Source organism: Varroa destructor, unplaced genomic scaffold (assembly GCF_002443255.2).
Source record: "Varroa destructor unplaced genomic scaffold, Vdes_3.0 BEIS01000007.1, whole genome shotgun sequence".
Taxonomy (NCBI): Eukaryota; Metazoa; Arthropoda; class Arachnida; order Mesostigmata; family Varroidae; genus Varroa; species Varroa destructor.
In genome coordinates this window covers 1,458,507-1,520,562 of record NW_019211460.1, presented here as the reverse complement: position 1 = coordinate 1,520,562, position 62,056 = coordinate 1,458,507, and the positions used below count along the sequence as shown (strand labels likewise).

Below are 62,056 nucleotides of genomic sequence, written 5' to 3'. Positions count from 1 at the left end.
ATCATAATAGATCTAGGCTTCTCTACGATAAAGCCATTAAGTATTAAACTCTTTAACTGTCTTCAAATACGAACCCAAACGTTCGCTCAACCATACAAACAGACGGAAACACAAATAGACCAATGTACACTGACATACAGGGGAAAAATTGCTTGCTACTATATTGTTTGATTGTCTGCTAGTTCGTATGGCCGCAAACTTTGCCGAAGAACCCGATTAGAATCATCCAAATTCGAGGTACAGAAAGCGCGAAGGGTGCAAAAGATGTCCGAATACAAAGAGTCTGAAGTGACTGAAAGGACAGCGAAAAGGAGTTCTAGGAGAGTTGACGCCCGTGAAACCTGATCTGCACTATGCCAACTGATGACGACGGCCATCGTGGTGACGGTGCTTGCGAATATACACAGACACACATATACGCATTCGTACGCACGAATCAATAGCGACACATTGGAACGTTGTACATGGACACTTACAAACACTGTAGACGCGCGAGTGCTTCTTCTGTGGATCAATAAAGCTACCTACATCTCATTTTACCGATGGGACCGGGCCATCATCACGACCGATTGATGAAACAGCACTCAGGACAGAATCAAACAGAAGGTTAGCGACACGCCACCACCAACAACAACAACAGCAGCAGCAGCGGCAGCAATAATACTCCCGATAAGCATTTGCCTTCTACTACAAGGACGGCTCTTCCAGTAGTTGCTCATATGACCGTAGCTTGGGGGAAGGGGGGGGAGAAGAAAGGACATAAACACATCGGCATAGCAGAAATATCGGCCATTATCAAGTAATGGTGATGGGGACAAGCACAATGACAACGAAGTATGAGACGACGGACAGCGTAGATGGAAACAGCACCAAAAAGGTTATTTGAGGCCAACATCTTACACGCACAGACAGGCTGTATATGGAGCCTGCAAAGATATATAGTAGCGTATATTGTAGACTCCTTTCTGGGACATACATGTTTCACAGATCTGAAAACCAGCGAACATGCTCTCGTTTGCCCGCATGTCACTCGCGGTTAACGCCTCGTTCCATTGGTCGTCGTCGTCTAGATAAAAATAAAAACATTCAACTTAATTTGTAAACCTTTTTTGTAGACCTTCCTGAGAAGCGATTCGCCTTTTAGACGTGTTCATGTTTCATTGTAAACTATGTCTAGCACACATAACTGTACAATACATTGGCAAGTTACTGTAGATAAGGTTCAAACGATTCCTGCGTTATAACAAATATGTAAAGCAAGGGTGTAACAGGTGGCAAAACAAAAACAGTAGAAGACAATAGGACGTACATCAATGCAAAGTTTGATTTTGTAAGGTCACCCACCTTGTGGCCATCACATCATATGCCCCATTTCAGGATATGCACTGCTATTCTGCTGCACTGAGTCGTACCTTCTAAGCAAATAGTGAACAGTAAAACATAACAACACTAGTTAAAAGCAGTAACAAGGTCGGGCCCGTTTTAACTTATTTTTTCCACATAATAAAAACATTGCTCTTCTTATTACATAATCTTGGCATCTACACTTTTCAGAGAAGCGTGGTTCAGCCAGGTGTGGTTGTTGTTCCTGAAATCCAGCATTCAACTTTCACCCTACTTTGGACTGAAATCAACGTCCTGCCTTTGACAAGAGACTTGTCTCCCGGAGGGAGGTAAATCTTACCTCGTCTCGCCATAACAAAGCTTACTTTTATTATTCAGTGCACATTGCTGCCATAATATCCTGCTAATATCAGAAGGATAGGCCCTTTTTTAGCTTTGTTCTCCTATAAGGAAGGATAATCTGCCCTAAAATGACGTTGTCACCTGCGATCCTTTCACTAGCTATTAGGGGCGCTGCAGTCACGTCTACCTTTATGTTCCTCGTTGGCTCTAACACATATGTGGATATCTCGGTCATACGTTTCAATATAGATCAGCTTTTCCGTCCTGGCCCTGTACGACCTACCTGCGCTTTGATACATATGAAAGCCTTATTACCGTCCGTCGATGAAAGCCGACTGGCGTTGTGCCGCCTTTGGTACAAATACTATCGATATGTGTTTGCATCTCTACAAGTGCATACATTGCTTGCTGCCCGCGCGTTGTCGTAATATCACTCGCGTATCATTTCTGTATGTCTAGGAGGCCTTTTTTCCGTCCGTGTTGTTGTAACATACCATATCTCGTCAGATCTACTATATGCGTCTAAATATTGTCCAACGCATCATAAGATTAGATTTCCATTTCTCTTTCACCGTCAGCTCTGATTAGCTGCGTGAGGCTTGCAAACAGGCGCTTTTCTACTCGCGTCTACCATACAAATAGTTACATACATGGGACTGAATATAATAATGCGATCTGCTGCTTACCACTGTCAACTAATAACTCGTCACGCTGATTTAACAAAGCCGACTACTTACCTTCATTAGCTCAACGATCTGATTTGTTGTTTATGTAGATATCTACCTCCATAGGTAAGTATATTCCTTGGAGCTGGTTAACTCTTATGTACATGAGTGAGCTTTGGTGTAATGTTCACTTGTAGCCGCCATTGCTCAGCTCTTCAGAACAAGTTAACCTTTAAGTATATAACACTGTCTATCAACCCGCTAAGTATTCACTGGGCATGTGGCTAGCTGGATTTATCCGACTTCCCTTTCTGTATCCGACACATTTGTTAATCTCTTTATGGTTAAGGGAAATCAGTGAGCAAATTTATTGAATTAACCAGTGGCTTTTGAAATTAGACGTTATTATATTGGCGCAGGTCATAGTAGGCAAAGTATGTCATAGGAAAAGTCAATATGAGGATAACAAGCAAAACATCATCGGCCAATGCTATACCAGTATTTTGGATTTGTTGTCAATGCGCATCCTAACCAAAGGGACAAAGGAAATTCAAACTGGGATAAAAATGGACCATACAATAGCAGTATAATTCTATTAAGACGATTTTTACTCTTTTCTTTGATGCGAATCCAGTTCTTTTTTAAGTACAAATAGACAAGGCATTACCTCCGTCATAATTGTGAAGGAAAATCAGATAAGACTATAGGAATCCATTTAACACCACTTTGTTTCTCTTTAGCGGCTAACTACATTCATCTATGTGGAACGCGTATATGCCATCCCTACGGAGTACCATGAGTCCTGGAGCGAACGCTTTACACAATCGACATGCAGGATTTTGCTGCTTAAAGGGGCACTGGCCACGGCGCGCAACTCGCTATATTAGGTTTCAGTTTTTTGACTCGGCCCTTAAGGACAGAGTCATGCTAGCGTTCAGCTAACTGGAACGTGCTTATCTTGTTTGCGGCTATTCCACAGGAAAGTAGAATAACTATCAAAAAGATGTGGCCAAACTCCCGCGTTTCATACAGACAGAATTAAGGGAACCATATAAGCTCACAATTATTCTCCAACTTGTTTCAGCGTCTCCCTGATAAAATGAGAGGTCTGAAGAAGATTAATCAAGTCGTCCTACCTGCGGAGGAATCAGTGGTATACGGGCTGAAAAAGTTTCAGATGCAACAAGTTCTAGTTCGGCCCCAGCCACAGTCACAGAGCTGGAATTGATGATCAACTTGATAGAACGGCAGCCACTGACATTCTGTATTTCGTCGGTTTACTTCGTACTTATATGAACTCGTTCTTGTAGCTGAGCTGGTTCATCTCCGCCAACGGCAAAAGTTTTACCACGGGACGAATGCAAAAGGGATGTTTAGGTTGCATGGTCAATAAAATCGCTTTACTATAGGTCTATTGCAATTAAATCGCATTAGAACTTTTTCAATGAAGTACTCAGGCACATACTATCGCTCAAACAGCGCTAGGGTACAAACAACGACACATAAGCACAAATGCTCGTGCCACGTTTCCTAGCCGACTCGCCAGTGCCGTCTGAGGATGTGTATTGCCGCTTACAGTTCGCAATAATAAAGCTAGTCTTTGAGACTAATTTTAAGAACTGAGAGCAAAAATTAATAGGGATGGATGAGGTCTTTATGATTAAAGCCATTAGAGACAAGAAGTAGCAAGTGACATATCGGCTAAATGGACAGCTGTGATTCGCTTTGCTATGCATTGGATCCATCATAGGCTCTGCAGAGAGTAGCGTTTCCACATGCCTGGCGATGCTGAAGGCGCCAGATGTTGAAAAAATTGTGATAGTTATCGTATAGCTCGCCATTTTCTGGCACCATATTTAGGATATATGAAAAAATTATTCAAGTTAAAACTTAATAGATTCAATTTAATTTGTACAATCCATATAACGCGAAATGTTTGAAAGTCCTACATTTTTGCTCTGACCTTGTGCTATTTTGTTATCAACCTGAGTATATGAAGCATTTGATTACTACCAGCAAAAGTGAATAAATTAAATTTGACTGATTAGTGATAAAGAAATATCTATGTAAAGTGCTTCGTAGGAACAATTAATACGAATATAGCAAGAGAAACTGCTTCTCACACTGTTATATAAATATTATTATATATAAGTTGGGAAGCTCCAGCTAAAGTCAGTTGGAACAGTAGACATGATAAAGAAAATAGAAATCGAAATAAAAGCGACCCATCCAATAATATCGTCTCTTCTTTGTTCCTGTAGAGCTAGGTATGTTGTTTTGCAACATATTGTCTATGTTCTAATTATAAAAAATAATTCATTAAATACCACCTCGTACCTCCTAGGTAAATGACTATTTCTCCGATGTAACAGATATGTCACTACCAATCTTCCTTTTATCATAAAAGTAGACCATTGTGCGATGATAAATAATCTGAGCATATTATTCATGTTTATAAGCTAATGCAAAAATTAATTCTAACTTATAAAATTTAGTGTATTTTATTAAACATCCATATGGATAACAAAAGAAATACTAGGAAATATCATCAAATCAATAACACATCTGCTTATCAAACGGTCAGCAAATGCAGCCGCCGCACTGCATAGACTAAACGAATTCATTGTAAACCTACGCTTCTTTGCAACAATTATATCAGCCTTTACTCTGCCTATTTACTGATGTGATGATTTACTGAATGATCTGATAAGGTTCTTTTCGACTTGCTGATAAAAACTTTTATTGCATTAGCATATCGTCGCCTGGATCATCCGCCGCGTCGATTGTGTACATCTGGTTAGGATAATTATCGACTAGTTGTACGCTGTTATCGTCCGAATTTACGAAGTACATCTGCTGTGAACCTTTTACCTGTACGATTGGGTTGTAGCGTAACACTGTCGGAGTCCCTGAACGAGTCGCTTGTTGATCCGATACGTAGGAAGAAACTGAAGCAGAGCTTGCCGAATCCAACACGGCAACGAGCTGGCCTGCATTTCCATCCCGTACAGGATGCTGAGTTTGTTCATGAGACTGCAGCTGCTGAGGAAGCCGGCCGTCTGAAGCTGATTCGTAGTGGACGCGCTGAACGCACACCTCTTCACCGTCCTGCCACGCTTCTAGTATATCGCGAAGAACACCCATTCTGAAATTAAGTGTGTGTTAGCATAAATCAAATTGATTTGTAAAAAAGGCAACCTATTTTAGAAACGTATGTTAACCCAATATAAAATATATTTAGAAAAACGACTTGTGCATCTAGTCTTTATTATTGTCATGGATGAAAAATTACGAGAGAAACCGTAATTATACTCAGACTTGAAAAAAAATACCTATCACATTGCCGTAATTTAGCCCGATTGTTATGCAACCATTGTGCAACTTGATTTTGATAAGGTATTCTACTATATAGTGTTACGTTTTAAGATTTTAGGCTAATGGTACTAATTGCATCATGTGTCATGAAAACCTCGAAATTACTCATTTTTTACAATAATGACCCACCTAAGTGAAAAAAGAGATCCCCAAACTCCAGATCCAACTGCACAAAGTTCGGCACAGAGTTCTTCAATCTTTTTTCTTCTTTCGCGGTATTGCCGGGGTGCTCTGGTAAGGGCACTTCCTGAGGCATCTTTATGTCGAGGCCTTCTTCCGTCCATTTGATGTTTGAGCTCAGTTGACGATGCTTTCTTATTGTGACCTGAAGGACCGGCTGATGACGGCAAAATTTGGTCTCTTGAGTCGGTCGCTGCTGTTGAAGAAGGAGTTTCCTGTGCTGGGGAGCCGTCTTCTGCTGGTGTCTGGTCCCCATGGACCACTTCCTGAACTTCATTGACTTGAATATCACCCGGCAATGCCTGCTCATCTGTAGCACCGCACGATAACTCTTCGCTACCAGACGGTGCCTCAATCGACATTTGCTCTCCTTGAGTTGCTTCAGGCTGATCCACCTGTTTGTATATGAAGGTTCAATATTGTTCGTCATATGCACACGAAGTGATCTTTTGTTACAGTTATGTTACAGCTTTGACACACGTAGTGGACACTTGATCGCCTCAGTATCAGCCCGATGTTCAAGCTGACACTCAACTTCTAGATTCCAATGCTTGGTCAGAATGGCGCTGAACAAAGTGATACGTTCACAAGAGGACCCAGTACCCACTCACCTCCTGTATGATCTGCACTTCTAGATCTTGCACGTCTTTTATTTCGCAACTATTTTGCTGTTCAGTCGTATCAGAATCAATGGCAGCTAACGGCAAACGAACCAATGTGTCTGCATCGCCTTCCACACGTATATTGTTCCGTTTCCACCGCTCGTCCACAAGGTCCTCAGAATACAAATCCAACTGCGAAGTTACATTACAGATAGACTAGTGATGGTTTAGAGAAAAATTATTTTCAACTCTCGTTGTAATTTTGTGATTGTCACATGATTTTCACTAAAGTTCAAAAACAAAATTTGAAAAAACTTCTTTGAAAAAAAATTTGAGCCAGAAGTACCTGTGACCCGATCCTAAATGAGAGCAGATGAGCACAGGGCAAACGAAGGACCTTATACGCCATACAGGTGCACGAATCTTTCGAGGTGGACACCTTAATTTCCCGGTCGCCAACTCGAGTAAACGTTACCATTCGTGTACATTCCATAAGTTTAAGACCTCGTTCAAATATGCTGAATTGGCCTATATAAAAACATTAACGTTAGAAGTTACCTAATAGACAATACCATCCATGAAACTACAATAGAGTATATATTTATGTCGAAAGGAAAACCTTATATCAAACCTTATGTGACAAGTATTGTCGCGTGTCATGTATCTTTCTCAGTCCGTCTTTGCCGTATATGAACGCACAGTAGGACAGAAGCAATGAGGTACGGACATTATTGATGAGTCGATAGCTTTGTCTTGCTAAATAGGTTGTCTTTGTCTAATAGCTTTGTCTAAATAGGTTAGAACCTTGACCAACTTACACAAAATCGCCTAGCAACAGAACAATCTTACCTTTAAGATACATGTAGGCAAATTCGGTTACCAGAGCTTTATACTTGAACTCTGCCTCGTCGACTGATGTTTTTGGCTGGTAGCGGCTTTGGTTTACCTGAGAAGGAAACGTCGCATTTAGCAAACTAATCCCGTTCATTAGCCCAAAAAACCAAATACGAGAAATTGAATTCTACCAAGTCAACGCAAAATCTACTACTTCTATCCCATAATTTGTGCTAACTTGTTTCACTAGTGCATTAATAATTATAAAAAAAAGCCAAACCTGAATTAGTTCTCATGGAACGTTGCGATTCAGAATTACAAGAAACTCTGCTTTCACAATCACGCAGTACACCCATTGAAGAATAAACAATTTCTTCCCGAGCACAATAAAGTCTGCACCCGAAATAAAGCAAAGGACAAACCTTTAAAAATGCATACTTTAACAATATGATAGAGAAGATCGCCTTTGTACAGATCATCGAGCAACGAATAGAGATCAGCTATTTTCGTAAATACAGCATACATATTTGCTGCAGCATTTTGTACAATAGCCCGAGAATAGCGCCTCAACTTCTGCATTCGTTTCAGCACATACTCGTGCTGAGCGTCGTCGTATGGGTGCCGGCTCACTGAAACCACATTGGATAACAACAAATAGCGAAAATCACTGTATATCATATATTTATTAGAGGATACCTTATGTATTGAATGACACTTGTATAAATCACACTAACGATACGTCTTTTTAGTATCCCTTCTAGAGATCGGAAGATTATAAAAAACGGTTCGATTTTTTCAAAAAAAAGTAAAAACTTCTTTTCAAAGCTTAAATATCGGGACCAAAGTTTGCATCCAAATTACCCGACAAAAGCATGATGATTAAAGAAACAACAAGTAGAACGTGCAGAGCCGATATTTTTGTATGGAAGGCATCACGCTGGAACCGCTGAAATAAATTTTTGATAAATGCCTAGGTATGTTATAATATAAGAAGCGGCCGGTTACAAAAATAATTCGTAAGCAAATGTCAAGAATTCTTATTAGGATATTACATACTATTCCACAAAGCGTAGTTAGGCTCCCACTCGTGATCGTAACAGGCCTGAACTGCTTCGGGAACCGCCAGAGCAGCAGCGAAATCCTCGCGAAGAACACGCTTCATTTCTGCTGATCGGCAGAACACGAGTTTCTGAAAGTGTTCTGTTGCCGCACGTCGACCTATAAAAAATAAGATACATTTAGTCTTCAATAATTTAATCTCAAATTTATATTTTTCTTAATGCTCCACAAAGCAACGCCAGCTTACGCCACAAGAAAGATCAACATGTAATAGAATTAAATTCGACTGCATCCGAATGGTTTGGGGTTAATGTATCAAACAGTGAGACTCATACCCGCTTCGCTAAGATGCACTGCCTTTGCAGCTACCCTGATACGGAAAGTGTTGATACTCTGTGACGGATCCCAGAGAACCTGTGTTGCCGGAAAAATTTCTTCGACGAAATGGAACTCAGTGTACGGCCGGCCCACAAGGCAAATCTGCGTGCATGTCGGTGCTGTCGGATGTTGGCCTGTTGGCAAAAGATTGAATTTGGAACGTACAAATGATTATTGGGTGGCCATTAACTACCCGCAGCTAGGCTTCTCCTTTAGATGTTTTTTTTTTATTGTAGAGAAGCCTGCAACATGCATAAACCTTTACAAACTTTATAAGAAACACTACTCACGAACAAACTCTTGGAGCAGCCACTCGTACAGAGTACTTTCCGACTTTATCAGTATTGCAAACATTACGGGTCGAAGTTCTCCCATAGCATCCGCAACAAGAAAGTGTACAACATTAGCCAAGTCAAGCGATTCAACATACGATGAGGATTCGATTGTTAACAATTCCGGGAAGTCCCGCCAAAGGGCTCGCATCTGAGCTGTACAGAGCGATAATCCCACGCACTGATTGGTGTCGTCGACAGCAACTGTAAGGTCATCGGCTACACAAAGGAAAAGTAACCAATATCAACTTGAATTGTTCTGCATGGCCGGAGATAAAGTCGGGGAGAATTAGACTGTATGCAGGATAAAATATGTTTGCCTATTTGGATACTACATACATTTACACACAAGGAAACGCACCATAAAGCTGAGAAATTTTGTCGACGGATTCTTCGAGGCTTAATTCATTTCCTTCACCCGTTACAGTGCTGAGCAGTTCTCGTAGTTGTGCCTGAGCATTGTCTTTTAGTCGTGACTGCATAGACAGCAAAGCAATAAAGACGCGACCGAAATTTAGACTGATTTGACTTGACTATAAAATTATTTATGACTTCAAATCACCAACATAAAATTGCACAAACATGTAAACGAATAAATGTTCATCAAAAGAAAAAAACGTTGTTGGTTTTTTAACCCAAAAAAAAACAAATATTAAAGAAGATAAATTTGGTTGATAAGAGCTTTCTATGCTTTACTGCATGTGTTTTGCTACTCACTTTTTTCTTGATGTACTTTGACTTCTTCTGGGGGTCGTCATGCTTCACCCCGGCCTGTTTTGTCTGAAGCTGGTGAAACACCTCCTAAATAAACACAAGATATAAATAACAAACTGTATCCTCTCTTAAGATGGACGTAATTTATATAACAATACATCTTGATGCACTGAGACATATGCAGGCATTGATATTAAAAAAACATTAAACAGGAAGGTTCTTGCTTGACTTACTGGCGATGCGCCATGGTTATGCCCGTAGATGACCTGTACGACGCGAAATGCACGACCACAGTTTGATATTCGCGTGCGGATCAAAGCTGGACAGCCTATCCGAATTGTCCTGAAATAGAGAATGATTGTTAAATTTTATAAGCTTTTTATAATTTTATAAGTTATTTATTTTTCACCACTTTAATTTGCTGAGATACCCTCGAAAACTACATTGATGTCCTGCTCGATTTCTTATAAAAGACATTTCTTCCAAACTGATCGTTTTCCCTTTTGAAAATGTCCCAGGCAATCCGATTAATAGTGATGCTTAAAAACAAAAATTTCAACATATTTTTTTTTAATTGGGCACCTCCTTAAAAATTACCGGTTTTATTTAGAAAGAACCCAATGAATAAACTAGTTGAACTGTTCACGATACGACACTTGATGTTAAGCTCGAAGAATGACATCGGTCTCCGATAATGTTATATTTCTTCGAAATACGAATCCAACTTGTATTAATACCAAAAAACTTAAAATACGACATGAAGGGGGACCTGCCCGTTGTCCTACCTGGATTTCCTTTCGCCACGGCTCCTGCAGAATGACTTTCCTCCTCTAACACAAAGCCAGAGGCAAGAGTAATACTTGAAAGATCCGTTGTCTCCGGCTCTTTTAATACCCTTCTTGGCTGCGGATACCAAAGTTCTGGCTTCGCTTTTGAAATACTTTTGTAGCGTCGCCCGTTCAAATTCGCGCACAGCTTCTTCTAAAGCTTCGAAGGAGGCAAATGTTTGTCCTTCATGGATGATGTCCTCTGGAGGACGCTCGACAACGTTTAAAGACTCACCGTCTCTAAACAAACAAGACCAATATTTTCTACATTGACTTTGTTAGTACTCAACATAGCTTTACGCAAACTTATTATTGTCTTAAACGTACGGCCCCACATAAAAACGGAAAAAATTAATTTTTTTGGGAATAAAAGAACTTATGAGTTGCGCTATGTCGTACTATGAAGAAGCGAAGAGAAGCTACCTTGGTCAGCTATGATATAACACGTAATTGAAAACGGAAAATAGGTGCAAGGTTTTCAATAAAAAGCAGCATCTAAAAAATGCTGGGTCGCGGAATATGGGTTGCTAAAGGTTGACCCCGGTACAGCTTTCCCCAAGAATCAGAATGTTCGGTTGATCCATTTAAAGGAAACTAAGGGGAGCTGATAAGATCTAATCCACTGAAGATGTAGAAGTGAGCGATAACCAAATTTTCTATGTGTAATAAGACATGTTATCATTATTATTGAATTTACGAGCGTTTCTTTTCACATTTATGGTCACTTTCAACATTGATCGACACGTGTGAAAAAGAAACGGATAGAAACTACACGTACAAAAACGCGGAAGAAGAGCAAAATCCTCAGGAAACATCAATGCTATTTTTCCTCCCTTCTAGACATTCTTGTCTATGCTATATATAACCTATATAATACGACGTGTAGCGATATATATTGCATAGATACTTAAATACAAATCTAATTATAAACTAGCTGTAAGAACCGGTAAAATGATGCATATAATTGATCAGATCCGGTTAAAAAGGTAAGATCCGGTTTCCGCGACTTTGCAAAACTTGGTCAATCCAAACCACAGACAGAAGAATCAAGTCGCTAGCTTCCACCACGATAAAGGAAACAAGTTATTTACACAGAAAGAGTACATGCATTTATTTAATTATTAATTAAGCCAAATCTGAGTTCCTAAAAAAAGAAATTAAGATTGCGGTATGCAAAAGCAAATAACAGTAACAGATGATGACACACAGGACTCTCCTATTGTACTGTAACACATACTACATAAGAACAATTAATTTTCTTTCCCTATCATCTAATATCTTTAGCATAAATACAAAAAATCTGCATGTGTATACCATTTTATTAAAAAGGTCTACCATGTTTGACAGAAAGCAATTCAAGGTTTGTTCATTAGTAAGGTAGCTTAATAATTGACCTGATGATATCAAGCCATACGTAAAGAGGACCCAGAGCTCGAAATTGCCAATCAGTTAAGTCTGCTAAATATTACCCAGGTAGCAAACCATAAAGTAAAAATCAAACAATAATAGTCTTATGCTAGTTTAGTGAATCTTGCATATTTGTCACAGCGTTGATGTTTGTTGAACGCCTCTAATCCGTGTAAATTATTTTTGGCGCCATTATTCCCGCCAAATATGAATGCTAACTTCGCTCAAATAACTTTTAAAATAGAACAGGACCATGCACTGGTAAGGGAAACCATGGACAGCCCTATTCTCCACGTCAGATAAGTTCTCTTAGCTGTCCATTGTCTAAAGTCCTGTCTATATCCTCAAATGCAGAGTCCATAGGCGCCATGCCACTAACGATTCCAACGCTGCACGCTACTCACCTGGAGTCCGATACAGTTTGCGCTGCTGTCATGTCTCAGGTCAATAAATTAAATGATTTAAGAAAACTTTGAATCACGCATTAAGCACTCAACCCTGGCAAAATTTGAATTAAACACTCTTGATTATATGACCATTCGCCGAATATAAATGGCGATTCATTTGCAATGTTGTCTCTATCGTCATACACACGCTGACTGCAGTTCTTGCAGTCGATCTTTTTCATAGACAGAGTGACCATGGGAGCGTCTGCTATTGTTGCCAAACAACAATCAAACGCGGTTTGTACAGACCTGTATTCTGATTCGGAATATGAGCGCGATTGATAATTTATAGCTTTCTAAGCATAGGGAATACATTATGCGTCTAGGCACCTAACCTGTAATCGTCACTATTTATTTCCGCTTGCTTTTGACTCTATTAACTCTCGGAATGTCCTAAATAACTAAGGCATAAGCTTCGTACAGGGTTCTAAATGGTTTCGACACCGCTTACGTAGCGTGGCAGAACGTAAATCAAATGTGCATATACACGCGCATTATATGGCGGTAGAATTCTGTGACGCATTTTCTGTGTCTAAAATCATTATTGATCCATCTAACTGAGTCCCATATATCACTCGAGTGCAGAAAGTACTTCACGATGTACTGCATCGAAATAACCGCATCGCCAGTTGGTCTTTAGCCTACAGCGCGCTCTCGCAACAACACAGCAGACGACACGAGCACGACGAAAACACTCGAATGTTTCTTCCACAAATTGCTGCAATGAGAGAACGAGACGTCAGCATAGACAGGAAAAGGCAGCAGCAGCAGTAGTGCAAGGAATAGCATCAATAACATCAATATCACGGCGGTGCTGATGATGGTAGCTGGCGCAGCAGTAGAAGCCAGGTTGAGTAGCGCTAAGAGAACAGACGGTGTTGTGACGGGTGCGGACGATTTAACACTAGCTTACATTTCTTCTAGTTGTTCTTGTTCTCGGTACTGTTATGATTATATCTTTATTATAGCGTTGATTCGTGTTGTTGCCAGTGTAAGCATTCCCGCTTCGTAGGACCTCTCTCTCAAAAGAAAGAAGAGTGCTTTCGATATCTAGACAGGTGCTGGGAGTAGCTTCAGGTTGATTGCCCTTAACGTTGCAACAACATCGGAAAGGACTTGCACTTCGTGAGTGTATCCCTAACCTGTTAACCTGTTGTGGATGTCGCAAAGTGAGTGTACTTTTGCTCATTGCAAGTGGGCACAGTTTGAGTTGTCTTCGGGACTAAGGACACCTGCCCAATTCTCCTTCTTATACAAAACAGGAACAGCTATTCGAGGAGTCGTTGAGTACGTGCTGCTGGGTCTGCCTTCTTGTTGACATTTGTGTGTGACCGAGAGGTTTTCAGTTACCGTGGACAGTAGAGGTGGCCAGAATTCACGTAGCTTGTTCGGGGGGGGGAGGGGGGAGGGGGGTAGTTGTTCGTTATTTGACTTAACGGATAGGAACGTTCCTTAGCTGCCGAGAATAAAAAGCTGTCAACAAGATTCGGCGCATCCTAAAGTCAAATTTAACCGTTTCAGGCGCCTTCCATTTCGCTTTGCTATCCCGTTTTTTCCCAAACAGGCAAAGTCACAAATGAACGAGGTTCATATTATCACGGTGATAGAAAGTAGTGAATATACATCCGCTCTGGAATAAATGAGGAGGCCTACTATGCCGTCGAGTGTTGCATATGTGTTCTATAGAGTGATCTAGAAGTGTAATATACGAAGGTGTTGAGGGATGTACATACAGCAAGGCAATAAAGGACGTGTCGGACTTGCTTGAACGGTCTCAAGGAAATCGAAGTCGCCGTAGATTAAAATCACCGTAGATCTGCGGCAACAACAGCACTGAATGTGAAATCGCACTTTTCTATCAACGTGCAGACAACCCATCTATGATTACGTGTGTGCTATTTGAATGTCCTACTCCTGATACTGTTTCTGTGTAGAACGCTGCCTCTCTATTCGTTGAAAAGGAATTTGTAACAGATAGACTCTGATAATATTCGCCATGAGACATCTGCGATGACAACATCGAGCTGCTACAATGACAATGGCGTCTATGGATGCCTTGGAGGTAAGGCTGCAATAGAAACTTTACTGGCAGACTTTTTAGTATATAACAAAATGACCGTTTCAATGGGCTCAATCTATGCTATGACTCACGTCAATATACGACATACAGAAAAAGAAACCTGTTAACGTAGGTAAATTTTTACTGCCGCATATCGTCATTTGAAGATAAAACTTATTAATTTCTTTTACCTAGTTTTACGAAACATTATTTTAGCACACAACTAGCTTACTCATAGATAGGGTGAAATTAAATCTGTGGCTTTACTTGCTGGTACTTCTAGGCGGGTTTTTAGACATAACAAGATGTTTAACACCATTCAGGAAAAAAGTACTTGTTTTTATAGATACACGTAATAATTTATAGATACACGTAATAAATAATTATATTTACGTGCTAATTCTATTGTTCGCACGCTATATGTTCAACTAAATGAAAGTTTAAATAATAACGAATAAGAGCAATGAGAATCATAGCAGGATGAAGAAAAAGGGTCCTAATGGAAAAATTCTGTTGGGATACCATATACATTGATATCTACTAGAAAAACTAATTTAGAAAAAGAAGCCACGATACGAGCAGCTTTACATACATGACTGAATGTCAAAAGCAAGTCACTTGGTCCCTCTTTTGTATAAGATACATAGGAGGTAAGGTTTTCAGCCTAATAGATCGCGTAATTGACGACAACTTTTGCGACAAAGGATCGTTTTGATATATAAGCCGAAACAACTTCCCAATCTGTAAAACCCCATTCCATTATCCACACGAACTGCATGCAGCACCTAAGATTAGTTAAACTAGGTAACAACTTTTGGAACGCATCTCATGCCAATATGTCCTCTATAGGTGTAATTGTTATGAAGTCTATATATGATAATTTGCTTTGACATTCCTTCAGAGACTGAAAAACTGTGACAGTACTTCGAATAAAAAGAGATCCAAGTGCTCTGTCGCATCATTCTCATGCATTGTTTATATTGGAAAAAACGAGCTCGTGGTATAGGTGGATTATATATATATGTTATGTTTAAAAATTCAGTTTGATGTCCTACGCACACGTTCAAGAGATCGATTGATGTGTTTGGTGTCATAGCAAAGAACTTGGGAACCTTGGAAAGTCTGCTATTCCTTATATTTAATTAGCTTAAAAAATATACTATCTCGCTGTGTTCAAAGCGATTCAATTCTAGATACCTGGGTCGCGTCAGTAGACGGATTTGGTGTATAGTTTGTAGAAAAGAGTAATGTTATAGGTTTTGAAAAGACAATATATTTTAACATACTAAGTAGAACGTAACTGGTTGTTAGAGAGAAAAGCAACGGCTTGATTTGATAATAAGACTTCCTAGTCAAAAGGTTTTTTCATTATTTTTTAACGTTACTATAACATGTGGTAATTTCAGATCAATTCAATATTTATCCTGAGTTCACATATTTTCGATGTAAAGTTAACATATTGTCAAACCAGCGTACTGCTTTCTGCGATAGCCGTCAAAAGTAAATTTCAACGAACTGGCGAAATGCTCTATTCCTGAAACAATTTTTATCAAAAGATGCATGTAATCAAATGTATCAAAAGAAAATACACGCTTTATTTACTTACGCCGTGCAGGCTTTTTTTATATCATGCTACAATATAAACAGTGAAAAGTCTTGTGAAAAATTTCTAAAAATGACATTGTTGTTTTATGCAATGCGACAAGTGGGGTTTTAAAGTTTGTGACACTGTTTTAGATTTTTCTAATGCCTTATTCTTTTTTTCTAACTTCTGTGTAATGCAATGTATAAAAAGTAAGACTTAAGTAACTGACAGTGATACAAATACACTTCGAATGAAATTTTGCATACGGTTTGGAAATGCTGGTTATAAATGTTCGAGGCAGATATCAACCGGAGATAAAAGATCCATTTATGATGCCGTCGTATTTGCGTAGAGAGCGACAAGCTGTGGGTGTCGTCTGACTGGTAGAAGTTTTGCTTTCCGTGAGCTTTTTACGAACTTTACAGTAATCTTATTGGTAAGTAACGTTGTCGACAAAAATAAAACATACATTTACGTTTAGTGGTATCCAGATGAACATCAGATTACTCAAAGTAGGTTTAACCGTTTATTTGCTCACCATTTAGTCATGACAGAACGAGGCAATAGTAACGAAATTAACCCGTTGCGAACGAGTGGCACATAATCTGTGCCCTGTTAGCTCCCGATCTGCCAGGGTAGTGTGAGGAAAACCGTACGACTAACGACGATTATATTTTCCAGCTAAAGCGCGAGACGTGCTCTCATGCTAACAACAATAACATTGATAAGCAAGCTGCTTTTTATTCTTTCTATGGCGAGTGACTTAAGTCCGCAGTTGTCTCTAATATGTACCTTCAGTTGCAGAACTTGAGAAATAATTTGCACAGTTTGAACGATTATTGTCGCATCAATTGCTTGCAATAAAATATACTTTTTTATTCTTTTTTATAGCGATAGGACATTAGCACGAAATAATATTAGTATCCTTAGACTAGGTAAATTATCTTAATTTAATAATTTCTTATATTAGCCTATTAAACAGGCATCTCACATCTCTCACCATATCATTAGTATAAACTGCTCTATCCATGGGTTCCTATTATGTAATTGATTATTATGGGTGGAAATAAGTTTGACAAGATTGGATTAGGTTAGACACGCTTTATTTTCAATCGACGTACCTCTGTGATCTTTCAGGCAGTTGGATACAGCTCCTCGTCTAAAAGGACGTAAGCTACTTGTCGAAAACGAAAGGTCTATCGAGGTAGGTCTTGAAAACCTCCTACAGAAGTACCTGCATGTGTTGCATGGTCGCTTTTACAGCCCCCGCCTATGCTCCTTGTACTCTCGACAATTTTTTTCACCTTCACGTTTCCCACTAATAGGATCATGTTCATCCTGATAAAAAAAGACTTTAAAGTAACCTGTGCAGCCAAAAAAGCGCATTAAGACAATTACAATCCTTGTCTGTTTATCCAGTTGACATTACAAGGGCTTTAAGTCTACAAAAAATGAGGACAACCGCATTCATACGGCATGTTGTTATGCGTGAGACGCTTCATTTTTGTTATGAGCGATGATGTTACCATTTGTGCTCATGATAACAGTAGTGAGTTCTAATTTGGTAATTAACATAGACGATTTTAAGAGAAAGCTTTAGTATTAATTATCGTCCTTCGTAGACGTACGGAAGTTGCATGGTCATTGGGAATTATTGAAATGTTTGATGTACGAATGCCATGATGGTCAGTCTGTTAACTCGAATTATTTATCTAACGCTTTGCAGACAGAAAACGACATCAGGCGGCCGACATCGGATTAAACACTTATTTTTTAACTGTACTTTTGTATTAAGTGTGCGGAATAAATGCATCCGCATCGGTGTCGTTTACCATTAGTAAAATGATCCTTTACAGTATGTCGAATTGTCCATCTACAAGCAGTATTCATTGGGGTGAATCGTGGGCAATATGATCAGAGGCCGTTTTTTTTATGTGTACAGTGTCGATTAGACCCCAACGCCAGCCCGGTGTTCTATCTTAAGAAAAATGTAGATGGTGAAATCGGAATGCTCCTTTGAAAGCAATGACAACTACAATATTTGCAAAGGTAATATAAGCAAAGAGTAACATTATATAATCGGGGCTAAAAAAGTTGAAGATCTCTGCTTGTAAAAACCCAGTTGATAGACCACTGTGTCGTTCTCTCATAGGTACTACTTATATTTTATTACTCTGACAATCGATTTCAATTGACATTATGCATACGGGTATAGCAATTTCTGTTTCTTCCTGAAGCCGAAATCTCCTGAACCTATACTTAATGCAGATGGTAATTCTATTCGATATTGTTCGAGTCAATCTATTCGACCTGCCTAAGGGCAGTAGTAGCTCGGCTGGGACATCTATGATACGGAGCAAAGAGGGCAGTTGTGCCGTGTTTGTGTGTGCACTTGCGTAATCTTTCTCTCCCTCTTTCTCTGTATATATATATATATATATATATATATATATGCATGTTAAAGTGACAGAGTGAGAGCAGCCCACGAAGTATAGTCCTTGAGTAGGATTCATTTGATGTTGTGTGGTTATTGCTGCTGTTGCGGCGGGACGAAGCAGTTTTGCCGTTCGCTCAGGTTATACTGACGTCGGCCCTACGCTACAAAGGGGCGTTTGCTTAAGCTCCTTCTCGTAGACGTACGATCGATGCTGCCGACCTATACAAATGGCCGCATTAACTATGAGGACTTATTCCATTAAGCAGGCTATATCGACCGAAACTGAATTTCATGCTTGCATATATGTGACGTTAGTTTCATCGAGCAACGATTACTGATGCTTATAACTTTCCTTTGCCGCTGCCGCTGTTTTCTCGTGGATGGGGGTTTCTATAAAAATCGAGGGATTTCTGAATTAAACTTCTGCAGTAAATATTTTGTGAATGTACTTCGAACTCGGTCGGTAGTTACGTTATCAGTTTTCATCGCCATGGCGTCAATATATTGTAATTATTAAGGTTATTCTGTTTCTTCACGTGAGTGTTATACAAGCATGCTTTAGTACAGAGCTTGACCCACAAACCCATGTACGTCATGAACACGAAATTTATTTTGCGAACATGTGGCCACTGCTGGCATTGTTTTTCTATCAACTTTGATCAAATAAAGGCGTCGGCTTGGGTTTTTTCCAAAAGGTTAAGTAGTCATCATGAGAAGCTACAAGCTTTCCATCGATAGAGAGATAGAGCTTGTATGAAATATGTTCTTAGATTTTCATTTTACTTTGCGGCGGAAGCTTTCCTTTGTTTCGATGTAGAACGTCGGTTAGGCAGACTATGTAAAAGATAAAGGCAGGTTCTGTTTGTCTTTGTCCTGCAGGAGATCTATATAGGGCGTCACACGTTTCTTGGAGAATGGCTAACTTTGCCTAATGCTGAACTAACGGTTTCCAACTCATATATGCAGGATATTGCGTTCAAATTGGAAAATATTTGGCGGGCTATTTCTCGTAATGGGCATGCGTTCATCCGCTACTTCTGGTTCTAGCCGAAAGCTAGTTTTTTCTAGTACAAAACAACAAACTTGGTGAAAACTCTATGCCGTTTTCAGAATTTAAGTAAAGAGTAGGTATTGTACAGTCCTTTTGCGCTGGACGAGCATTACAAAAATTAAAAATCTCCTTTTTCGCCAAAATCAGCGGCCTACGTTATTACCAGTTTTCATGCGATTTCTGAAAAACCCGAGCAATTCAAAAATTCACGAGAATGGTGCGAAAAGCACTTTTTAGTATATTCGGGTTTTTGCTACAAAATTAAGTGTCCGTTCAAAAAGAAGAATATCAAATATTGATTGAATCGTCAAGATAGGTTCTAGTGTTTTTCTTAACACTTCTTGCGCTTTTTAGTACCTATTGAACTTCTTGGCGGTTCTAAGCGCTAGCATTTTTGGGACTTTTGGCCTGTTCAGGAAATCGAAAACAATCGAAGGTCAGAATCCTTGAATTGGGTATTTAAAGACCTTTATAGCTCTTAGCCCAAACTTTAGTTTTCATGGAGCGTATCTGAGCGACACTTTAACGGGTTTACATCTACAGATCTCACTTGACGCACTACTGCGACTAAAAAATTACTTGCTGGTGGAAAATGAAATATATTAAAATTGGTTTGCGCCCCGAATCGAAGCTGTAATTCAAGTAAATGATGGTTACATTCAATAAATATAAACGTCGAAAATGACACCTCCGACACATGCAAAAGACTGTCTTGAAATATTTGCTTTGCTTAGATACGATTTTAGAAGGAGTGCATGAGTAATATTCTCAATTAAGATGCGCCTTTCTCCTTATAAATTAGAGTTGCTTTACTTAAGCATTGCGCCAAGTAGTCGGCCTTCAGCAGAACAAAAAAGCGAAGTCTGTAAGCGTCCAGATTCGAATAAAAACCGTCTGACGTGTCTCTACGTTTCAAGCTACCTCAATGTCTGCCATTATCAATTCGTTCAATTTAAGATACACAATAAGGCAGAAACCGTAAGCAAATACCAAGCGGATCTCAAGTAATTTAAATGTATTGGGGTGAGAAACCCGCCCTAAGAGATTTATACTTTCGCTGATGCGAAGTATTGAACTTATTCTGCAAGAGTGCCGAATCATTAACGCCATACTATTCCCAAGATTTGTTATAATAAGGGCACTATTTGTAATTATATTTTTCAAATGTGATCTTAGTCTAATAGCACAGTTATCTTACGCTCTTTGACAATTCCTCTATTTTATTTAAGCCCATTAATACTCGCGATTCTGCTGTTATTCAACAAATTCATCTAGAATATATTCGAAGCGGCAGCTGGCCTGAACATTCGTCATGTACGCTCTTGTAATATATGATTGGGCCAAGATTGCTGTGACTATCGAAAGGACGTTCACTGGACCCTGTGGCAACATAAATATATTAGTGCGCTAAATGTACTTTCTTTTCCTAAGTGCATTTGCTACTTCGTTTTGAGGACAAAGTTCAAGGTTATCGCTATAATAGTCATCTGTTAGGCACACAACACCACTGCACTGCCTTAGCTTCTATTCTCATCGCCAACGAGTTCCGCTGGTAAACTACGACCACTTTTAAACGTCGGCTACGCTACGAGAGATAACCCACGAAAGACGACACAGTATTTGCCTTGTTAGCGACGTATACTTGAACTCGGCCATTTTGAATGCAACTTTAGCTCGATATAAGAAGATAATAAAGCTATTAAACCGGTAAATCTATTTTATGCGCAGTGGTGCTGAATAGAGGACATTCATTCGCGAAAGAGCAACAGTTTACCTAGCGGTCAATTTTATAATAAAAGATCTGTTTTTGGTTTTCGTCTGGGGTGACGCCAGTGTTGGATAAATCTATATTGTTTGATCTTTTTGCCATTTCGAACATAATGAGAATAGGAGCAAAGCGTAACAGCTTGTTTTTGGAATATTGCAAATAAATTGCTAATTAGAGAAAAGCATAGCAAAGGGCCTTCTATTTCGAAAAGAATTTTTGTATAGCAGATTTTACAGAATCAGTCAATTTCTTGCAAGAAGCGTGCGTCAATAACAAGCGTTTTATGCCGAATAAACTTATGGCGGAGCTTAAGTGCAACCTTTAGATCATTTTGTATTGAAATCCTACGTAGGTGGTGTGAAACGGGTTTCAGAGATTCATTATTTATGTAGTGCAAGATAGCGCTGCCACGTAAGTTGCATGCAGCGTCAAGTATAAACGTAATCTTGGGATGAAAGACCAAATGATGCTTTTATCGGGGCTTTTATAAAGGCTTGCCAACCATGTATAATAATCAATGGCTGCAAATAAGGCGTGAGAGTTTACTGGTATTCAGATATTTTGAAATATATTGAGAATTCTATTATTTAAACGTGTGAATGAAATGTGTAGCCTTTCAATTGGACAGTGTCACAAAGAAAGCGAGCGTTTAAAAATGTCTTTTTTTTTTAAAGTTGCGGTTATATCATCAGGAAAAAATAAAGGCAGAGCTTCAGCAGTTTGTAAGGATACTGAGGCACATATTCCAGGACACTTTTTCTGTATCATCAGAAAGAAACACAAGCAGAACTCAAAAAAAAACATTGGAAACGTTAATTCAGTAATTTAAATGACATCAAGGATTGTTATGTTGAATGAAAATCGAAATGAAGATTAGGCAGCAAGAAATGTGTCTAATGCTCAACCAGAGTTTAAATGTTTTTAAGCCAATAGTTTCATATTTAGTATGAACAACAGAGAAATTACGACCATCCAAGCTAGAAAGGATATTTTATACCTTTGTTATGGAAAAACAAATTATTTATTTGAGGTTGCGCCACCTGTTTTGTGATTTCGAAATGATAATTTACATTAAATATGATTGATCATTGTTCCATTGACTACTGTTGGAGAGCAGAAGATAAAAATTGATTGGTAATAGACAGCTGATAATCATCATCATTAATATTGTTAATCTAATAGTTCCCAAAAATATTTGCAAAAAAAAGCTAATCGTATTTGGTATTTTCTCCCGTCTGATGAGGTAATGAAACCTGGATTTCTGTTTTATGCATTCATGTTACTACATATTCGTGAGAAAAGATAAGAGCAGCATTGCACGAAATACTGAGCGGTGAATGTCTTTAGCATGATTAGACATTAGCACAGACGCTGTTCATTTTGATTTTAAAAAAGAAGGTTGTGTATGCACAAGCAAGACCCCAAGTGACGGCATGCTGCGTGGCGCTCCTGAACTAAAACCTAAACTGGAGGTAGACATTTTTTGAAAGCAAATAGCATATTGTAGCCTTGAAACAAGCACAACCGACAAACATTATGCACGCATGCGCGTTGAACATCGTTGAGAGTGCATATGGGCCGTGAAAGATGTGCTGGTCTATGTTTCTTTTATGCAAAGTGGCATGATAAGCTATTTGAGAAGCACCTTTTCGTTCTAATCGATGTGTAGTTTTTAACGCCTCGAGCCTCTATTCGTAGTAATATTAAAAGCAATAATAAAAATGAGGTATTAGAAAGCGGTCAAGGGAAGCGCTGTGAAATCAGAACAGAATATGTCGATGTTTTTAGTTAGGTGTACACAACATAGTGTCGTTGATGGCCATTCTTATATGCTGCATAATATACGAAATCTGATGAAAAAATATTTGGAATCTTATTTTTATTATAAAAAACATTTGTTCGTTAATATCACTTTTTCTTCTTCGAAGTGCTTTTCACGCGACAACACACACTTGCGCCAGCTCTTTTTACGGCCTAGAAACATGCGATTTTTGAAATAGATTTTGGCTCCCTCTGCAATTCTGACTTAATTTCGTCGACATTATTAAAACATCATCTTTTTAAGGATTTTTTTAGCTTGGAAAATAACAGGAAATCGCAAGGAGCCAGTACCGGCAAATAAGAAGTCTGAGACATTGGTATGCTGTTCCTCTGTGCCAAAAATTCACGGACAACGAATGAAGCGTTTGTAGGTGCATTATCGTAATACAATTACCAAGAATTGTTTGTCCACAAATCCGGTTGTTTTCTTCTGATTGCTTTACGCAATCGGTATAAAACTTTTGGGTAGCCTCCTTCATTGATGATCCGACTTGGCGGCCAAAACGTGTGATAAGCTATGCCGTTAAAATCGAATAACACACTACGAAGAAATGTTCACATACGATCGAACTTGGCAAGCATTTTTCGGCTTTGTCTTCAGAAACCTTCGATGGAGGGACTGTTACACCTTAATTTCAGTGTCACATTCATACCCTCCCATGTTTCCGTACCAGTTATGACTTTCTGAGCAAATTTGAATTTCGTTGATTAAGTTAACAGTTCCTGAGCACGGTTGATTAGGCACTGTTTTTGGTCAAAATTCAACGATTCTGAGATAAAATTTACAGCTGCTCGTTATACGCCCAAAACATAGAAAAGTTATCGTGTGAGCTGGATGATATTCCAACATTATCAGCAATTTCTCTGATGAGAATCTGGAGGTTTTTAATAAAGATTTGGTTGGTTTTTCACGATGGAAACGGACGTTGATGCGCTGGGTCGTCGAGGGCGCTCGCTGTCTTCAACTTGCTCATTTCATAAACAAATGCTTGTTTTATTTGTAAAGGATATTCAGCATGTGCATTGTGACGTTACACTGCATTCATTTTTTAAAATGTTAATTGTTCTATTCTTGTCACAAACAAATATCGTTAAGCAAAAACACGAGTAATGCGTTTGACTGTTAACAATCAAATATAGATTAAAAATGTCAACCAATGTGATGATACCATTGAGCATAACGGAAAATAATTTCACAGCCGCATTTGTGTTTGCGAAATATAAAAAGTTCGCATAGATTTCAAATCAACTTGGTATAAAATAAAAAACGGCAATCCATCAAAAACCTAGACGCGTTCCTATTGATTAGACGTGCATTTCTACTTTATATGATATAATATTTCAGCAATTGAAATAGTTTTTCGAAACAGTGGATTACAAAAGTGGTGAGTACGGTTGTTATTTTTCTTGTTATTGCGCACCTGTAGGTTGATTTTAAATCTAATTCGTTTTTAGCGGAGAAGCAGAGATTGCTACGATCGTTATGATTAGATATCTGTATAGGAATTATGATTGTGTCGAGAGACTTTGGCATTATCATCGTTTGTGAATCACAGCCAGCTACATCGAGAAAATAGACTGAATTTGTATAATGAAGCAATAACACTATCATTATTTAGCCGCAGGAGGAACCGAACAGGGGATTTGAAAAGAAACAACTGGTCAGCTTCCGTTCTATGCATTATAAAAAGAGCTGCATCCAATAGAGGTGAAGAGTAACGCGAGCTGGATGCAGCGTTTAGTTAATCGCATGTAGCTACGTAGACGCATGCTTTAGTTTATCGACGATTTTGGACGATAATAGAAATGATGATAAATAAACATTTTAACATTTACGCCATTCAATCTGACCCCGCTACTATTCAAACAAGTGACTATATGAGGCCAACATTTTTGCCATGCGTGTTACAAGCTTTTATTCCTATTATTCCAACTTACACTGAATTTAGCCTAGTAGTAGTAGTAATTAGACATTGTCTAAAGGGAAGTATAATGGGACAGATGCACCGATTCGAAAGTCACCTCTGGTCAGTGAGCTACAATATAATTTTTATCTAGCTGTAGTGAGTTGTGTTTACGCTATGGTGCAAACGACCATTTTGGAAGCTTTAATAATACAATGTCTTGCTAGATCGATAGAGACTTGAAATGTACGCGTCCATATCTAATTTACTCTGACCGATCGATATGCACGCTGCGGTAAAGCTAGGGGACTCTTCTTAACGCTGCTTTGATGTTTTTTCTTCCTTTTAGGTCTGGCCACGGGGCGTAGAAGCTCCGATTTTAGCTGGTGCTGCTGTGGGGAACTCGACCCCAACGAGTCCAAACAGCGGCGCAAATTCGTTTGGCACGGTGGAAACTTCTGCGGAACCCGGCTCGTCGGGGGCATCGAAGCCGGCTATCGTATGGGACGACATCGAACGAACCCTAGTCATACAGGTGCTTCGGGGCTTCAATCTCGCCAAAAAAGATATTTTTGGCACGTCTGATCCATACGTTCGCATCTCCGTTCTCCTCAATGAGCAACAGGTTAGCGTACCGCAGACTTCCTCATCTTTTGTGTTATGGATTTACCGCGCTTGTGAAACGGTTCCACGGTCACTTTATGTGACTAATTTTGTCCTTACGCAGGCAGGACGGTTTCATTTGACGCTCTAGCCGATCCCTGCCGTAGCTCTTAAGTGGCTACGAAAGTTGCTTATGGATTCAAATCACGTTGTGAATCCACTGTGTACACAATGAGAGGAAGTAAAATAGTTTTTTTTTTTTTTAAATGAGTGTCTTTAATTTAATACTTTTAAACGGGCAACGAAGCACATAATGTTTCGGATTGAAAGTGTGCACCAATTATCGGATCGTTGTCTTGCAGTTGTACCGTAAAATGGAAGCACCCAATAAATAGCTAATTTTTCAATGTCATGGCACTACAACAGGGAGATAATTAAAGAGATGGCACTTGAAATGGTTCGCACCAAATGTCCTAGTTTATTACAGCCATGTTTTGTTTTACCTGCTCTGTATATAGTAGTCTGGAAATGGAGGCCGATGTCTAGTTGTGTCGCCGACAACCTGTGAGCCGTTCTCGATCTTCGTGACCTACTATATTACGAACATACTATTACTCGTCCTGCAGGGTTCCACACACAGTATCCTGATCACTTAGAAGTCAGGTGTTTCTCTTGTCGTCATAAGAGATTTGGAAAGCCAACAATCAAGGGCGGAGCTTATGCGAATGTGTTTCACGTATCGTGACATTCAACGACCGTTTAACTACGTTTTCATCTATATCCAACTCAGGATATTTAATTGGCTGAGGCAACATTATGCTTTCGTCGATCTGTCCCACGTAACACTGCTAGATCAAACTACATGCCTCTTTAGTAATTACTTTACTACCTATATCTACCACATTAGTACGGGCGACCAGATTGCATCATTTTTCTGTAAACACGTGTACATCATTCAACACATACCTACGCATGTATCCACCAATACGACAGTCAACTATAAGTGAAATGGTTTAATTATACCTGGCCCATGTATAACATCTATGTATATAATATAACTCATTCAGTTCTCGGCTATTACATGAACGAATTCATGCAGGTGCGGCATGTTTGAAAAGAACACAATTTTGCTCGGACGTAGCCGACACGAGGTACGTCGGGTATTGAACTTAAATCATAATCAGCTATAAAACGTCGTTGTATCATCATGTCTTGTCTATACATATTCTACTCCAAGTGCTAGTTAAACCGAGCACCCGTAATAACCCGCGTTGTACACTCGGATTTAAATTTATTTACAGGTTACCGCGCTGTATACACAGACCAAAAAACGCACGCTTAATCCGCAGTGGGATGAGGAATTTCGATTGATTGTTTCACCGGTTCGGCACAAAGTGCTGGTAGAAGTGTTTGATGAGAATCGACTTACGAGGGATGACTTTCTCGGCCTTGTAGAGCTGCCCTTGCCAACTATAGGTTTGAGTAATAGCTATGAGTTGTCATAAACACGCCGATAATTGTTATCCTTATGTATCTGACACCGATATAGATTCAGTCGATCGTATTGAGTACGTGGAATGCTCGAACACTTGTCGAAATGTTATTTTTAGTTCAGTAGGTGTCCACGGAACAACTTATCGTGTCTAGAGTAATAATCATTCAACGAGAAGACAGATGTTATATCTAATGAGCTTCAAGTTTCCAGTAAAAGACTTATTAGAAAAAGTTTTGTTATGAATGTAAAGTAGACGTTTTTTTATGATTCGATGATTAAAAATACTTTTTTATATAATTAGGTGTAGACACCGTACCCAAACACTACATTCTACGACCACGAAGCCAAAAAAGCCGCGTCCGGGGTCACGTACAGTTAGTTCATTATTACCTTTGCGATGGTGAAAGACAGAATACAGCACATAATCTAGGTCCAGTGGACGGACAAAACGCGATCCACGGAAACGCGCAACTCGTTCAACAGCAGAATGTCGGAAGAGGGGACGGTATTAACAATAACAACAATAACAATCTGATCGCCGATCGGCAAGCGGATGCCGAGCAGGTGGATCTGAGGATCGAAGATGTAAGAATCGACAGTCTCCGAGACGAGGTCGCACGCGACGACCACAATTATCACCACCATCATCATGTCGTAAGCTGTGAGCAAGGAGACGAGATAACGAGCGAAAATCAAGATCCAAACGAATCTTCAAGGGTAAATGTCTTTTAAGTGCCTGCCATTTGTCTAGGCGTTTTTGTCATGCCCAGTTCGTAGGTCGGTCATCGATCTTCTAACTAACATAACAACTGGGTGTCGTTGGTTAGATACCAGCTGTGATAATGTTTATAGCGCAGGTGGGAGAAGCACAACAGCAAACTATTGAACGGTTGCCCGTAATACAGACTGTCCTTTAGTATTTCGAGGAATGGTGAATGAATGACGAGTATTTAATGTCCCTTTTGGAATATAGAACTATTGCCAGAATAAAGGACATTGCGTTTAGTGTCACGATACCGCTCGACATACAGGTTTGGTCAAAAGACATGGTAGTCGTTACTGGACAGTTGTTGTTGGTCAATAGCCTAAAAGGGCTGAATGGTATTGAATAATGTGCTTTTCTGCTATGGTCATCGTAGTATCTACCAATATATTATGCGATGTTTGCGTAATCAAATATCCAGCTTCATTATATCATGTATACAGTGGTATTCGCTAGCGGGAACGTATTAGGCACCACCGTTATTTTTGAAATAGAAAAATTGATTTCAAATTGCCACCGTGCGAAAGAAAAATCATTTGTACATTTTAGACAGTCATATACAATATAGTAATTAACGTTAAAGTCACATTTTTATACGCATATTGTATCGTAACTTACGAATAGCATTCTCTAGCTCATAAATGTCCGAAACGTGTCTATTTGTTAACGAATTAACGTTGCTACCTTGTGCGTAGTGCAAAAGCTCGCCTTCGAGTTTTTCCTGCTATATATTTCATGATGCCGTCACTAATACTCACTGATATCATAATTTTAAATGATAAACAGACATCGCGACCTTATGCAATGCGCCGTTAAAGAGGGGGAGCTCCCCCGACGGTTAAGCAGCATAAGCGTCTGCTTTATTTATCGTCATTGGCTGTGCATTTCTTTTCTGTTTTGGGCCTATTATTTTAAGCGCGTCGAGGGCTTAGCAGAATGCAAGGATATTAGCCGTTTAATATCTCAGTAAAGTCCTGCGGCAAAATAAGACGCTCTATTCGACTACCCATGAAGAAGACGGATACTCGCACTCTGTATTTGTTCTTCACGTAACTGCTCTACTAGCGAAGTAGGTTCGGTTAGGGTGTTTTGTTCTATCTATGGGAGTGCGCTGTTCATTGATTCAAACTATTACAGATTTGGAATCATAAAGTTAATGTGGGTCCTCGGATTGATAAGATTGGTAAAATGGTTTAAGGTAGCATGTAGACTCAAAATCGTGCCGATATCAAAAAGGGCAATATGCCATTACGTTGTCCATCGATCTTCTAACCATAGTTTTACCTAGCTACAAGTTGTTTCTCCGCTTTTTTCTAAATTCGCACTTGTTTGTATATGTACGTGATGATATTTAGCATGTATTTACATATCTGTGTCACAATGCCGTCTCTTATCACGCCTGCTCACTGGCAGATATTCCGAAATAACACAAAGAAGTGATATCATGGCCTATGTGCACCTTTTGCATATACCACTTTACTACTTCTTGCAAATTCACTTGGCAATTTCTAGTACGATATGAAAAAGAATATGGATAACCCACTCGACTGCCCTGTTCTTAATGATTTGAGCCTCCTTCCATTTTGCATGAGATGTTTAATGTTATCCACATTAGTAGCTCGACTTTCCAGATAGTGACGACGTTACATGAGATTAGATATTTTTTTTTCTTTTGTAATCCTTTCGCCATTCATCCTCCTTAGCCTGACAGCATTGGCACTCCCACCCGAGCAGTTATCTTCTATTAGCGCTAGAAAAATTTGTTTGAATGTAATATTTATAGTAGCTGCGGCTGTATTTTCCGCGCTGGTAAACTATCAGTAAACACATTCTGTGCTCTTATCCTGCCCATATCATCCACCCTACCCGTAGCATACCAGCATAAATATTACATAACACAAACGAACGCTTGTCCGCCGGAAAAAGTTGACGTTTTCTGAGATGACTAGACCGGCTGCCACATCCGTCCGAACGTTGTTGGCCCGGCAATCTCAGTGGGTCTTTTCCCTTTCGATGTAGCGAACTATGTGCGAGTTGTGATTTATGGATGTCGTCGTTCTTACCTGATTTACTATTCATCATTGGCGACAGGCATCTTTTGGACGTTATTTTTTTGACAACAACGTATTTCGTGACACGAGGCATACTCACGATAACTATATTATTTAATAAATTAGACAGGTAGGTTAGTCGTGAGCTACGTGTTAAATAACTGAGAGTTGTTCTTGAGCTTCAATTTAATGTGGCGGCGAGAGGATCGCACCGCTAACATCGTAGCTAAACACACATTATACCAAAGGAAGACTTATGTTGAAAGCAGGCGGTTTTTCTTATATCTAACCTAACTAGCCTCATTTCGTAGTTTTTACCGGCGTCAGTAAAAGCCTCTATCAGATTCATGATCGATTGACTACGCTTACTCTGCGGCAATGACTGTCGACCCAATTGGCCATAATTAAATACCTCGAAGAGACTAAGCCCTATCCTTCGTTGTGTAATAGGGCGTAGACAGATCAAATGCTAACTGTAATACACGCCCGATGAAATATACCATCTACAAAATACGCAGCTTCTCACATTGATAACACATGGGTGTGTATTCGTCGTATGAACCGTGCCGAATTTCACTGCTACAGATCTATTCGGTGCAACAGATTCTAGATCAGGTTGATAAGTATCCTTTAGAAATCTCTAGGAATTTTTTTGTTGCTAAGAGCAAAACCGTTGCTTTCCAGCCGAGTGCACAGTTACCAAGCATTGGAAAAGTGCGTTCGCTAATTTTTTTGTTCGACTTCGTTTCTACTTTGACTCTATAGCAAGCTAGCGTGGATTCGACTTGGGAAATAATCAGCCGAAATTCGGTGCAGGGCCCATTGCCGCCCGGCTGGGAAGAGCGAATGGACGCCAATGGACGCAATTATTACGTCAATCACATTTTGAGGTATACCCAGTGGCGTCGGCCTACTTTACACGAGGCAACGGATAATTCAGCCGCACAGACCGAGTCCCAGAACTGCGGTGGTGAAAGTGCTATGAGCAGAGCTAGTAGCAGCTCTGTGCCAGCCGAACTGCAGAACAGTCGAGGCCACGACGAAATAGGCCGCCACAGAGGATCGATAGGAACTTTCAGACAGACTTTAGACAGCAGTGGGGCAGGTAAAAGCTGTTCGCGTTCTCAGCAATTTAAATCGCTCAAAGTATGACCGCCACAATTGCCGACCTTCAATCATTGCAGTACTTTAGATACAATGTGCTTTACTTTCTTTACACGGCCCCCAAACAACTCATAGGAAGTGGAGCGTGACCTTTGAAGTCCCTTCGAAAGCACAAAAATAAAGCCAGACAGCCAGAATCTCTTAATCAACGAGAGATTACTTTATTTATTCTTATTGAGTAGCCCTAGCATCTCATTTTTATCACAGCCGTCATTTTCTCATTACCAACTGTTACCCGCAAGTTGTCAACTATTACCTCAGTTAGTTGACAACTTGCGGGTCATTGTTAAATATGACAAAAGTTATTAATGCAATGTTTCTCTCTTGTATCAATTGCCTGCTTTTTGAAGTGGCCAACGGAAGTTGCAGTTTGCCCTCTTGAAATTGCTTTCGGCTAAATACACATTGTGAGGCTAGCAAGCACGCCCTGTTCCTGCTATGCTTGCGATTTATTATTATTTAGTGTGTAACGTAGATCTGCTACCACCTGTTAAATTCAAATGAAAATCAATTAAACCGTGCTCAACGTGAGTTTTACCCGTATGCTGAGTACAAAGAACAGGTTTTTTTCTATAGCGCCATGTTGGGCCCTGTTGTCTGGAACATGGAAATGTTTCACCATCTTGTAAATTTCAATATTTTTGTACAAATCAAAGCGTTCCCTATAAGATGTGCTATCTTATATAATTGTGCATATTAATAACCGGAGCAAATAAAACTTACGGTTATTTATAGCCTATAATGATAGATTACTCAGCAAATTTTAAGTAGCATTGTCTGTCACACGACATAGTATTAGATGTGTCGTGGGGCCTCCTCATGTTCAAACTTTTCCAATTTGGAAAAATTTTTTCCAATTACAATAGATTCCAACAATAAAAAAAACAAAAAAAATCAAATTCGAATAAGTCCAAATTAGTTTCGTGCCATTTACACAATTGAATGAAATATCAGTTTTCGTGTATCGTACTGGCTCCATGAGTTTCACTTTCCCATGGTATATACGTAGGTACTATATGCTACCTAAGTAAGTAAAAAGGTACGAAGGTTGCGTTATGCTTTGGATCCAGAGTGCTAATTACCGAAATGGTAAAATCGATTATAAATCCTTATTTTTCATTTGGCAACGCAGGGTAAAATATAGTTATATTTTTTTCTCATAATCGTTTTCCTATGTTACTCCGTTTATGTGCTTAAATTGCGAGGCTGTTTATTAGGCGGAGGTGCAAACGGAGAAGCCGGCGGTATCTCAACTGCGTCATCGGCTGGAGGACAAGTGAGTTCGCCTAGTCATGGGGACTTTGGGTTAGCTGGGCTATCGTTGGAACCCCCGGAGGGAAATGGAAGTTCCGGAAAATCGCTAAGATCTTCACAGGGATCAGAAATCCCCGTCGGCTCAGCCGGTGCTTCACATGGAGATGAGGATAGTGCTCGGTCTGGGGCGATTTTAGACATAGTCGATAGCAATGTCAGTTCTCTCTCAGCACGGCGACATGAGGGTTTAGCCAGGTCACCTGAGCTGTCATACCAAAGTGGAAGCCCCGTCAGATCAGTAAGACCTACGCAGTCGCCAGGTGCTCGAGCTGGGTCGGCAGGGTCTCTACAAAATAGAGTCGGATGTCAGCAAAGAGTGCATATCTCACAAGAGGGAAGACTCACTTTGGATCAGTCGGCTGGCTGGCAACAAGCACAGCTTGATACTAACGGATTACCTGCTGGGTAAGTTAACTCACCTGGTTAGAGCTGTTGTTTCTCGAACCTGTCTGTAACAAGTGCTATGAGGTGCTACTTAACTATGACTACGATGAAATTAACTGGACAATAACCTCGTTTTTAATTATGATTCAACGTAGGTAGGGAGCTGGACATTATACAATTGGAAAAATATGAAGCAGCGATATAACGCGTCGCTGTCTACCACTATTATTGAATACGGTCATGTGCGTTGTTTTCTAGGTGGAGCCTACAGGTCGCCCCTAATGGCCGTGTTTTCTTCATCGATCACAATACAAAAACTACAACCTGGACAGACCCTCGAACAGGTAAACCTTCGCATATTGCCAGTCCCTCAGGGGCACCGAAGGGTCAAGGTAGTACCACCGGTAGCACGCTTACGCTCAACGAAAAACAGCATGCGTCTGCTTCAGGTAAAGTAGAGATAAGAAAAACTGAATAAAAGTCGTTTGAGATAAAAACTTTCGCTATCATGTTTTCGATTAGTCCTTTGTGGAGTAAATTAATTAAGCTAAACTATTTTATAGGTCTATATTCATCTGTTTACAAGCTACAGCATACTTGCTAGCCTTAATTAATAGCTATTTATATATATATTAATTATTAAATTAAGAGCGATGTACTTGACAGGCGTATTTTTTGTACCTTGTTTTAGTGGACGAATTAGGTCCTCTTCCTGATGGCTGGGAGGAACGAATCCACACCGATGGTCGAATCTTCTTCATCGATCATTCGAACAGGCGAACTCAATGGGAAGACCCACGATTTAATAATCCCGAGTTGGCTGGACCGGTATGTTGATGCCTTTGTGTATGTGTATGTGTGAGCGTATATTTCGAGCGATTTTTTCCTTTAGTGGAAATTACTTTTTGCGAGAACAGTATCATATAGATACGGTACAGGGTTACAAGCAGAAGATATTTAAATATCACTCAATGAATAACTACTAACAACAATACTTGCAGTATTGACGCTTTTCTTTGGAAAGTAGCACTCATTGGCAAAGAAGTTTCCTATAATTCTCGATGTCAATTAATAAAGCGTCATAATTTGATGACTAATAAAACATCTATATCACCCCAATAATGGCTTATGTCAGGCTGTTCCGTATTCACGCGACTACAAACGTAAATATGAGTATTTCAAATCGAAGCTACCCAAGCCTCCAACAACACCTTCAGGCGGCCATGCCAAACTCGAACTACGTGTGACCCGGTCAAATATATTCGAAGATGCTTATATGCAAGTGTCATCCGTGACGAAGACTGAGTTACTGCGAACGAAACTTTGGGTCGAGTTCGACTCAGAAGAAGTCTTAGATTATGGTGGGGCCTCAAGAGAGTTCTTCTGTTTACTTTCGAAGGAAATGTTTAATCCCTATTACGGCCTATTCGAGTATTCAGCCGCGTAAGTATCAATGTGTAGAAAATTATTCTACTAATATATAGGACTGTCCAATTAAATAAAATAGATGCCTTATACAGTGGGCTCCTAGTAATAAGGCTTTCTTCTTGTACAAAGACATACTGCTGTCTTTTTGGTATAATCATCTAGAACAACACATTTAATTTCCTGTTATCCTGTGACCATAGGGATAACTATACGCTTCAAGTTAATCCAATGTCCGGCGTGTGCAACGAGAACCACATACCATACTTCAAGTTTGTGGGAAGAATTGCCGGTATGGCTGTTTACCATGGCAAACTTCTTGAAGCCTTTTTCATTCGGCCCTTCTATAAGATGATGCTGGGCAAAAACATCGTATTAAAGGTAAGTATTGAGGTAGAAGTACTGAAATGCAATAGCTGATCGATAGCTTTCATGCCAAATCTAAGCGGCCAAATGAATAAACTGCTAGCGTAATCAAGCCGTACTCAAAACTACATTTTGAATAGCTCCACAGAAATTTATATTTATCGTTAATTTATATTCATCACTCATTTAATAATAGATAAATAAGAATATTTATCATTAACATCAATGTGATGTGAATCTCTGGTGTTGCAGGATATGGAGAGTGTCGACACAGAATACTTCCGATCACTTATGTGGATACAAGACAACGACCCAGAAGAGCTGGACCTTCGGTTTTCTGTTGACGAAGACCTTTTCGGTCAGACTCAGGAGCGAGAACTGAAGCCCGGTGGATCCTCGGAGCGTGTTACGCAAGCCAACAAAGCTGAGTACATTGATCTCGTCATCAGCTGGCGCTTTGTATCGAGGATACAGCCGCAGATGAATGCATTCCTCGAAGGATTCAACGAGGTCAGGGCACATTCACCGCTCACCAAGCCGAAACTTCTATTATAAATTTAAACGAATATTGCATTCATTTTTATACTTCTGTGTTGCGCCGCCACAAAAACAGTATCATTAGTAGTAAAATTTTTGTTAACCCACTTTTAACGCTTGTACACTCGCTCCGAGGCTATATCGAAGTACTTTATAAATTTGGCGATACTTACATTTTCATAGGTTAACATGAAGGTGACCGAGTGTTTTACCTTCAGTGGCATCAAGCGAGTACATGGTTCAAACGCAACATAATAACAACTTTTAAGTACCTATCGAACACATCGCCATCACCACTTACTGCGTAAAAACACAAAATAATTTTACAAATTTTCTAAGCGAAAGGTTTCATAAGATACGTCTAAGCAAATATAATACTCGCCTGCATAATAGGTATTTGTTACTTCTTGTGTAAATCACTGCTGTCGTATAATAAATTCATTACTGTTATTACGCTCCTGAACGACATACTGACTCTGCTTCGTCTTGATACATCCTCGGACTATTGCAGGTGGTTCCACTGCAGCTGTTAAAGGTGTTCGATGAAAGTGAACTTGAGCTGCTGATGTGTGGCATAGGAAAAATCGATGTACGAGATTGGCATGTCAATACCCTATACAAAGGTGGGTATCATCCAAACCAATTGGTGATCCAGTGGTTTTGGAGACTGGTGCTTTCTTTCGACAACGAAATGCGAGCTCGCCTTCTGCAGTTTGTTACCGGAACATCTCGTCTGCCTATGAATGGATTTAAAGAATTGCAAGGTAATCACTAAGCAAACATTTGCAAGTTTGTTCTAAAGTTACTAGTGCCTCACGGAATTATTGATTGAAACATGCAAATAATGATTGAACGGAGTGCCTAGGTCAAAATCATATGGGTAGCTATATGTGAACCACTGAAGTAAACCTATGCGTGGTATAAACTGATTTCCCAGGATCGAACGGTCCGCAGCAATTTACGATTGAGAAATGGGGAAACAGCTCAAATCTACCTCGCTCGCATACGTGTTTCAATCGCATAGACTTGCCTCCGTACGAAAGCTATCAGGAACTGCGCGACAAACTCATCAAAGCCATCGAGGGATCTGAATCTTTTGGAGGAGTTGACTAGAATCGTCTACTACCAGCCAACATGTCTCATTAAGCGAAAGCATTGTCTGCCTATAGTATCAACTGAAGTCAAACTTGTCATTGTAAAATGATAAATAGTTTATATATATATATATTACATGTTTCTACTGTATATGGTTAACGGAAATCAGCTTTTCAGTGGCTCTTCTGTGGTCGTTAGTTGGTAAAAAAAACAATAGTCGGTATTGGTGAATGCTCGTTGCTAAATATACGAAATATGAAAACATATTAAGTGCGCACCATTTTATTTTGTATATGGAAAATGATAATCACATATGAAGAAAGACTTCATTCGAGCAAAATGTATATCAATTTTCGTAAGTATATCACGCAGTTGTTTTGTTTATTTTAATCGAGAACAACTGATTTTTAACAATTAGACCTTTGAGTCAAATTGATCATCGCAAGCAATCATTGAACGAGTCGGAAAGACCGAAAATATCGAAACGTCAATCAAAAGTGATACTAAGAATAGGATATAATAATAATAATAATAATAATATGTTCTCTTCGTTGAAAGCGAAGCCTACATATATCTACATCTAGCAAATATAAAAAGTTTAATATATAAAAAATATAAAGAGATAAATCAGATAATCGGAAATGACCGACAGTCAAGGCAAACGCAGATTTTAGTTATTATCGGGAAACGAATCGACGACGATATCGATATAAAACGAACAACACAGTGTTATTAATAACCGGATATAATAATATTGACGATAAATATTGGATAATAATAATACCACGGGTATCAGTTGACGAATCAACTGCTGGGTCTCGATTAAACAGTGATGAGTCTCAGGGTACAATTTTGATAATAATAACAATCATCATCGTTGCACAAACAAGATCGCAACTTTGATGGAGACACAGTAAGTTTGAAAATAGTAAGTATCACCTAATTTTACTCGACCTGAAAAGTACATTTGACGAAAGTGCCAGAAGTTGAGTGGCAGCGCTGGAGATCCACACTAACCAATCGAGCTTTTATGAGCAAAGCCTGATTTTTTTTTTCAACTATTATTGACAATGCATGCCCCAAGTCGTTGTTGCTCATTGGTTCTGCTTAATTTGTGGTTTTTTGTCACCCGTCGTTAGAGTCGGAAAGTCTGAAGAATATGGGGCAAAAACTGAACGCGAGTCGTTTAGGTACAAACATCGAATAAATCGGAAATGTAAGCAAAACGAAAAAGTTAAAGTGATGAAAAAGAAGAATAGCGGAATTTCTCCTCTATTGGGACAACGTTAGCAAGCCGAAGAGTCTCTACTTTGTTATTGAGCGAGGACTGGCTTTGAACTCCGGACACCGGAAGTAAAATGACATGTACAGGAAAGAGGGAGCCACATTAGTCTATGACCTTATGATGAACAGAAATACCGACACATAAAGATCTTTGCATATGATTGCTTTCAGGCCATCTGTATGTTACCATTTGAAATTCATGTGGAGTTGAAATTCGGATGTATACTCAGAAAATAACGATGACTTTGTGATTACATGATTATAGAAGTGCAGCATTTGGGGGCATTAGGTGCTGAAGGATGACAAGAGACAGCAATATATGTCTTCCTCGTCGAGTGTCAACGATAAGCTTTTCTGGAAATCGAGGTCCAGCGGTATGGGGAAATGACGTGGATATGATGCATTGGTATTGGCCATATCTTCTCTATCACTTGTGGCCATCACGTCCACAGAAGAGACATCCATACACCTTCTATAAGTGATGTTGTTGAAAAACACATTGTTGTCACTTTTTACATGCTAATTTACCAGCTCAATAAGAACAAGGTAGGCGCAAGTTGCGGAACAACAAACGAGGTGAACAGTAATTCAGTAATACTTAATCTAACATTAATTACAAAAGCAAGAAAAGATTCTATGATTTAAAAAACATATGTGAACGACGTGACCTTAAAAATGTGACGTGATCACGTACATAACATTATATATCAAGATATATATTCCAACGAAAGGTTCGATCAAAATCAAGTATAGATCGCATACATGAGCAAGGCTTAGTTGAATTATGAAAGAACTATCAGGAAATAATGTGAGCGCAATAATCTATACTGCTACTGGGATAGGGTATGCTATATACGACAAGAGTCTCCATTTTAGGCTCATGTGGTTACTTAAACAGTCATATTGAAGACAGAAAACATACAAAACACAAACAGAAGAATGTACGAATAAGCCACAAAAACAATCACCGTTTACTCAATTATTATACAATAAATAAATATTATTGAATAAATTATGTGCATAATTATAATCAATACATTATATTATACGTAATAGTGCTCGATTCTTTATGATGTTACATAAACGTGCAATGTTGTCTGGAGAATTATATTTTCTAGAAAACTGTTTGACGAATACTCTTTATTATTACAGCTTTGCATGGAAATTTGAAAACGCAGCTGATGACTTAATCGGTCCTAGACAGTCGTTCTACTATTACTATTATGTGTTGGGTTGTGTAGGAAACAACAATTTTTAGGCTTTTTCTTGTTGGGTACCATTACTGCATACTTGTTGAATGTGATTTGCAGTAGGTGACCATTTTCGCGTCGTCTCGCTGAGCTTATCTTTTAGTAGGGACGAAACGACAGAAGCTAAGAAGAGCGTGAAACCGCTCTGTACGTTCACAATGGCGAATGTTCATTGAATGCCAGTGTCAGTTGTAGGTTATACTGACATAATGGAAAATTTATTAACCCCAATGTTGATCAAGAAACTTTTCTGCTACCGGCATATTATACACAACACTGATATATAAATTGGGCCGTAAATCATTCTTTATATTTTCAGTAATTAGATTGGAAAGCTCTCGGGAATATCATGTATGTGCGCTCTTTAGCTATCCAAAAATGTATCTTTTGGCCTTATTCAACAATAGTATTAAATACACGCGTATATAAGACAAATCAATTTGTATAACAACAGCAACGCTTTTAGAAACACACACACACATAATAGTATACATACACATACACATATAAGTATACATATACATAACGAAAATAAGATAATGTAATTACGAGGAACCATAAGCAAGTGCGGGTCAGCATCAGTAAATGCCAGCCATAAGTCAGATCCATTTTGGTTGAATAGGTACTACCGCTAATAAAATGTGGAAGTAGCAAAAAAGCGTTTTTTCTACTTCCACATTTTATTACACACAAAGATCCGTAGCGGAAAGTAAGCGGTCTCCTCTGTGTAGGTTGGCATAAGAATCAGAGACTTAAAAGCTTCTGGAAATATTTAGTACTATTGGAATTACTAACTGTGTATAACCTATGTATTGCTACCAATATGTAGGCTGAATTGGTAAATGTTCGTTTCGGAATCAAGCCCTTCAATCAATAGACAATAAGAAATAAAAAAGTGAGTTATACCAACATGTCTAATTTTTCTGCAAGAACTAAAGTAGCTTTTGGTTAACAGTTGTAAAAGAATGATGTAAAATTATTTTTTCAACATACCTCTTATTGCTTTGGTAGCATATATTTATATATTTCAAAATATAGTAATAATATGTGAATTTCATTAATGCTTTGTCCGTATAAAGTTCATATAAACCTCTGTAGGTATATATTAAGTTGGGCCCTACAGCATAATTAGGACAGCATTCTCGTCCTATTTTTGTTCTGCTAAGTCTCATGACCTTTCCAGAAGATAGTTTTTACCTCCGCTGTTATTAAAAAGCGCAGCTGTTATAGTTAAGCGTTTTGTTCGATTGGCTTTAGATGAATCTGCAAGACATTCCATTTCTATATCTGCGCTAGATAACAAGCCGCCATAAAGGATCACTCTAATCAGGCGTACGTATCTGCATTTCATAATATAAGTAAACAATTACCTATTTATCAAGCAAAACTTTTTCATTAATTATCACATTGCACGTAGCTAAATGTAGGATAATATATGTTATATTTATTTACTTAGATATCCTAGATAACATCAACTAGCAACGGCAATTATTTTGTAGAAATCTAGTCGATGTTACACTAATGTATTTTGGGAAAGTATATTGCAGTAAAATGGTGAGAAAATCTTCGCGCACAATACAGCTGAAACAAATATTGCGAGCTCTAGTTGACGGGACACGAACCTGTAACCAAAGGCTGCACGAAACCATCACGCTGGCACGATTCCTGAACGTTTTCCATTTGTCCATCACCTCCTCTGAGAAACGCTTAGCTCTCTGCCCCGCAGAATGAAAACACCACTTAATAGACGACTGTTGGGCTCATATCTTTGTTCCGAACCACACGCAGAACACACAATGTGCAAGTATGTTCGCATGAGATCCATAAGTGATACCTCGACAACCGGTCTAAGCTGTTCAGGTTTCAGTCACGAGCCATCGTTTTCAAAGAGTATCGCTGTCACTTTTGTAATATTATAATTTAGTAGAGTTGTTTTAAGGAAGTTTACACAAACGTATAATTATATTTATAAAAATTTTAAAAGTTTTCGATAAATTAACAAACTACTTACGCGTAACAAACTACTTATACCCTCCAGAAGTCTATACTTTGCCGAACAGATGTACCAGGATCTGGTCTAAATGTAACTTCTTTTTAATGTCATTTTTTAGACCCTTTTTAGGCTGTAGTATTTAAAAAGGGATTTACTCGTTAAAATGTTTCACATTACATTTTATTCCTATTTAAGACATCAGCGAAATAGGCATTTACTTAATAACTTCACCATTTATTAATGCCTTTGCGAAACCGCCTTGCTTCAAAGAACAAGCATGAACACAATCTGCCTGTCAAAATAATCTTGCAGCGCTGCCTACTTCTAAATTTAGGTGGCCAAAAGCATAAACAGAATGCCCTGAAAATAAATGGCCGTTTATAAAATAAAATAAGCTAAAAAAATAAAATAAACATATTTTCATATAAATTTTCGTCTTGTTTAGAAAACGGCCGCGTGTATAAAATATCTAAAGATCCCCGATAGATCTACCTCAATATTTTATTTGTCAAGCGTGTTATCAACATTTTCCTGCATCGAATGTGATATTGCAGCTTGGGACCTTTTATAAAATTAACTTCGTGCGTAAATCATCGATTGTTTATAGTGTAGATCGACAACGCGACAACAAGAGGGCAGTCCATGAGAACAATTCTTCTATGAAATCTGTGAAAAGGGATAGTTATGGTATATTTGTTGACATGATATCAACAACAATAGGTTAGGTTGAGTCATGATCTATATCATAGAGCTTTCGTTGCATTTAAATCGCCGATGCATACAGAACTGTAAATTTTAGTTTAATACCCAAACACTACTGTCAGATGGGATGTATTATCTCGACTCCAGGCTTCGGTGTTAGGCCGAAATATGCATTTGCATGAAATCTTGTTAAGAGTCGCGGGTGCGAGTTTTTTTTTCCAAATATATAGTAAACTCGGTGATAAATGTATAACTAAATAACAAAGCATCATGGCAATAGTACAGACAGCTATCAACTTTAATGGTAGCGTAGTAATTCTTTATTCTTCCTTTTATCGCTTATTTTCTTGACTATAAATACCTGAAAACAATATTTCCTTAATTCTGAGATTTGAACTAGCGTGGCATGGGATTTTAATTAAAGGGATGCGCATTAGCCATCCAGTCCACGCCATCTTTTGTTAAATAAGCTAACTATATATAACTCCATATAAAAAAATATCGTTTCTTGCTGACTGATTGGCTCGTATCTGTATTCGAATCTGGCGCGCTCGCGAAGTGTCAGTACTGCAATGTCTGCGGTCATGTGGTTTCGCATTAAGATCTCGTGAACAATAACAGAGTACTATAGCAATAGTTGGTGAGAAACAGAGATTGTAGTGTGTAGTGCTATTTTGTGTGAAGACACTATTTTAAGTGCAGTAAGTTGGCGATTTGTTTTACGTAAAGTTCCACTATGGGAGCGGGAGTGCTCGCAATTCTCTTTTTTACGATATTCTGGGGTTTAATAGGCATTGTTGTTCCAATTTTCATTCCCCGTCGCGAAAATCGACCGTAAGTAAAACTTTTGGCATCTGACGACGCACTATAGACTTAGTTGAGTGTAACCATAGTTTTCATACTACAAGGCTCATAGAAAAAGGAAAGTCTGTAATTATAACAATTTCATACATTACGCATGTATCGTTAGTTTGAACTATCTGCATAAATCAAACTGAAAAACAACTGCAGCTTTTTTTCGCCACCAGAAAATTCTTAACTGCCATTATTGATAGTGAATCGTAGATGTATCTATCACAGTAGGATTGATTTACTACTTTTTGTCTGATCCAAAGGAAAACTCTTTATATAGAAATAATTGAGCCATACCACTGAGCTAAAAGGTGGGCTGGAAAGCAGGAGTATTATTTTAAAGAGTGATGATTGACTTAATTTAGAAAATCAATTTAGAAAATTCGTAGAACTTAAAAAGATCTTGTTATTTTTTTCAAATTGTTTTAGGTTGATCCAAGTATGCATCTCGCTAACGGCAGTGTGTTGCTACGTCTTGTAAGTTTAACTATTACATTACACTTATTTCACCAGCATTGTTTACGTGGCGCAAGCGAAATAATTCTGCTTTTAAAACATGATTGAGTCATAGGATTTGCGTTTGTTAATGTACGGATTTATATAGTGACCCACCTTTAGGTCATTCTTCAAGTAAAAGCGAATGAATCGCTTGTAAGACATTCAGTATACTCGCAACAAAATGTAAATACTTCTTCACTTTATTTTAGTATATGTTTTTCTATTTCTTTAATAGTTCCAGTTTGTAATAATCTTTTAACTAGAGTAGCAACTGTCATGACGTTTGAACAACTCGCAGTCCAAGTTGAAGATGAATGCATAAAGTTAACACTGTGAGGAATATAGAAGTATATTACGTATAAAGTATACTACGAATGATCAATTATTTTATATAATTTTAGGCATAACATTACAAAAAGTGGAATCGGTAGACAGATTAAGTAGTTAAGAAAGTATAATATTATCTAAAGCCGGAAAAACTGACTGATCTAAAAGATACGTAACTAGCTATAATGCTAACGCAGTTTTTCTAGATAAGATACTCTATTATATACGCCATATTATAAGGATGTACAGAAGTATTTCATGCAGTATTCCACTATTTCGTGTAATTTCGAATCTTATCGTAAGTAAAATTGGTACTAATGACGACTCGTTGACAGCTGGCTGTGTACATACATGGCGCAGATGAATCCCTTGATCGGACCTATGCTAACGAAGGATACGCTCTGGGCAATCGACGCGTATTGGGGTGGTCACGATAGCTCGGCATTAGTGTCTGCGTCTACCCCGGGTCCCTAGAAACCCTCATGCATAAAATCGTTGCAAATTTGGAACAGAGCGCAAAGACAAAGACCCTCAATGAAATTTTGAACAGTCACAAAAGCTAGGTCCACATTTTCTACTTGAACATAAAGAAGTGGACGAAACCAAATTGTTATCTTTCATGTTCCTCAGCTATCAGGAGAGTTTTACGCAGCCCACAGTCATCTGTTCATAGACATGCGGAAATGAACGTCGTGTCAAAAAATCTTAGAAGAATATAAAAAAAAATAATTGCTAAACTATACGAACGACCGACATAGATAACACAAGGGCGAACAGGGTTGAACAAAAAAGAATGTAAAATATATCTAATTCTATCGATGCTTTTGAAAAAGCGAAACTGAGAGAATATATTTTTTCAAAAAAAAAATTGGCCATGATTGTGTATGACGACAATTCTCTAGTAGCTTAAGCTAATTCAACTTACTACAGTAGCTATTGCTAATGAATCTAAGAAGCTGTATAAATGGACATGTTAATGACTTAAATCAAGAGTGTTGTTTAATGCTGTTTGCAAGCGCAGATATAAAAATGTATTACAAATATACCATTTATGTAGAGCATTTATTATCTAAAAGAAAAATTAGAACGGTAATAAAATATGACTATGCAGTTTAATTGTACTTGTCTTCGCTTGATTTGAATATACGCGTATAGATCTTTAGTGGAATAAAATACGTGGAACGGCTACTTTCATAATTGTACACGATGTTCATATAGATTTGTTAGTGCCTCTGTTACTTAGGGTCGTATATATATATTTAATACAGCTGCGTTATTCAATGCAGCTGTAAAACAAGTCTGTACAGTGTCGCACTTGGATGATCGCGTCCTTAGACTCAATCAAGACACTACTTTTTAAAAATCAACATATAGTTTATTTTAAATATCTTTTTGGATTCGCATACCATTGCCATAAAATCGCGTTATTTAGAGCTCCCTTGGAAACATCTCATCATTATAATAATCTAAAGAATATCTTTCAGTCAGGGTTCGCTGTTGTTCTCCTCAGTAAATAATCGCGGTTTACCTTTATAGCATCGTCGCCATCAGCATCACCTATCAATCATAATAATAACGATATTCACGCTAAATAATATCCTCAGCATTATCGCTATGGTCATCCATGAAAAAATTAACATTGTTTCGTCATTATTATCATAGTTCTTGTCCTATAATCGTTAGCGCGTGATAAAATACAACGTTTCTTTCTTTCAGTTATAGTTCTCCTTTGGATTTTCTTTTTTTTAACACTCATTTTTTGTATACAAATCAATCAATCAATGTAGCTCGCGACAATTATGATTGTATAATAATAATAGTCGATTAATTCAGCACGTCAGTTGATTGCAACTTATCACTGGCTTCTTCCTGGCTTTTCCAAGTTCCTCCGCTTTGCTATCATCTCGGAGCAGAAAACGGGCTTTTCTGCATGAGCCCGCGTTACGACGAAAGATCAGCGAATACGAAAACGTCCGTTCAAGGTGTTGTTGTTATAACAACTGTCAGTTTCTTCCCAAAGAGGAGTGGACATTGACTTTTTTCTTTTTTCCCTATTTTCTACCTAGGTAGCCAAATTCACGTGCTGTTCTTTTCTCATGAATAATAAATCTACATTAATACCTTTATAAACTTCACATATGGGTGAATTATCGTAATCATGCCTTCTTACATGTCCACTTTCTCCCTCTTTTTTTTTATATGAAAGTGCAACACTAAGTGTTTTCGGTATCTCCACCATTTTTAGGTATAAGAAACTCGCTCATCTGCTTTCATCAATCCCTCATTTATCATACTCTTCGCTTATCGTCGTATCTTTGTGCACTGCATATCTGCGTCGCCTTGAGCGCGGACTTTCACCTCTCGGTTTTCCGTGACCTATAAAATTAACAACCCTTTTTGTATATCCGTTAGAATAATAGCTTGTTTCGCCACTTTTTTTTTCTACTTTCTCTTTTTGCGCAATACACACAGTGCGTTTTTCGACACGACGCGCAATGAAAAAAATGACCCCCGTTTCCAATTAAATGTGTTTGCACTAGCACATCCTTTCATTTGTTTCTGGACTCTAGACCTTGGATTAATTGTTAGTCATTAGAAAATTATTCATATTGTGAGCACTGCCAGGAGGTTTTCCCTTAATTAAGTTAACACATACATACATACATGTATATTTTGTCATGTGTTCTAATAGCAGAATGGGTGAAAATTCTTATTAATAGTGTACAGATCTAGCTATGCGCACGCTTGCGTGGAGTCTAAAGGTTTTTCCACCAGCGACGATAAAAAAGCTAACCTCATTGTTTGACCAAGCCTGTCTCATTAACTAAACGTTGGGTTATTAGAGCCTCTCGGTTTTCGATCTTTTCTAAAACAACCTGTCGGTCATTGTTGTGACGAAGAGACTGGTTTTTCCAATCTCCTTGTTTCTTCTAATCTCGCGCTTGTCGCGATCCGCGAATTGTGTTTATTATATCAACGGTGTGTTATAGTATGTGCTTCTGCCAGATAGAGACTAAGCGATTTTGCTATAGTGCATTGTTAACACAGGTGGTCGTCGTATCATAATTAAGTTACTAGCTAACTAGTACGACAAGCAACTCGTACATTTTTAATCATTTGCTTCTTCACGAACGAGTTTCCCTGAGCCACCGTCGCCATGTAATCCATCACGACATAGAATCGCAGCACGATAGAGCGTTTCACACGACTCACTTGACTTTGTTACGTTTGCGTTCTGAACAATCCGCATAACTTACAATAGGATCGCCATAACAACAGATGTTTTTGTTGCTGTCTGAATTTGTAAATCTGTTTTTGCTTCTTCCTAGATATAAGCGATAATATACTACTGTGTTTTTCTATGTATATTTTTCATATATGTATAGAGCGTCGTGTGGGTCAATCAGGGAATACCTAATAACAACAGAAAGAAATATTACATGGTTCGGACAGGTCTCTTAATGGAACTCGTTCTATCTTGTATGTAAGTGAATGCATACTTGAAGTTAACGTTAATAATAATAAACTCAATTATTAATATTGCGTCGTGGCGATGGCTGCGGTTTTTATTTATATTTGTCCCTCATATCGGTTAGATTTATTATAATAAGTCTTTCAGATGCACATTCATGTCAAATTGACGTCACTATTTATAACAAACCAGATCAACCGATTCTTAACAATGGGCATAATTATTTTATAATTATAATAGTAAAAGTATGCGTTACTTAGTATTGATCGTTGATCTTGGTCTATTGTTTTTCTCTGCTTTCCAGAGACGACAACAAGGCCATGTTTCTATTCTATAATAATAGTTATAACTAGATCGTGACTCGGCTGCCAACCAAGCAAATCGTTACGCTCAACCACACTCCTTTCAAGCTCCTGCAGACTCACCTTTTTCAGGCCCTAAGTTCAAAGTTCAAAAATTGTTTTCCGACCTGATCAGCTCCACAACATATCACCCCTATGTGCTTTAGCATCATTTGAGAAAATACATATTAGCGAGAAGCCGACCGTCAAAGCGGTTTGCAAGCAGTAATACTGTCTTTGCTTGCTAAAATAAGTGCGAAACAGTAACATGGTGACATATCAACCAGTAGGGTACAATTATCTTTCCATTTCGGCAATTTTTAACACTGCTTGTTTCACATTTAACGTTGAAATCCGTCTCAAAATAATACAGCAAAAGAGGCAGGCTCTTAAGTAATGCTACAGGCTTCACCCAGATCACAACGTTGCAAGGCTGACAACTTGTACACAGAATCTCACAGGCAGATATTGAAGATAGTACAAATAGTAGGATTTTTACGGCTAAAATCATTGTTAGTATCCATTAGACGTCTATCACCACCTAGTGGGTCAATAGGTGACCTGCGAAAATGAGCCAACTAGAAGAAGTCCGATCACTAAATTCGTTTTCGAAGTGTGGATTCGGCTGATATAGAAATGACGAATGTTGATACTAGGTGAAGGTTATGGAGACAATTTCGGCTGAAAATTTGTTTTTTTTTCTCTAGATATCTTCTACTCCTCGATGGCCCTAGCCTCCGGTAAGAAGGTCTCCCACAGTTGCGCAAGTTGTTGTTGAGTCTCGAGAAGGCACTCCATATAGCGTATAATCGAATTCTTGAATTCTTCGATTCGCTTCACTTCGAATCCTTCCACTTCGTGCTTAATAACCTTTGAAATCTAAAAAACAATATTTCAAGTTGACACTTATGACATAAGAGATTCAACAATCTACGTAAGAATATGGGGTGAGACAAGCGCAATACTCACAAATAGAATACTACTAAAATTGCCTTAACTAAAAGTCGCTAGTGAAGAAATAATAATAATGTGACAATATGTATCGATGACAAGTGTGACACATCGATGCAAAAGTCTCATTAAAGAACGCATGTGAAATCTATTTGGATAGTAACCGTTTTTATTACCTATAGTCAACTATATACGTAACGGAGGTTATGACATAACGCTGGCTTATGTGATTCATTCCCCACCTGTCGGAATTCTTCTTCTCCACGCTCGACTTTGGCTTCCCATTCCTCAACTTCGTTACGGGCAGTGGGAATTCGATCAGAACGGGCGGCTAACTGATATCGGTTGAGCTGTTCACGCTTTTTGGTAAGCGTTTGCTGAGCGTGTTGCCAGGTTTGGTATACCTTGACCCTCTGGTGGAACGCGTCCTTGATCGCTCCTACGAGACCGATGTAGTCCTGATTACAGGATAACATCAGAAGATCGTTAAGGGCACGCATTTAAAGTAATAATTCATCCAATCCAATACATTGGAACATTGTTACAACACTTGTATAGTTGGATCATATAAATAAAAACAAACAAACTCTTATTGAATAACTTTATGCCGACTGTCTCATAGAATGCCATTCATTTTTTTGTTTAATTTATTTGGTTTCCTGGAAACAACGGATGTGTATTCTTACTATAAACATGCGAATATTTTCAGAACCTGCATTAACATCCAAACCTACCTTAAGGAGCTCCGCCAGAAGGAAAAAGTCGTGATTGGCCTGTTGGCTCTGGGTTTGCTCGACCTTCTCATGAAGTTCAGAAAGCTTACTCAAACACCTGTAGTAATAGAAAAAGCTCCCGCATTATAACTATTACACAAGGGCTAAAGATTCAGGTAGACGGATGTAGTAGTAGTTTACTTCGATGTTTCGATATATTCGATTCGAGAACAGATAATTTTATAATAACTATAAGTTACCTTGAGAGTCCGGTGTGCTCCTCGCAATTGCCAAGCATCGCCGCACTACGGGCAAATATGCCCGAATTGGCAGCCAATTCCCGTCGTTGCGTTACCATAAAATCAAGGGATGTATGAAGTTTCCGCAACTGAATGTCCAGATTGTCGATGAAAACCGTTTTATCCTCGAACCACTACACACAGTGGCAGCCGTTTGAACAAGATATAAAAGCAGGAATAGATCAAAAGAGAAATGACCACATGTTAAGTACGTAACACTTAATATGGCGGAGTACGTCTGTGCTCTCAGTGTCTTTCAAAAAAATCGTTTGACTCTAACGATTTTAGCTATGCAAAAACACGACTTGAATCACAAGTTGAATTGTCTAGTTCTAGGATTAGGCTGAGCAAAAGACGATGTTAGATTTTTTAGATAAGAAAACGTTCCTGATGACTTCCTCGAACACCGACCCATGCGCTTAATAAAAACTGTTGCCAATAGTAACAATTAACCCTATCATTTTGAGTACATCCTTAGAGTGTATTCATTTTAATATATAAACAAATCGCATAGAAAATATTATTTCATTTCATGGACCCTCCCGTAAATATGTGAACGGTATCTGATTTTTACTTCCAGAAATGAATTAGATAGTCGATATTCACATGCAGTTGCATATCAAGTTACGTGTTCATCGCTTAAAGTTGAAAAAAATCAAAGGTTTTTATGATTTTATTTCATTATTGCGAGACAATAAAAACGGGATGCATACAAAATGAAAGCGAAATCAAGGTTGAATTAAGTCTGCATTTAGCGATACATAACAACATTGCCTGCGTAGTCTAGTAAACCGCTATCGGCTAATATCTATTGAGAGACGCTATAATTTAGTATGGAAAACTGAGCTTGTTCATAAAAAAATACTGTATATAATTATCGGCTAATACCTGGAGGTGAAATTCCGGCCGCTGAATTGACTGTGTATGTGCATCAGTTGTAGACGCAGCATGAAAAATCGTGTCCATATACAATACAACACGAGGTAGTAATTACACATGATAACAGCATCAATGACCACAAAAATAGTTAAGTGATAAACATGGAATGTATATATGGGTTGTGTTTATTTCAAACGTGTACAAAGACGGTAAGTGAGGAAGATCTACATTGTGATATAGGTATAAGAAAGGTGTCATTTAAGGCGTTTGTCAATGAATTATTGTGAGGATTAGTAGTATATTATTTCTACCTACAAGCGCAGGTTTTGCTGTTGTGTTGATGAGTTAGGATGTTTATAAAAGATTTCATACTATGATCTACGTACGATCTCTAATCGTAGCATACATTATAACATATAAACCACAGAAAATTTCAGAAATAAAAATATGGGAAACACACAATGTTACAATTGCAAACAACTCCAACGACTTCGAGCGATTCACCTATTGACACATGGGTATCTCCTATTTTTTTCTCAAACAGGAACGTGAAAATACATTCTTTCAACGATGATTGGATTAAGTTCTAGAGAACTGTTCTCTAGCCTGTGCAGGTCGCAAATCGTCATTTTTCATTTTGTATCATTTACGACACCACTAAGTTAGACGGCTTGTGATTTCCATTAAACGATGATGGCAAAACACAAGATACTAACACTGTCATTTTCATCCATTTTGTAGGTGATTTTATTAACCGTGTCACCGACCCGGCTAATCAGCTTGATAACGCCAGCACCGGAAAGCGCTGAAGTGTGCGTCGATTTTGGCAAATCACCTTCTAATTCAAGAAACTCCCGGAAATCAGGATCAGCGACAAGAACGGGGTGACGAGATACTCGTCTCAAGAATCGTTCCAACTGGCAGCGGCGTCGCTCTACGAATTCGTCCGTGGCAACTTCCTCTTTGCCCATTTTTACCTGATTAGGTTTAAGGAATCTTCGGTCATTATATATTCTTTCCTATTTAATAAACATTAATTATCCGTAGTGTATGCATTATCACAAATGCTACTAAAATTCTACAGCTTGCTTAATGCGCATAAAAACTGAATTGTTCTACAAAAACGGATGTTACCAATCAATGTATGTCAAATTACCGAATAATTGCTAGACCAAAATTTTTCAAACGGGCTTTTTAATACGAATCGATGAGAGAGTTCACCTTCAACAACTTTTTTGAATAGAAAAGATCTCCTACCTTCGTCATGCCTACAACGTTCTTCTCTGGCGCAGGCGGTACAATTCGGCCGGCTGCGAGGTGTTTCTCGACGAGTTTTTCATAAAGACCGAGGAAGTCAGAAAAGCGCCTTGATACCGTAAAGTCACCTTTTTTGAAGAATCCAAGATTGGTCTTTGTGATAATTTTGTACACTAGATAGGCGCTCATACCATCACCGACTTTTGTGGGCTGAGAGACTTTCAGGTCGATGAAACGGTCGTCAGGCTGACCATTGGCGCTCTGAAATCGTGTTGGTCTAAGTTGAAAAATAAGCGATTGTATTTCATAAATAGAAAAAAAAACTATTACATTTAGTAAAAAATATCACGTTTTTACGATTGACAACATTTTCCCGATTCATTGTATGTTGTCATTACGTATAGCTATCTTTTTTTTTTATCAATACATAATTAAGGGATTCAGGTCTTGCTATTGACTTCAGTAGTTCCTGTTCAAACAGAGTCGCTCAGTGGAACGGTGTAGAGTCTGCATCAAAACACGCAACCAAGATGCAATGCATTTTGTGTTTAAAAATGACAGACGCAATCAAAAGAAAAACTATCCTTCTCACCACAGTAACGACGGTTTTAAGTAATACATAAACTTAATTGCAAGTCAGTGCTCTTTTGGCAAGCCAATTTAATGCTACGGATTTATATCATTAACAATGAACCGATATGATATCGTTCCTGAAACATCCATGAAGTGAATTATTCGCGAAACTGACGTAAGTAGAACAGAATTTATTAACAAGGTTTATGCAATACCCTAATATATTGTCCAGTCATATGATGTCTCATCATTACATAATTAAAGATAAACGCAGTTTTCTAACGAAATAACTAGATACCCAAGGTTTAAAATCAAACACCAATATAAACTGCCACGTACACCAACGGCAGTCAATTTGATTTGATTTCACTTACAATGGTATTGAGGAACTGTTGTGTCTGCTGCTTATGGATGCTATGGCTGTTGTCGTTGTTATTTGTATTAGTAGCTGTGTTACTTGCGTGAAGCATAGCTGGGGGCCCGGATGAGTCGGGATCCGTTGGAGCAGGTGGGACCTAAAGCAATAAGTTCTCAGATTTCGGCCAAAACTGATATCCTATACGTTGTTTGACATGAGCATTTATTATTCTTCTTGTCATCTTTGAAATAGGAGGGAATACCTATTTCTAAACCATTGCTATTTTAAAGTCAAAGGGAAACCTGGATATGAGCACATTGCTATAATATAACCTGAATTTGCCTACTTCTAGACTAACTTGTTCGAGAGGCGAAAGATGACGGTGGTCCTCTACCGAAGTCTGTTTTGCGGCCTCGTCATTGTCGAGACCAGTTTGTCTCCTTGTGACATCCGCAGGATCATCATCGTTGAGGTCGATGTCTTCTGCAGCCTCAAGGATGTTATGATTCAGTTCTTGTTGACCTGCTGTGATTTTTCGGTTGTCTCCTTCACCTTTCCCGCCGCCGCCGCCAACACCGCCCAGTGACTAAAATCAACGTGTTATTAACATATGTACGTGGACGATTATTCATCATTTTTATCTTTATTTAACAAAGGCATACTTAGGTAAGTTTATTACATGAACTATTCACATGGAAACTGGAATAACCTGAATTAACCATAAAGGTTAAGTAGATAACGAATAGTCTGTGAGTTCGTAGATGTTACTATCTATAGTACGGCTTACAATGTAACAACAGATAAAATTGTAAATTTGTCACGTACAAGTGATTTAGCGCCTGTAAAGTCATAACTGCATTCTTTTATTTAAAAGTTGGCTCAGAACATAAAAAGGTTCATGTTAACACGTTAAGCAAACACTGTTGTTTTTTTGAAATTTCTGAATGTCAAGATGTATGCATATCCATTTAACGGGAACTTATCAAATTATTAAGTAAGTTAAACTAAACAAATTATTAAGTGATAGTTGTGTTCTATACACACTCGATAACTTACTTTAAGTCCGTAAGTGACTGTACAAGAATCACGACGTCTATTTTACTTTTTTCATGAGTTTTGTTTCAACCAAAAATCAGATACATAAACTGAGTCATCTAAGACTCTCAAAAAATGCGCTTAAACTTATTAATAATTTTCACGAGATGCCATTGTCTTAGTGTTGATATCTATGACTCATGAATTTCGTGAATGACACAATATTTTCCCTGCCGCACGAGGATATTACTGTATTGATAATATAGCGTGCAAACAGCAACAGATATTAAACCTCTATTACGCGGTCTATGAAATCGGTCCTCGACATAATTACATTGTCAAATATAATATTGAGATGTGAACAATGTTTCTGTTGACTCGGAGCAATTGCGCCTCGTCCTTTGGTTCGCTTTCTTAAACTTTTAAAATTTGTTAAACTTAAACGCATATATATTTAGGTTACTTCACGTGGTTTCAATTTTCCAAGGAATTACAGCTTTTTTTAACAGACTAAACAATTTATAGTTTCTTTCCAAAAGCTCATTCCGAGAGTAACAGCCTGATCCAACAATAAAACCTTGGAGTACAACTACGTTACCTAGCTTTTGATTTCCGATTGCTGATCAACTCATAATGCTCATATTAATATATTCATCCACGGAGTCGACACAATTGGTTACTGTAGTAAGAGCATATTAATACTTTTTATATTACTAATACTTTAATACTTATAGGACGACTTACGCAGTATCGTAGCTCAAACAACGCATTACAACAACAGCTTTGTGCTTTCTCAACTCTCCCTTGGAAGGTCTTTCAACTCTAAAGAGTAGTACTCTACCTATCACAGCAATGCTACAAGACATAGCATCGACAATTAATAAGATGTTAACAATTGTTCTAGGATACAGGATCACGGTTCTTTTTAGAAACATTAAAAAAAAAAGAGGAGATTATTCGAAATGTATTCGATTTGATTTTTCACTATTTCAAAAAAGGTATTGGCAATTCATATTTATTATAGTAGTATAAAAAACGTTATGGCATTGAAACATACCGTGAATAACAAACTAAAAGCAATGAATGATAGGAGCTTCATTCACATCTCATATTTGAGTTAATTTATTATGCGCTAACAACGACGGAGGCAAATACAACAGCTCTAAAGAGTAACACGTAACTTACTCTATAAAATCTCACGTAGTTTAGGTTTTCAGTTTACGCTCCAAACACGCATCAATTATCGTTTAAGAAAGCTTCCAACACTGAATGAAGCAAATAACTTCAACTAAAATCTGCTAGTGACTTGATATCTCTTCAATTATACCTTGAAGTTCCCGCCGAACTGTTCCCTCAGTGCTTCAAAAAATTAGATAAGGGTAAAACCTGTATGATTGACCAATACAAATTGTCGGCATGGATATCCCTGGTCAAGGTTTTCATCTCGTCTGAGACTTCACCGTAAAAGCACCCGCATTTAGAGGGAATATAAGCGTTTTCAATGTGCTCAAGTATCTATTTCATTTTAATAAACAGTTTTCGGATAATTCAGCATTAAAACGGTTTAGCACCGGTTTATCTGGTAAATCCATTAAACTCTTGTCTGGCGTTGGCGTCGATGGTTGTCAAAGTCCTTTTTGAATCGGAGATTTACCTAGTGTAACGATCGACACCAACAGTCTAGCAGCAACAGCTTCTCTGTCCATAGAATGCTGCCTGGCTTATGGCAACGCCTCTTACGATGCGTTATGTATTCGCTCCAAGCGCCGCCGCTTTCTGCGGAAACAAAGTAGATGTACAGAGGAGTGCTCCTACAACAATGGTATTACTCATATTATTGATCAAATGTGTATCCTTTTGAAATTCTAGGTTTTCTATTGCATAAGAAGACATTTTAACTGGTTAAATATTTTAGAACAACGCGTCAGAAGTTTTTTCAGGTCCACGTCGAAACTTATGCATGGCATGCTCGAATTAAGTAAATACGGGTCTGTTCTGCAGTACTGTTCTATGGTAAGTACTACATTTGAACCAGCAACTACAGGTTGCCGTAGGCGTTTTAAGTGCGTAAGATAAATAAATGTCGTTTATTTCCAAGTATCCCATATTGTACCTCCTCTATTACGTCGAATGAAAAATGAATGACCTTGTCGTGGTGGCTTAGTCGGGTTAGAGAGACTATTTCGATCGCAAATTCTAAAAATTGCTAGTTTTAGTTTGCCAGCGGACATATATATACATAACTCGTAGCATTAACGTGCTCAGATAGACGTATCGTTAAACTATAACGATGTCTGACATTGACGAAACTATTACCTATATGATCGACATTCTTATCTTTTCATTATTAAATAAATAAAATCTTGTGTTTAGACAAACGTTGCAAATACACATTGAAAATTTCTCAGCGATCGAACAGCAATAAACTAGCAGCTCACGATTTCGGTCTGCTGATCTTCAAGCGGAGAAAACGATCCCTAAGGGTCGACTGCGCACATACAGCAGAACATAAACTTCAAATCGGTGTTTGAAAACAACATTAGCGGAGCTTAAAGAAAAAAGTTTCGCTAATGTTGTCCCCATAAATTTATGTGAGAGTAATTTTTACACAAATCGTAGGCCCTTTAGTTCAAATCCGCTTGCAGGCTCATTAATAAAGTCAATGTAAGGACTTCAAAAATCTATGCGAAATGTTTCTTGAGCAGCTGGTTTCGTTTCAAACTAATTAATTTAGTTGTCAGACTAATAACTAACATCAGTTCCGCATTGCTAATAAACAGAACATATAAGGGAACCAAGATTACAATAGCTGGAAGATATCAGAAGACACCAATAGAAATCTTTATGGCCAGCTACATAATTCGCACCTCTCTGCATTTTAGAGACAATAAAGAGCAATTTTCGGGAAAACTATGGCAATACGTAAATGATTTTCAAAATTATTTTTAACGCAAAGTCTGCTTCTTTTGCGCAAGTACAAAGATCGTATAATAAATCATACTGAATCCACGAAATACAGTTTAGCAATGGCATTGTAATGAGCTCAAAATTGCCGCCAATCATAGTATATTTAGTTAGTCTTTTGCACATATTTAAGTAGCGGCGGTTTTACAGACAAAATTTTGTTAAATTGCCGAATTAATTTTTTGAGGCAGAAAAATATTCCAAAATGAATTGCTCAGGGAGGCAAAAACAGACATAGATTTATATTTGCTGAAACCATCACAGAACGCTACGTTTTTACTAATTAGTGAATAACCCTGTTAACATAGTGACGCTCCGACCATCAATATTTCGAACTATTTCTATTTATCAGACTATGTAACATAATTCTCTCCCCTCCATTTAACCCGACCGCTACCTATAGCGTGTGCGATAACGACTGAACAGCGCCTTCTTACTGAGTCAATCAGTGAATGGGAAAGTGATTGCGCTTCGTTTGTCGCCCTGTAAAACCTGTCGGTTTCGCTCAGCTGAACTCTAATGAGCCATGACCTAAATTTTTTTCACGTTCACCGTACCAAATCAAAAAAGCAAAAGCGGCCGTTGATAAGCGACTAGATAATAAAAAGAAAAAGGTTTTGCCGCGTGAAGGTATCCGCATACAAACTCTACACAGCTGACAATTATGTCCATCAAAATACAGGGCTAGGTATCTCGGCTACTTTTCCTAACATTTTCATCTGTTTATCTATTCAGCCGTGCACAACCTGTTCGTTACTGAACGAACAAATACCAGAGCTTCTCGTAGTTCTTTCAGTTACTATCTTTTGAATGTATCGCCATTTATAGACGCCGGTAGGGGCGGCTCCGCCATTTCTTTCAACCAACTGTGAATGACACAACCTAAGTCGCTCCGGTTTCGCGAACGGTCAAAGCGAAAACGGGAAACCGAGAGAGGGCGGCTACACAAAAGGCTATAAATATACGATAGTCGCTAGCATTATAGCGACTGCAGCAGCTGCAACGGAAGCAGTCACAACACTATTCGGCCTTGTTGATTGCATACGCATATCACATACGGTTATTTACATTGCTGCCTTATTAAAGGTTGCTTCGACGGGTTCGATATTATTACTACGTAACTGAACATTTCATTCACTGCTGCTAGCTACAATAGACGACGACGACAACAACAACTAACTGCGAAACACCACTGTCGCAAGCGGTAGCTCTCATAATGTCACGTATGCATTAAACATTGACATATATCCTTGCACACTGGTTGATTGGCAGAGATTCACACACAAACAGATCAGAAGGGACTGGAAATTAACTTGGGTGACTAGCGAAGAAGCTGTCGGGTTCCCGCCGCCCTTCAACTTTCAAGGCACCTAACACACAAAAACGTATACAGACGACGAACACAGAAAATCGCAATTTAGTGATCGGCGATAACTGAATGTTGAAGCGACGGTTGTTTTGGGAGAGGTGTTGTGGCACCCATATGACACTAGAGATCATAGGAAAACGAAGAGAACATGATATTGACAGGATGGAGGAAAAGTTTTCGTTTACCTCGACAGTAGACACGAAAAGATCGTCGTCTTCGTAGCTGTCATACGGTTTCCTACTAGCTGATAGATCTTGCTGGAGCGGGTTACTCATTGTGGAACGAAAGGCAAAGTAACAAGTCGGTGGTCAATGACAGACAGACAGGCACGCACCCAAATCGTCGTTACGGAACGATGACGACAAGGAGGTCGATTTCGTTGCTGCTAGATGAGCAGACCGCTTCAATCACACCGACGTACAAACGTAAAACTCGAACGCCTAATGAAGAATGCTAATCGCCGTACTGGCTTGTACTGAACAAATACTTTACGGGTAATTTGCAATAGTTTTCTGTACTTTTACTGCTGCTTATGGAGGTGGTGCTGCTAGTGATAGCTGGCGCTCCGCTCAGTTGTCGAGAAACCCGTCTGCCATATTGTGCAAGAACTCCCCCACGCTAATGTTATGGGAAGGGCTTGTCATTGGCTAGTCGTCTGGGTGACAGCCAGGCGGGCTAAAAAAACAGGCCCTCGCGGGAGATTTAAGTACGGCAACCGAGCGCCTTGTGGTAAATGAATACACTCGACAAAAATTACTGAGCTGTCTTCTCTGTTACTAGACGATATTTTCATTCAAGATTGAAATTAACAATTTCTTGCTGTCTTTCACGATATCCATATCGTCACAATGTACGTTTTAAAAAGCAGGACGTTTGTAGGCACGATAAATTGTGGCTCAGCACATCATTATATAGAATATATAAGTGAATAATAGAAGGTTTATATTTTTTATATTATGGATTGTTTGTTCATACCATTGCCGATTTCTCTCTTCGAGTGCACCGGAAGTGATACTCGAAAGATACAACAGCTAAGGGGCACCTTTCCTTCCATGCTTTACCGATTTAGTTTAGACAGTGCCTGTGTCTTTTCTTGTAATTCAAACTTTGCCTAGGCTGGAGAGCGTTTTAGGTGGAGACTTTAGGTGAAGAGCGCAGTATTGGAAATTACCTACTGTGAATTGGATAGCAGCTATATACGTGCTTCTTCGTCGATTCCGCTGCGCGACTGTATGATGGGTATTTTCTTCTAATGAAATGGGCCATTAATTTATATATAGCCATTGTTGAATAGGAAACATTCATTCACAAGGCTGTACAAGGCAGACTGTATTACATTTTGTAAAATCAGTCTGTTTTGCACAATACTTAAGTGTTCACGTTTACAAAGCCCATTTTCTGGAATCAGCCCAAAAAGGTAACCCAAAAACTGGGTTCCAATAGACTTGCAAGGATTTTTCTTCCAAATGTTCCTTTTTAAAAAAAAAACATCTAAAAGAAATCTTCCTTTTCTGGCGACAGGTATCAACAGAAGGTACGCACCGAATTTCGTTTTGAAAAAATATGCAGGTGACACAACTTTATACGATGTATGCTGCGCTGCTCAGATAGAGCTCACAGTTTAATGTGGTTTTGTTACTCTTGGGGTTCTTTGTTAGCTAATGCAAATACTCACTTTGTCATAAGTTCCAGTATTTCCAATCAGATCTATTATAATAGTTGGCCCTTTAAGAATCTTTTAAATGTTAATTAACTCTAACCCATCATTTTACGTACAAACTTCAAAATATGTTTCTAGACTGATGCTCAAGGTCGGCAGACTTCCGTGCCCAATCTTTTCATCTACTTTTTTAATTAAATCACAAGTGAGAATGCATTTACTATAATTAAACCATGTGAGAGTTTAATGTGAATATTTCGATATCCATCGCAGTATGATGATCTTTCAAAGTGGTGAATGACCTAAGGTGGTTCAATCATCTTCAATTCAAGCAGATTTTTGAGCAATTAAAATTTCATTTTTTATATACCATGCCTCGCACAGGATACAAATGGCACCTTTTAAAGTTAATCACCACCTTGTAAATATAATTTTTAGAGATTCGCTGAAAATTTGTTATTGCATGATTAAATTTATGTTTTGCAGATAAATGAATTTACCCACAATATATAAGCTTTATTTGTTCGTTCTTTACAGACAAAAACGTATTTCTAAAGGTATCGAGGAAATCACATACTTGTGTCCGAGAATAGGCGATATGCTTAATTTTTGACCGTATAACAAGTTCAAGGTTATCTATCAAATACACAAGGCTTGTAGTAAACAAAGTATTGTAATTACGTCCTCTACATAATTCACGTTATAATTCAGATAAACGAAGCTCAAAAAAAAAATAATAATGAATTTTCACCATTTCTCATTCATTTTCTGTAGCTTGATTCTGTTTAATCATTAGTATTTAGTAACATTATCTATGCTTCTTACCGCAGATTGCTACTGGGTAAAGATATGAAAGCATTAATAAAAAATTATTTTTACGACTTGTAACTTAACGGCTAGCCATTTCCACCCCATTTTTACGTTCGCACAACACACAGCTTCTATTACTTTTTTTTTTCTCTAATTCTAGAATTTTCTAAATGTGGACTTAAAACTATTCTTCAAGCTACTTTCATAGACTCTGTTATATTTACATCTACCATATATTTGTTATAGATATCTTTTAACCTCAGAAAACATTTACAGTGTTAAATATCTGTTAACGATACATTAGCTTACTGGCTTAAGAAAAAAGAGTGTGTACGTTTTGCGCGTACGAGCTAAGTTATATTGCAATTTCAAATAATTTAAGTTCTTTTTATTTTAGATTGTAGGCTTACCAAAGAAGTGTTTAAACGAATATCATTGCACTACCCATAAAAATGGAGAAAAATACGTTCGTATCTCTAAGAAGGCAGCAGTCGTATAAAACGGTGTTTAGATTCAAAAACTTTAACCCACTCAAACAATATAACATACATGTCGGCGTAACGTATTAATACTCAAGTAATAATTAACGATTGTTTTAGCTTGGTTAGGATCAAGTTAAGATCCTTTGGGTGGTACAACTTAGATCGACAGAGCATAAGAGTGACATTACTCTACGTCGACCTTATAAAGCTGTTCGCAGACTTATTGCCATTAGCCTGCGAGAATATTTTCAGATTTGCGGGATTCGTAAAAATTCGCGAAAGATCTTTCACGATTACTGAACGAGCTAAATGCTATAAGTAACTTCAAGAAAGAACCCAATACACGTATAAACAGTTAAGCAAAGCAAATATCGCTGTAAAGCTGGCACAGATCAGTGTGACGGAGATAACGATTGGCATTTCCAAGTTCCAACGGAATTTTTACCAATAGATGTGTCAGATTAATTTTAAATATCTATATATATGTTAAATAATAACTAAAAATAAATGAATAAATCAGTTTTACTAAAGTGTATGGTTGAATAATTTGACTTGATGAAGTCCCAAAAATTGAATTAAGGTTTTGGTGCGATATGATTAAAAACAGTCATATGACGTTGCTTTACTGCATATTGCACTTAGGAAGTTTTTTGTCTGTGACAAGTTTTTAGCACTAGTATTATCGAGAACTCATCAGAACGTAGAAACACATCTTTGAAAGCCTACCTAAACAAGAACTCGTGGTTTTAAAGACGTCCAAAAACATTTATTGTGACTCCCCTCGTTATAATTAGCCGCCGCCGATTTTAATTTGCGAGAGCACTACGATATGCGAGTATCCATACGATTGAAAAATCCTAAATCTTTGCAGAATTTCGATTACAAAGGCCTTGTTACGCCAACAGTCCTATCGTAAAGTTTCGGCACAGGGAAATGGCCTGCATATTGGTCCAGAAGCACATATAATGTCCTTTCTGATACCTTTATAGGTATATAAGAGAGAGCCTCGGGATTGCGGCCCCGTTTGGCACTCACTTGCTCCAGATTAGTTTCAAACTTTTCTGGTATAAAAATACCGTAGGTTTCGAACTGAACACGGCTTCTGCCTAGCAGAAAAACCCTTTTGGCTGTTTGTTTGGCGACGAGGAATGAAGCGCCAGCAAGCAATAATCCAATTCCCATTCCAACGATTTGAGCAAAATAAAAGAACGAGCTTTCAGCGACCTTCCGGGATATGCGCTTCATCGTCGTGTTGTCGCCTTCAGGATTTCTCCTGAAATTGTAAATTGTCAATTCCTTAGACGACAGAAAAACAGCAAAATACATACTACTACATTGTCTGTTTTGGAAAAAGCGCGCTCATATTTTCCAATAAGGAAACGCGAAAACAACTTTCTAATAGGTTTACTTATCTTTTTGATTGTATAATAAATATAGAAACATGATAGATGAGAAATAATAGAATATAAATATATATTATAAATAGGGGTAATGCTAGTAATGACATTTGTCGAGTCTAAATAAATATTGATCTTTTATTCATCAAACGTGCGAGATGCACTAAGAATTTTGAAATGGTTAACGTCGTTGAGGTAAAAATCTAATTTACTAGAATAAAAGTAAAGACATAATGTTAGAGTTTAATCTCTATATAAATAGT

The 62,056-nt window shown here is 38.3% G+C and overlaps 6 protein-coding genes across 14 annotated transcripts in view; 3 read left to right on the top strand and 3 right to left on the bottom strand.

The window, feature by feature from the left end:
- Positions 1-4,826: 4,826 nt before the first annotated feature.
- On the bottom strand, positions 4,827-12,912 carry LOC111253670 (uncharacterized). 2 transcript variants are annotated; one of them, XM_022813420.2, is made up of 14 exons: positions 12,464-12,912; positions 10,611-10,916; positions 10,059-10,167; positions 9,829-9,912; positions 9,473-9,587; positions 9,070-9,330; positions 8,737-8,913; positions 8,399-8,560; positions 7,781-7,971; positions 7,358-7,454; positions 6,855-7,036; positions 6,518-6,700; positions 5,856-6,301; positions 4,827-5,496 (listed from the first exon to the last, which is right to left on the bottom strand). In XM_022813420.2, the coding sequence occupies exons 1-14, from the start codon at positions 12,493-12,495 to the stop codon at positions 5,091-5,093; spliced, it is 2,751 nt and encodes a 916-aa protein (XP_022669155.1). In that variant the 5' UTR covers positions 12,496-12,912; the 3' UTR covers positions 4,827-5,090. The 2 variants fall into 2 exon arrangements, with proteins under 2 accessions (XP_022669155.1, XP_022669156.1); XM_022813421.2 differs by having other exon boundaries at positions 10,611-10,892; positions 12,464-12,911.
- A 273-nt stretch (positions 12,913-13,185) lies between these two features.
- On the top strand, positions 13,186-38,626 carry Nedd4 (E3 ubiquitin-protein ligase Nedd4). 4 transcript variants are annotated; one of them, XM_086975508.1, is made up of 15 exons: positions 13,186-13,674; positions 14,027-14,567; positions 17,287-17,353; positions 25,480-25,755; positions 27,035-27,209; positions 27,530-27,945; positions 30,808-31,147; positions 32,424-32,925; positions 33,163-33,353; positions 33,596-33,732; positions 34,040-34,347; positions 34,533-34,710; positions 34,948-35,205; positions 35,744-35,996; positions 36,170-38,626. In XM_086975508.1, exons 2-15 carry the CDS (start codon positions 14,557-14,559, stop codon positions 36,343-36,345), a joined length of 3,288 nt encoding a protein of 1,095 aa, XP_086831634.1. In that variant the 5' UTR covers positions 13,186-13,674; positions 14,027-14,556; the 3' UTR covers positions 36,346-38,626. The 4 variants fall into 4 exon arrangements, with proteins under 4 accessions (XP_086831634.1, XP_022669152.1, XP_022669154.1 ...); XM_022813417.2 differs by having other exon boundaries at positions 13,186-13,792; XM_022813419.2 differs by lacking the exon at positions 17,287-17,353 and having other exon boundaries at positions 13,186-14,567.
- Positions 38,627-42,146: 3,520 nt separating this feature from the next.
- LOC111253928 (V-type proton ATPase subunit e 2-like) lies at positions 42,147-44,349 on the top strand. Its single transcript, XM_022814180.2, has 3 exons — positions 42,147-42,390; positions 42,838-42,885; positions 43,569-44,349. Exons 1-3 carry the CDS (start codon positions 42,293-42,295, stop codon positions 43,705-43,707), a joined length of 285 nt encoding a protein of 94 aa, XP_022669915.1. The 5' UTR covers positions 42,147-42,292; the 3' UTR covers positions 43,708-44,349.
- Positions 44,350-44,586: 237 nt separating this feature from the next.
- Positions 44,587-58,054, bottom strand: Snx1 (sorting nexin 1). 2 transcript variants are annotated; one of them, XM_022814179.2, is made up of 9 exons: positions 57,630-58,054; positions 52,423-52,662; positions 52,093-52,233; positions 51,146-51,406; positions 50,605-50,865; positions 48,971-49,143; positions 48,732-48,828; positions 48,240-48,455; positions 44,587-47,925 (listed from the first exon to the last, which is right to left on the bottom strand). In XM_022814179.2, the coding sequence occupies exons 1-9, from the start codon at positions 57,717-57,719 to the stop codon at positions 47,761-47,763; spliced, it is 1,644 nt and encodes a 547-aa protein (XP_022669914.1). In that variant the 5' UTR covers positions 57,720-58,054; the 3' UTR covers positions 44,587-47,760. The 2 variants fall into 2 exon arrangements, with proteins under 2 accessions (XP_022669914.1, XP_086831650.1); XM_086975524.1 differs by having other exon boundaries at positions 52,435-52,662; positions 57,630-58,053.
- A 432-nt stretch (positions 58,055-58,486) lies between these two features.
- The window catches only part of LOC111253913 (eukaryotic initiation factor 4A-I-like), a 13,995-nt gene continuing 10,425 nt past the window's right edge, over positions 58,487-62,056 (top strand). For 2 of the 4 annotated variants that reach the window (XM_086975517.1, XM_086975514.1), the window contains exon 1: positions 58,709-58,978. The gene's annotated coding sequence lies outside the window, so the exon portion shown is untranslated. Of the gene's footprint in view, positions 58,684-58,708; positions 58,979-62,056 lie in introns of those variants that run through there. The other 2 variants (XM_086975515.1, XM_022814154.2) reach the window with 2 other exon arrangements.
- Positions 61,141-62,056, bottom strand: part of LOC111253915 (transmembrane protein 223) — a 1,585-nt gene continuing 669 nt past the window's right edge. The window contains exon 2 of the mRNA XM_022814157.2: positions 61,141-61,669. Coding sequence (XP_022669892.1) covers positions 61,276-61,669 — 394 coding nt within the window. The 3' untranslated portion in view covers positions 61,141-61,275. The remainder of the gene's footprint in view (positions 61,670-62,056) is intronic.

Bases quoted from the DNA above. Each gene is read 5' to 3' on its own strand.
- Nedd4 (XM_086975508.1), top strand. The intron at 32,926-33,162 runs GTAAGTTAACTC...GTTGTTTTCTAG, and splicing joins ACTAACGGATTACCTGCTGG to GTGGAGCCTACAGGTCGCCC. The intron at 34,348-34,532 runs GTAAGTATCAAT...CTGTGACCATAG, and splicing joins CTATTCGAGTATTCAGCCGC to GGATAACTATACGCTTCAAG.
- Snx1 (XM_022814179.2), bottom strand. From the start codon at position 57,719: ATGAGTAACCCGCTCCAGCAAGATCTATCAGCTAGTAGGAAACCGTAT. The intron at 52,234-52,422 runs GTAGGCAAATTC...TTATTGCTTTAG, and splicing joins TCGAACAAGTTAGTCTAGAA to GTCCCACCTGCTCCAACGGA. The intron at 49,144-50,604 runs GTTAGTATCTTG...CACTGTGTGTAG, and splicing joins AAATGGATGAAAATGACAGT to TGGTTCGAGGATAAAACGGT.
- LOC111253670 (XM_022813420.2), bottom strand. From the start codon at position 12,495: ATGACAGCAGCGCAAACTGTATCGGACTCCAG. The intron at 10,917-12,463 runs GTGAGTAGCGTG...AAGTCAATGTAG, and splicing joins CAAACTGTATCGGACTCCAG to AAAATATTGGTCTTGTTTGT. The intron at 9,913-10,058 runs GTAAGTCAAGCA...GTGTTTATTTAG, and splicing joins ATAACCATGGCGCATCGCCA to GAGGTGTTTCACCAGCTTCA.
- LOC111253928 (XM_022814180.2), top strand. From the start codon at position 42,293: ATGGGAGCGGGAGTGCTCGCAATTCTCTTTTTTACGATATTCTGGGGT. The intron at 42,391-42,837 runs GTAAGTAAAACT...AAATTGTTTTAG, and splicing joins CCCCGTCGCGAAAATCGACC to GTTGATCCAAGTATGCATCT. The intron at 42,886-43,568 runs GTAAGTTTAACT...ACTCGTTGACAG, and splicing joins GCAGTGTGTTGCTACGTCTT to CTGGCTGTGTACATACATGG.